The following is a 71581-nucleotide window of genomic DNA, read 5'->3' as shown; positions in this document are numbered from 1 at the left end:
GCGGTGCGGGGACTGCTCTTCATCGCGGTGCGTGGGCCTTTCACTATCGCGGCCCCTCCCGTTGCAGGGCACAGGCTCTAGACGCGCAGGCTCAGTAGTAGTGGCTCACGGGCCCAGCTGCTCCGTGGCATGTGGGATCTTCCCAGACCAGGGCTCGAACCCATGTCCCCTGCATTAGCAGGCAGACTCCCAACCACTGCGCCACCAGGGAAGCCCACATGACTCTTTTTGAATTATGGTTTTCTCAGGGTATATGCCCAGAAGTGGGATTTCTGGGTCGTATGGTAGTTCTATTTTTAGTTTTTTAAGGAACCTCCATACTGTTCTCCATAGTGGCTGTATCAATTTACATTCCCACCAACAGTGCAAGAGTGTTCCCTTTTCTCCACACCCTCTCCAGCATTTATTGCAGATTTTCTGATGATGGCCATTCTGACCAGTGTGAGGTGATACCTCAATGTAGTTTTGATTTGTATTTCTCTAATGATTAGTGATGTTGAGCATTCTTTCATGTGTTTGTTGGCAATCTGTATATCTTCTTTGGAGAAATGTCTATTTAGGTCTTCTGCCCATTTTTGGATTGGGTTTTTTGTTTTTTTAATATTGAGCTGCATGAGCTGCTTGTAAATTTTGGAGATTAATCCTTTGTCAGTTGTTTCATTTGCAAGTATTTTCTCCCATTCTGAGGGTTGTCTTTTGGTCTTGTTTATGGTTTCCTTTGCTGTGCAAAAGCTTTTAACTTTCATTAGGTCCCATTTGTTTATTTTTGTTTTTATTTCCGTTTCTCCAGGAGGTGGGTCAAAAAGGATCTTGCTGTCATTTATGTCATAGAGTGTTCTGCCTATGTTTTCCTCTAAGAGTTTGATAGTGTCTGGCCTTACATTTAGGTCTTTAATCCACACCCTGATACCAAAACCAGACAAAGATGTCACAAAGAAAGAAAACTACAGGCCAATATCACTGATGAACATAGATGCAAAAATCCTCAACAGAATACTAGCAAACAGAATCCAACAGCACATTAAAAGGATCATACACCATGATCAAGTGGGGTTTATTCCAGGAATGCAAGCATTCTTCAATATATGCAAATCAATCAACATGATACACCATATTAACAAATTGAAGGAGAAAAACCATATGATCATCTCAATAGATGCAGAGAAAGCTTTTGACAAAATTCAACACCCATTTATGATAAAAGCCCTGCAGAAAGTAGGCATAGAGGGAACTTTCCTCAACATAATAAAGGCCATATATGACAAACCCACAGCCAACATCGTCCTCAATGGTGAAAAACTGAAACCATTTCCACTAAGATCAGGAACAAGACAAGGTTGCCCACTCTCACCACTATTATTCAACATAGTTTTGGAAGTTTTAGCCACAGCAATCAGAGAAGAAAAAGAAATAAAAGGAATTCAAATCAGAAAAGAAGAAGTAAAGCTGTCACTGTTTGCAGATGACATGATACTATACATAGAGAATCCTAAAGATGCCACCAGAAAACTACTAGAGCTAATCAATGAATTTGGTAAAGTTGCAGGATACAAAATTAATGCACAGAAATCTCTTGCTTTCCTATACACTAATGATGAAAAACCAGAAAGAGAGATTAAGAAAACACTCCCATTTACCATTGCAACAAAAAGAATAAAATATCTAGGAATAAACCTACCTAAGGAGACAAAAGACCTGTATGCAGAAAATTATAAGACACTGATGAAAGAAATTAAAGATGATACAAATAGATGGAGAGATATACCATGTTCTTGGATTGGAAGAATCAACATTGTGAAAATGACTCTACTACCCAAAGCAATCTACAGATTCAGTGCAATCCCTATCAAACTACCAATGACATTTTTCACAGAACTAGAACAAAAAATTTCACAATTTGTATGGAAACACAAAAGACCCCAAATAGCCAAAGCAATCTTGAGAGCGAAGAATGGAGCTGGAGGAATCAGGCTCCCGGACTTCAGACTATACTTCAAAGCTACAGTAATCAAGACAGTATGGTACTGGCACAAAAACAGAAATAGAACAGGATAGAAAGTCCAGAGAAAGTCCAGAGATAAACCCACGCACATATGGTCAGCTTATCTTTGATAAAGGAGGCAAGCATATACAGTGGAGAAAAGACAGCCTCTTCAATAAGTGGTGCTGGGAAAACTGGACAGGTACATGTAAAAGTATGAAATTAGAACACTCCCTAACACCATACACAAAAATAAACTCAAAATGGATTATGTTTTCTTTTTGTTGAGGAGATCCGTCATCAGGTGAGGCTTTGGCTGTTACCTCTTTTCAGCACTCTGAGTCTTTGGAACAAACCTTATCATTTACCCCTGACAGTAAGTGGTCTGTCCCTCCTTCTTGCTCTCCCCCTGGCCCTCCCTCTTCTTCCAGAAATGACCTCTGCTAATTTACAACCCCCCACCTGGCCTTCCTTTTCCCAGTGAACTCCAGCATTGAGGTGACATTCAGGTTTCCTGGCTCCCACTGCCTACATGCACGTGAGGATGACTGATTCACACTACGAGGAGTCCCTGGATCCACAAAATCGCCGACACATTTACAGTCTTTGCAGAGCAGAGACCCTTTCCAAGGAGTGATCTGGGAGTACCTCCTCTGTCTACCGCACCTGACTGGCTGTCTGCTCTTCTGATCATCTTCTCTGGTCTCCAAAATGAACTTTAATTTCAGGCAGAGGAAAAAGAAAAGGCTCACAGAACCTTGTTCCAGGGCTCCCAGCAGAGCTATCACTTCTTGGTCTTAGTCAAAGGCCCCCTCCGTAAAAAACTGCCCACTTAGCACTTGTGAATGGATCTAACTTCCACAGGCTTTAAGTGTTTTCTTGGAATTGATCTTCCCATGAAAAGTATGCTTTCAAGGCATGCAATAACCATGAGAACCTTAAACAAATTACACTTTATCAAATGGAGAAAAACAATGCACTTGAAACACGCTATACAAGGGAATAAAGGGCTGTCAGGTATCAAGATGGAGACGGTGAGGGGAGAGCCTGTGTACCATGTGCGGCTGAACTCACGTATTGTCACAAACATTTGCCTTTGCATTCAAGAGGTGAATGTACGTCCTGGATCAGTTTCTCTGCTGTGAGATCTGTTCCTCTGCTCATTTCCCGATCTGCCCCCACTGGGAGGGGGGCTTCTGAGCCACTCTCCTCCCCTCTGGGGGGTGATGGCTTTGCCTGGGAAAGGAAGGCGGGGAGGGGTCCTGCTCTCTCCTCCCGCTCCCCCCATCTGCCTCCTCCCTCCTGGGACCCATCTGCTGAAATGAGCCCGGAGATCCTGGGAAGACAGGGTGCAGGGGCCCCAGTTCTCCAGGAACGTGGTCGTGTGGAGACATCTCATTGGGGCGGAGGATAAAGATGAGCCCCAGCCGCCCCTCTTGTCCGCCCCTTCCCCACACAAGGGCCCGGGGAGGGGGCTCCGTCCCTCTAGACACTCAGTCAGCAGGCGTTGGCCGAGGGCAGCCCGTGCCCGGCTCTGTGCGGGGCCGGGGATTCAGGCAGGACGAGCTCTGGTCCCCCCTCGCTCTGTGCACACTGAGGCCACATCGGCCTCTGACCCGCACGCTGTCACCTCTGTCCCCTCACCCTGCTTTGTGTTCCCTTAGCGAGTGTCACCACCTGCCTCTGGACGTGGCTGTGTCTGTTCCCGTCCGTCTCTCCACCGAATGTCAGCTCCACGAGGACGGGCCTTTTCCTGGCCCGCTCAGAGCTGTGTCCCCAAGCCTGGGACAGCTCCCGGCGCGTAGTGGACACTCTGTTTTGTGAGTGAATGTCACTGGACTTGCTCTAGTGGAGGAAACAGGAGGACAGAGCTGCGGGTGTCCTCAGGGGGCCTCCTTCCTTGGTGTGTGAGGGCGAGTGCCCAGGGGACACGGGCGGGTCACCCACAGTGTCTGCTATGATCATGAGAGCATCCCGTGCACGGAGCGCCGGGGCTCTGAACCAGCAAACTCCACTCTCTCTTGACCAAGGCCAACCCAGCCCCCGCCGGTGACAGCTGTCCTCCTGCTGCCACCAGGCCACTTGGATCTGCTCACCTCCCGCCTCAGCCCGGCCCTCCCCACGTGTGGAGCGAGGGCTCGGCTGGGGCTTCCATGCTGTGCCTCGGCCATTGGCCCTGGGGTCCTGCAGGTGCAGTTCTGATGCAGGACGCTGGATGGGCCCAGGGATGCTGCACTTCTAACAGGCTCCCAGGCGATGTTGCTGTTGCTGGCCCACGGAGCACACACTAAGCAGCAGGGTGGTTAGAGGTCACCTTGTTTGTGCACTGATGTTTACTGAGGGCCTACTGTGTGCTGGGCACCGAGACACAGTGGTAAGCAAGGCGGGCTCGGCCCTGCCCTGTGGAGAAAACAGACACGCTGCCGAGAAAACAGACAAGGATGAGCCGCGTGCGTGATCCCCGAGCCGCCCACTCATCCCAGCGTCCACCCCAGGCACTGCCTCGAGGGACCCTGCAGGGCAGCCCAGGCTCTCCCCTCACTGCACTCTTCTTTCCAGGGTGTCAGTGGGGAGGGGACAGTGAAAAGTCTAGCTGGGCTGTGTCCCGAGGCTGGTCTTGGGGTGTTTCCCAATGGGCCAGGTCAGAGGACAGTTCCCATCCAGGACAGGGCATGGAACTGGGGCAGGAGGAACGTACCACAGCAGAGCCCAAGGGGAAGCTGAGAGCCAGGCCTAGGCAAGCTGAACCCCACAGTCAAGGCAGATGGGTGAGCGGGGAACAGTGCCTGGTTAGGAGCAGGGTCGTTAGAGATGCCTGAACATCCAGGAGTGGTCGCTTGATGGGTCTGGCCAGGCTGGGTGTGACTGGGTCTCAGAGGGTAAAGGTGCCCACTGTGCACATCCCTCCCACAGCCTGGAGCTGCTACTGGCTGTGTGCTGATTCCTCTGGACCCCACCCACCCCATTCCTGGCTATGCAGCCCAGAGCCCTAGATTGACCCCTGGGCTCTGTGGAAAGCCGAGCCCCACCCCCTCCTCCCTCCCCACACTGGCCCAGCGCCTGCGGGCACGGGGACGGGGATGCACCGTGTCGGGGTGTCGGGGGCTGTCCAGCCCTGGCAGAGGTTAATGGTGTGTTACTGCAGGGGCTGCAGGGGTTCCCTTTGCATCCGAGGGAGGCAGGATGCCTTCAATCATCAGAAGCAGGTGTTCTGTGTTTGCCTCCTGGCTGAAGTCTTCCTTGAAGGTAATAAGTAAAGCAGGTACATTAGGGAAGTGACAGCCCCGGGGCTCGGGGCGGGGACGATAAGGGGGGATGTGGTGCAGACCTAGAAAGAGGGGTTTGGCCACCGGGACAGGAGATACCGCGAATGGAGGCTTTTCTGTGAGCCCACGACACCCCCGCCCCAGGGAGAAGGGGGCCTCAGTCTGTGCTTTCCTCTGAGGATTGTTGTGGGGAGGGCGGTGGGGGGCAGGCAAGGCAGCCCTAGAAGAGGAGTTAGGCACACGGGGATCCCCCAACTCCCTGCTGTGTGACTTTGGGCAAGTTGTCTTCCCTCTCTGGGCCTCAGTTTCCTCATCTGTAGATGGGGGACAGTGATTTAAACAGCCCTTCCCTCACAGGGTGGTTGAGGACATGAGCCCTAACAGCCGTACAGATGGACACCCAGGAGTAGAGGGGCAGTGAAGGCAGTGGTCGGGGGCCAGGGGTGGAGTCGCCACAGGTTTGGGATTTAGATCCAAGCTGTGACCTTGGGAAGTTCCGTTCCTTAACTTCTCAGTGTCAGTTCCCTCAGCTGTAAAACAGGTTAACACAGTCCCTTCCTTGGAGAGTGGTGGTGAGAATTAATGAGGTGGTGCCCACACAGCCTGGCGCACAGTAAGCCCCCAGCCAACCGTGGACGGTGTCACTGGTGTTCTAAAGGGACGCGAATCAGAGGCACATTCATGCTCCTGGTCTCCGTCGACCCTGACTCTGACTTCTTATGCCTACAGAGCCTGGTCTCACTCTGCTTTGCTCTCTCTGCTTAGGGTACCCATCCAATTTTTCCCCCCATTTCTCGGGAACGGCCCAGGGAAGGGAGGATGTGTTGTTGGTGTCTGGCGTTTGGACTACATTTCCCCAAAGAAGCCTTGTTATCGTGGTTAGTAGTAGTAGAAGCCATTAGGACTTTTGGTCCAACCCCAGGCTATAACAGTGTTTTAGGGAAAATTCTATTCTGAACTTCAAAAAAACTTTAGGGGGACCCTGGTGGTGCAGTGGTTAAGAATCCGCCTGCCAATGCAGGGGACACAGGTTCGATCGCTGGTCCAGGAAGATCCCACATGCCGCGGAGCAACTAAGCCCGTTCACCACAACTACTGAGCCTGTGCTCTAGAGCTCGTGTGCCACAATCACTGAGCCCACGTGCCACAACTACTGAAGCCTGCACGCCTAGAGCCCATGCTCCACAACAAGAGAAGCCACCGCAATGAGAAGCCTGCGCACTGCAGTGAAGAATAGCCCCCCCCTCGCCACAACTAGAAAAAGCCCACGTGCAGCAATGAAGACCGAATGTAGTCAATAAATAAATAAATAAAAAATTAATTAAAAAAATGTTTTTCCCTTTAAAAAAAAAAAAAACTTTAGGAACATAACATTCCTAAACTCTTGGAGAAGAATGAATATCCGTCTTGCACCCCTGCATGCCAGGCATGGTCTAAGTTCTTTGCATATGTTCATTTACTTAATTTTCACAGTGATGCAATGAGATTGGCGGTATTAGTCTTATTTATTTATTTTTTTCTGGCATATAATTTATTTTTAAAGTTAACCTTTCTGTGGGGGGAGGTAATTGAAGAGCCCTGTGAAGTTATAAGAAATAATGCAGCGGTCTTTCCCTGTTCCTACCCACTAAGCATAACTATCGTTGCTGGAAGTGACACGAGAACCAAAGGAGCGCTCTGTAAAGTGGACAGAGGAAGGCAGGCGGGTTAAGGGCCCCAAGACTGGAGGCACAACACGGCGGCAGGATGTCTTAGATCCCACCCACCCACAGAAGAAGGAGACCCAGGCCCGGTTCCTCTATTAGCCCCAACCTGGCAACAGAAGGCAGCCCAGGTAAGCTCCTCCCTCACTGGATCTAACGGGAGCCCTGCCCACACAATCAGGTTGACACTGGCCAGATGGAGCCTACCACAGCCCCCAGCTGGGCAAGCATTCATCATCCTGTGGGGGCATTGACATTCAGCTGAATTTTAAAAAAAGAAAGGAATGAGAGAGATCTTGTGTACCCTTTGTCCAGTTTCCCCCAATGGTAACATCCTGTAAAACTGCAGGACTGTATCACAATCAGGAGACTGACATTGATACAACCCACCCATCTGACTCAGACTTCCCCAGTTTTCACTTGTACTCATTCATGAGTATGTGTGTGTACGTGGTACGGCCGGGGGTGGGGTCTTCTCTGCCCATTCTGACCCACCATGGCCACACCAAAATGGTGGCCCCTACCTGCCCTGAGCTACCCCTCTTACAGCTGGCTGCCACAGTTTAGTGACTCTGTCTCCATGTTCCAAACTGAGGTTCCCGAGAGGGGAGATCTGCTAATCTGGCCAGTGTGGACCAGGTGTGCACCTCAATACTGTTAATCAGCTGAGGGTTGCTGGTGGTGTGGGAGCGGGAGAGGAACTTCGGGGCTGCGGGCTGAGCAGGGAGGGATGGGTCAGGAGAAAATAATCTGTATTTCTAAAATGATGGGAGTTATGGTCCTTATTTTTCAGTTAAGGAAATTGAAGCTCAAAGAGGTACAGTGAGTTGCTAAAGATAGCACAACTAGCAAGCTGGAGAATCGCGATTTATACCTGAGGTTCAGCTGCAATCCAGACTGCAACCCTCAACCCCTCTTGCTTTTCCGTCTCTTCCTACCATCTGCTCCTCTCACCTGCCGCTTCCTGCTGGGCCAAGCAGAGCAGGAAACAGGGAAAAATGACTCCCCTGAGGTGAGAGATAATGGGGGCAACTCCTGGGGCCGGTGAGGGTGAAGTCCTGTCGCTGCCCCCTCAGCACCTGGGGCACCTGCAGATTCCCCCAGAGCCCTGCACCTGACACCGAGGTTGCCCCTGCTCTCCTTCCAGAGCAGGCCTGAGGAAGTCAGTGCACCTGACCGTCATGCTCAATTATTCACGCCAGTAAGAGTTTAATTAAAATTTCATGACAGTCATCATGTTTCACCCAAACAGCTGATGTTGGCCTTGCATTTTTGCCTGAGTCCAGCGGTCCCATCACAGAGATCTTCATCCGAAGCCTTTCAACCCTCACAAATCAGTTCTGATAACAAGCCCTCTTGTGATTGTCACAAAGTCCAAAGTTGGGCAGACGCAGCACCCTGGTGACTGTGGTTGAAGAAGGCCCTCGCCGGAGCAGGGCTGTGGGGTCTGCTGGCCACTTGGTCCTGGCCTCTGGTTCCAGGAGACAGTCTCTGACATTTACCCAGCGAGATCCATGGGATGATTCCAGGTAAACAAAGGCCAAGGATTTAAGAAGGGAGACTGCAGAGTGGGTTGTACCTGGAGGTTACAGAAAACCACATCCCTGCAGGGGCAGAGGGAGGGAGGGAATGTGTGTGCATCCCCTTCAGGATGTCTCAGGGTTAGGCAGGTGACCTTGGGGCAGGTCCTCAGTTTCTCCACTTGGAAGGTGGAGCTGATGAACCCTCCTTCACAGGGCGCTTGTGGGGGTCACAGGAGGGGCTGTGGGAAGCTCTGAGCACGCTGCCTGCACACAGTAGCTGCTCAGATAAGTGGCTGTTGACTTGAATTGGGTGTCATATGACTTGCTGAGCTGGGTGAGGTGGTGATGGGGAGCCCTGGCTTCCAGCCCTCCCCTGTCCCACCGCTGATTGTCTGCGGAGGCTCTGGGCACCACTGGGCAGTGGGAGAGTGGGTCTACATCGAGGCCAACCAGACATGGAGACTCAGGGATGTGGGCAATAGACTTTCCTGCTCAAACAGACAGCAGCGCTTTGGAGGCAGCCCCAGCCATGGCTGATAGGAGACCAGACAGCATTTAGAGAAACTGGGGCAGGTGAGAGATGGCCAGCAAGGTCAGCCCAGGTCTTCCGGCAACAAAACAGAGCAACGGTGTGTCCTGCAGGCAGGCGGAGCTCCACCCGCTGTGGGGCCCGGGAGCGGGTGGTGAGGGGAGATCCTGACTCGGGGTGAAGAAGGGCATCCATAAGATCTGAGAAGAAGGGCGGTGCCTGAGCCCAGAGCTCAGCTCAGGCCCTGGGAATGAGTGCAGCAGACCCCGCGGTACACATCCATATCCCCTCTGCACCCACCGATGCGGGGCCAGCTGATGGAATAACTGGGGGTGTTCAGTGTAGTGTAGGCTCTGGGAGATAGCAAGGATTCTATGGGAGGGGCTGCTTAGGACCCGGGGAGGAAACAGATCTCATCCTGGGAAGAAGCCAGGGCAGAGTGAAAGGAGCAACTGGACTCAGAACAGCGAGATCTGGGTTCTGGGCCCAACTCAGTCTCCAGATCACTGTGTGAGACCCTGGGCAAGTCACGTGACCTCTCTGCACGTCTGCAGAACAAGGCACTTCTAAGAGCCCTCCCAGAGCCTTGACTCTAAAGAGTTCTGTGTGAATGCTTCCGTCCAACCCCCACCTTAAATAGGACCCGTGGCTTCCCAGCTCAAACCCACCTCCTGCCAGAAGGCAAGTCAGCACCAGGAACCCACAGGGTGAGTCAGCAGCCCTCACGATCGCTGCGTGATGCAGGTCTGGCCGTGACAAAGCTGCTCGGTTCATTAGAGTCTGAGGATAATGTGCCTTCGCCCTTGGAGATACCATTACGGGGTGGTTTCTGCAGCTTCCTCCTTGGGAGGGAAGAAACCGGGGAGAAGGGGCAGCCGGAGATGAACCTGACTCACACCCCTGGGGGAGAGGCTGACACGGCAAAGTTTTGTGCTGGTCTCAGCTTGGAGACTTAGATGCTGGAGGGGAGGCAGCCATTAGGCTCTTTCATCTCCTGTGACAGGAACCTCAGTGCCTAAACCTGGCTTGAGCTCAGAAGGGATTTATTGGTTTTATGCCACTGACAAGCTCAGGGATGAACCCTTAGTTCCACCTTGTTGCAGGGGCTCAAATGATGCCACCAGGATGTTCTCCATCTTTTAGCATCTCTCCCCCATGCAAGGCCATGCTCAGATCCCCCTTCTTGGAGGCCAGATGGTTTTCCATCCAGACTGGAGTCCAGCAGAGAAGAGAGAGCTTCCTCAACAACAAATCAAAAGTCCTGGGCCGATTCCCATTGGCTCCAAGGGTCACACACCTATCCCCGAACCGATCTGGGTCAGTGGGAAGGAATGTGGTGATTGGCTTAATCCAATCAAGAAAGATCCTGCAATCTGGAGGTGGGGTTGATCCAGCCTAAGCCTGGGATGGGCTGAGAGTAGGGGAGGGGGAAATTCTGGGGGAAATTACAGCTTTACTAGTAAAAGGGTGACAGGATACTGGATGGCAACAGCCTACAGATATCTTCCACTGGGTTAGGGTAGAGGGCAAGAATAGCTAATGTATAAGATCAAGAGGAATAGTGGGAGAAAAGCCTAATATCCATGAAGCATGGCTGATCTTACTTCATCTTCCCAGTAGTCTAATTAGAGTGTGAGTAGTAGTATCCTAAATCCAGAATCCTATATTTTAGTGTTGGAAGGATCTTCAAAAGCACCTGGTGTGACATCCTTATGTTTAGAGATAAGGCAACAGACCCAGAAAGGTTAAGTGACTCTCTCAGGGTCACATGGCTCATTAGTAGAAGATTCAGGTCTTCCTAGACAGAGGTCGTTCCAGCCGGTGTCCGTCTGTTCAGAGGTGCTGCTGAATTACAGTGAACGCTGTGCAAGGCAAGCCTGGCTCTCACTCAAACCAGGCAGGACAGCCTACATGGGCTAGAGTCCATCCTGCCTTGGGTGCGTGGAAAAACGGGTCCCTCATCACCTCCCTGCCCCCAACCGCCCAGCATGGGCAGGTGTCTCCGTAGATACACCCAGCTGCGCCCTGCTGGAGACTCTCTCAGAGGATCCTGGGGCGCTTCACGTTTCACACTCCTGATCGGTAGCTGACCCCAACCTCTGCCACCTGACCCTGCCTCCCTGCAGGTCTGTGAAAGCAGAAAAATTAACTCCAAGAGTATGAAAAATGGTGAGACTCTTCATGGCCATCTAGCCAAAACCCTGCATTTTATAGGAGGCAAACTGAGGCCCAGGAGAGGAGGGACATTCCAATGCAGGCAGAGCGATCCAGGCAGAAGGGCCCCTGGCTCCCAGTCTGATGCTTTCCCACCACCCCACTGGCCTTGCTGGTTGCATGAGCCCTGAGCCGCCCTTCTTGTGGACTCTGATGGGGATTATCAACCATCCACATATTTACACACGGACAACCTCTCTCCCTTAAACAGTATCACACTTTTTGCAAGGTGTATCCACTGTCTTAGTTAAACATGAAACAAATGAGGGCCAGAAAGCAGTTGGGGGTTGTCCAAGGTCAGCTGCCTACCAGTCAGAGATCAGGGCCAGCCCCCTGTGTCTCAGGACAGAAGCCTTCAAAGAGTTTGTGTCACTTATCCTCCTTGATCCCTGCAAGGCTGGAGTCCCTGTAACTGTTGCCCTAGTTATAGATGAAATAATGAGGCTCAGAGGGGCCCAGCCCTCTGGGCTCCCTCACACAGCTGGTCAGTGGTGAAGAGGGGGTGGGCCAGCGTGCCTGGAGTCCAGTCTGGTACCCTGTCACCCTGCACACTGCCACTTGTACAGTTGGGAATGGCCTTCCTGAGAGTAACTGGAACCCGACCAGTGGAGCTCTAGACAAGTCAGGGGTTATTTTTCTCACTCAGTGAGGCGGGATTCACTCAATGAATCACTGGGGTGGGAGGTGGTGAAAGCCCAGCAGCTCCAAGATACCATCTGGCCAGCCTCCTCCTCTATCTCCCCTCAGTGTCCCCAGGGTGTGCGGACGCCCTTGAGGTCACAGCGTGGCTGCTCCACCTGGGCCTCCTTTCAGGCTGGGCAGCTGGCGGTCCTCTGGGAGAAGCCAGAGGCCCCTGCCATTCCAGGGAATTTCCCAGAATGCCCCGCAGCCACCTCTGCCCCGTCTCATTGGTGGGAGCTGTGTTACATGACAACCTGCAGAAGGACGGGAAATGCAATGTTTCTAAGTAGGGGAAATTGTTGTCCCGGACAAAATAGGGCTCGTGTTAGGAGGAAAGCAGAGGAGGGTCACTATCGGTGGGCAGCCTGCAGTCTCTGCCCCAACATTTACAATCTCATTTTCATATTTGCTACCTCCCTGGATCCACACAAGCATGTTTGTTGTGATCAGGCAGTGAGAGGCTGAGCCACTTGCCCGGGACCCCACAGGAGTGGCTTGAGGAACAAAGCTAGAGCCCGGCTCCCTGCAGCTCCCCAGGTCTGCCCTCCTGCCCCGCGTTGTCCCCTCTCTCCTCTCTCACCATCCCAATTCTCCGCTTCTCCAGCTCCCCAGACCAGCTGGGGTCAGCACATTCCTGCGGGCTGAAGATGAGAGGGCAATTGTTTATCACTTATGGTTCTGACACAGACATACTTTCAGGCTGAACTACCTTAAGCAAGTCTGCTATGGAAAGTCCAAACTCAAACCAATCCCCCGGTGTTACACTCCCTCTCTCACATCCTGCTGGTGGGATAGTCACTGGGGTAACCTTAGGAGAAGACAGTTGGGCAGTGTCTATCAAAATCCAAAATGCACGTGTCCTTTGTCTCAGCAATTTAACCTCTAGGAGCTGATCATTCTGAAATACGCTAGAGTACAAAGCTATGCAAGGATCTTCACTACGATGTTATTTGTAATAGCAAAATTGGAGAAATCTAAATGTCTATCAGTAGGAGATTGGTTACTTAAATTATGGCATATCCATACCATTGAGTACGGAGCAGCCATTAAAATGATTGAATTTGGCCTCTATGATCTGACTTGGGAAAATGTCCATGATGTGTTTTTGAATAAAGAAAGTAGACTGATGAAAAATACAAATAGCATTATCAAGATTCTAATAATCTTGGTTTGTATACAGATAAGTGAGTATCTGGAAGGATATGTGCCTGTGTGGGAGACTCTCAGGAAAATTCCTCATGCATTGAGGCCCTCTCATTACATGAACTCTATGTCCCTTATCCAAGCCATTTGTGCCTGAGATCCTTTCCCTTTTTGCCTACATCAGTAATGTTCCCATCTCTTCTGGATCATTCCAATTAGTGTACAAACACACCATTAATTCTCTAATCGCCCCAAATAGAAACAAGTCAATATCCAACCTCTTCTGCTACTTTTGTTTCCCTTTACAATAAAACAAAAGTCACGATTATTACTATCTTTAATTCCCCTCCTCCTAGTTTCTTTTCACTGCACTCTAATTGGATTTCATCCCCTCACATTCCACCATAACTGATCTTGTCAAGGTCATCAATTATCTATGCACCGATAAACCCAATGGTCAACTTTCAATGACATTTGACCGATCAGTATTTGGAATAGTTGCTCATGGCTCTCAAACCTTCCCTCCTCTCCGCTCTGGGATCCCACCCTCTCTTGTTTTTTCTGCTTCCCTGGTTACTCCTCCTCCATCTCCTTTGCCTGTTTTTTCTTGGCTCCTCAAGCTGTAACCCTTGAGTTATTCCAGAGTTCTGCCATTGGTTCTCTTCTCCTTATCCCCCCTCACCCCCTTCGGGACTTCACCAGACTTGTGGCCTTTACATGCCATTCATATGCTGATGGCTCCCAAATGTACATCTCAACCTGGACCTCTCCCTGAACTTTAGGCTTATACATCCAGCTGTCTATTCATTCTTCCCTCCCTCCCTACCTTCCTGGTCTCCTGCCTCCCTTCTTCCCTTTCTTTCTTCCTACCTACCTCCTTCTTCTCTCTCTCTTTCTTTCTACCAAAAATCATATATTATCTCTATAATTTGTGCACACAAGTTCATGCGTGTGTGTGAAACACCCTTACAAGCCAGAACTATTTTCAATAGAAAGCAGTTCCACACGTTACAAAAGATTTCCAAAGCCTTCCTTGAAATGCTACACTCTCCAGAGAGCTACAGAAAATGATTTTGATTTATAAACCCGTTTCTTTTATGCTCCAATGCAACCCTTAAAAACCTTCTCAATTTCTGTTTCAAGTTCTGTCCAATTCAACCAGTATTTTCCCATGTTCTTACTAAGAGCTGGGTGCTGTGCTTGGCACTGTGGGGGGACAGAGATGAGTAAGATCCATGTTCCAAGGGAAACTGGCACTGTCACCTCTCTTACAGAGAAGGCTTTTAAGAAGAACTTACCTGGGCAGCTGATGCCACAGGAAATTTAACAAAACCCTAAGCACCATAAGCAGATTGAACTGACAGCCCAGAATGAATAAATGCCCCCGGTTTCTGACAAAAATTCTTTCCTTGATTGGACTCCAGCCTGGTTCCTCTGAACCCTCCTTTTGACTAAGCCTAACCTTAGCTCTAAAGAATTGAACAAAACACTAACAGTTTCTAACAGCTCAAGGCCACATCCCTAGGATGTCCTTAGCCCCTCTTAAAGAGCCTGCCTGACAAAGCTCAAGGATGCCAAAAGAAGTTTTGTTTGTAGCAGCCAACACCTGAAGATATAGCTGCTGTCTCCCAATCTTCATGGGAGGGCAGGAGCCTACCTCAATGAGTGCCACTTAGCAAACCCAGATGGGTTTTACGTGGACCAACCTTCCTTCCCACTCTTTGTAATTTGTCACTTTCCTGACTCTGCTCAAGACCCTGCCATTGCCTCTCTTCCTCATCATTCTCCCTTTAAAACACCCAATCACCTCTGCACAGATTGGGGTAGAGCTCAGCTCTTTCCCTTAGTGTCAGTAGTTATTGAATAAATTCTATTTTCACTGCTGTAACTAATGTCTGGTTGTGTTTATCTTCAACATCTCTCAGGCTGGTGGGGCAGCCAGAAGGGGCATAACTATACACAGAAGGGTAGCTGAGGGATGGCAGGGGGAATAGCTGCCAAAGTCACCTAGATTTTCTCCTAGAAATTTTATAGGTTGTATTTTACGTTTAGGTCTATGATCAATTTTGTGTTAATTTTTGTGAAAGATATAAGGTCTGTGCCTGGGTTCATTTGTTTTTGCAAATAGGTATACAATTTTTCCAGCACCATTTGTTGCAAACACTATTATTTCTCCATTGACTTGCCATGCCCTTTTGTAAAAAACCAGTTGACTATTTTTATGTGGGTCTATTTTGGGGCTCTCTATTCTGTTCCACTGATCTAAGTGTCTAACTTTCATTGTCTTGAAAACTGTAGCTTTATAGTTAATCTTGAAATTGGATAATGTGAGTCTTCCAACTTTGTTCTTTTTCAGTATTATGTTTCCACATAAATCAGCTTGTCAATATCTACAAAATAACTTACTGGGATTTTGACTGGTATTGCATTGAGTCTATATGTCAAGTTGGGAAGAATTGATGTCTTAACAATATTGAGTCTCAGTTCATGAATATGGACTGTCTCTTCTACTTAGACCTTCAAAAATTTCTTTTATCAGTGTTTTTTAGTATATAGATCCTGAATATATTTTGTTATATATATACCTAAGTTCTTTGGTTTTTTGGTGCTATTGTAAGTGGTATTTAAAAAATTCAAATTCCATTTGTTCATTGTTGGTATGTAGAAAAGCAATAGACTTTTGTATATTAACCTTGTATCCTGTGGCCTTGCTATACTTATTTTAGGTTTTTTTTTGCAGAATTTTGGTGATTCTCTGTAAAAACCATGCCAACTATGAATGAAGACAGTTTTATTTCTTCCTTTATGATATATATGCTTTTAATTTCTTTTTCATGTCTCATTGCACTAGCTAGGATTTCCAGTATGATGTTGAATAGGAGTGATAAGAAAGAAGACATCCTTATTTTATTCTTGATCTTAATCTCACCATTAAGTATTGATATGATGTTGGCTGTAGGTTTTTTGTAGATGTTCTTTATTGTGTTGAAGAAGTTTTCCTCTATTCCTAGTTTGCTGAGAGGTTTTTGTTTTGTTTTTTTTTGAATGATGATGAATAGGCATTAGATTTTGTTAAATGCTTTTACTGCATCAGTTGATATGATTGTATGATTTTTCTTCTTTAGCCTTTTGCTATGGTGGATTACACTGACTGATTTTCAAATGTTGAACTATCCTTGCATTTTCAAATGTTAACAGTTCTTGACAATACGGAGTCTTCTAGCCCATAAACCTGGAATAAAATCCACTTGGTTGATATGTTCATCCTTGTTATACATTGTCAGATTTGATTCGCTAATATTTTCTTGATAATTTTTGTGTCTGTTCATAAGAGATATTGATCTGTAGTTTTCTTTTGTTATAATGTCTTTTTTTTAAGGTATTGGGATACTATTGACTTCATAGGATGAATTAAGATGTGTTCCTTCTGTTTCTATCTTTTGGAAAAGATTGTAGAGAATTGGTAATATTTCTTCCTTAAATATTTGGTAGAATTCACCAGCAAAACCATCTGGGCCTGTTGTTTGCTTTTTTGGAAGACTTTAAAAGAATTATTGATTCGGTTTCTTTAATAGCTGAAGGGCTATGCAGGTTATCTATTTGTCTTTCTGTGAGTGTTGGTAGTTTGTGTCTTTCAAGGAGCTGGTCCATTTCAGCTAAGTTATCAAATTTGTGTGCATAAAGTTGTTCCCTTATTATTCCCTTAGTATCTTTTTGATGTCCATGGGATCAGTACCGATGACCATTTTTTCATTTCTGATACTGGTAATTTGTACATTCTCTCCTGTTTTCTTGTTCAGCCTGGCTAGAGAAGAGAAAAAAGCTCCTTAAGTGATGAAACCGTAAACTTCAAGGTCAGGTTTTACTAGTTTTTTGTAGAGTTTTTTGCTCCCTGGCACATGAAATGTTTCAGGAACATAATAATTGCATTATGTATTGAGTTGTTATATCTCAAAATGACAGAAGTTTTGAATACTACAATCCCCTGATCTTAAGAAGTTTAGAATTTTAACTTTCAGCAAGTCATTAACAATTAACTGAGCATCTACTATGTGGCAGGCACTGTGCTGGGCCCTGGGATACAATGGTGAGCAAATTAGACATGTTTCCTATCTTCATGGTAACTGGTCTAACATGAGTCATGATATCACAAATAAATAAAAAGTTGCTACTGTGATAAATTCTATAGGGAGAAAGGGTCTATGATACCAATTCATAGAGGAATGAGCAAGCTCAGGAAATCAAGGAAGGCTTCCCCAAGGAAGAGACAATGGAGCTGAGGTCTGAAGACTGAGTAGAAGGTGCCTAGGCAGAAAGCGAAATGTGTTTCTGGTAGGGTTGACAGCACATGCAGAGGCCCTGTGGTGGGAAGGACTACACCAATATGAAGTCCTGAAAGAAGGCCAGTGTATTTGGGGAGGACATAAGGCATGGGAGAGTGTTGGGAACTGATGCTGGAGAGGGCAGGGCCTGGCCAGGATGGAGTTGGGCCTTTATTCTAAGAGCTGTGGGAGTTGTTACTGCTAAGACTGGTCCAAATCACTAAGACCACTCTCCAGCTCCCTCTTCTTTTCTCAGAAGGAAACGGGAGCTGGCAGAGAACTGTGTCCATCATCTATTGTCTTCCTCATTTAGCCAGCTCTGTGGGGCATTCCCATGTAGTTGTTTCTTTTAAGTAGTTTTATTGACATATAAGTTATAATAAAATTCACCCATTTTAAGAGTATGATTCAGTGATTTTTAGTAAACTTCAAGAGTTGTGGAGACAGTGGACATCCAACTTGTATTGGAACTTTCGTATCACATATGACAAAGGAACAGTTTCAAAGTGGGTGATGTGGAGAAGGGCAAGACGATTTTTCAGCAGTGTGTCCAGTGCCCTACCGTGGAAAAGGGAGGCAAGCACAAGACTGGACCAAACCTCCATGCTCTATTTGGGCAAAAGACAGTTCAGGACCCTGGATTCTCTTACGCAGATGTCAACAAGAACAAAGGCATCACTGGCGAGTATTTGGAGAATCCTAAGTAGTACATTCCTGGAACAAAAGTAATCTTCACTGGCATTAAGAAGGCAGAAAGCGTAGACTTAGTAACTTCTCTCAAAAAAGCTACTAATGAGTAATAGGTGGCTACTGCCCTATTTATTACAACACAGAAATGTCTATGACCTTTTTATGCATACCGTATCTAAACTGATCTCATATACCAGAATTCAGATGGTGAATGGCTGATAGAATATTTCTGTTGGACAGTCCTGATTTAAATAGGACTGGCTTGTGGCTAAACGATGATCAGCTTTTTGAATTTTGAAAGTAATTCTGGTTCAGCAAGGGCTGTCACTGTTTTCCCCTTCTAAAAATATGATTGAATTTGATTAGTAATGTTCAACTTTTCACAGAGATGGTGAATGCCATCTCAAAACCTATAGGAGTTTGGTTTTATAGGTAGATCTATACAACAGGTTATATTAACATATTTAAGTACTGAGGAGATTCCTTTATTGTTTCATAAAACAGAGCAAGACTCACCTGTGTGTTTCAAGTTGTGTTTACCAGCCTGTTAAGGCAAGGGTTGAAGATAAGCTGGCAATGTCTACTTTATCTTTTTGGTCTTAACTATGCCTATTTAATTAAAATTCCCTGTATCTAAAATGTTGCCTTTTATTTAATGAAAGGCATTTTAATGTAGCTTATGTATAATATTGAAGAATATTGAACACACACACACACACACAAACAAGAGTTGTGTAACCATCACCGAAATCCAGTTATTGAACATTTCTATCACCCCAAAAGTTCCCTTGTGTTTGCTTGCCGTTAATCCCCACCTTCTCCTCCCCTCCAAACACACATAATGTCCTAGGCATTCAAGGTCTGATTTCTGTCTCTGTAAGTTTGCCTTTGGTGGACTCTTCATATAAAGGGAGTCTTACTGTATGTAGTCTTTGCATCTGGCTTCTTTGCATAATATATTTGAGGTCATTCATGCGCAGTATGTGTCAGTAGTTCTTCGTTTTTATTGCTGAGTGGTATCCACTGGACGGATACTCACATTTATGTATCCACTCGAATTTGATGGACGTTTGGGTTGTTCTGCGTTTTGGTTGTCATGAATAATGCTGCTATGAACGTCTGCATATGAATCTTTTTGTGAACATAGGTTTTTTATTTCTTTTAGGAAGATTCCTGGGAATGGAATTGCTGGCTATTTTGGTAAGTTTATGTTTAGCTTTTTAAGAAACTGCCATACTGTTTCCCGAAAGTAATTATACCATTTTACATTCCTACCTGCAGTATAAGAGAGTTTCTATTTCTCTACTTCTTTAACGACACTTGATATTGTCCTTTTAAAAAGTATAGTCATTTAAGTGGGTGTAAATTGGTATCTCACTGCTGGTTTTAGTTTGCATTTACCTAATGACTAATCTCATTAGTTGAATACGTTAAGCATGTTTTTATGAGCTAATTAGCCATCCATGTGTTTTCTTTGGTGAAATGTCTACACAAGTCTTTAGCCTATTTTTAAATTGAGTTGTTTGTCTTCTTATTATTGAATTATAAGTGTTCTTGATATATTTTGGATACAATACCTTAATCAGTATGCGATTTACAAATATTTCCTCCCAGTCTGTGGGCTTGTCTTTTCATTTTCTTAATGGTGTCCTTTGAAACAAATTTTTAAAATTTTGATAAAGTAAATTTGCTGATTTTTTTTTCTTTTATGGATCTTCTTTTTGGTCTCTTCCAAAAAGATGAAAAATTCTTCGCCTAACACAACGTCACGAAGATGTATTCCTTTGTTTTCTTTTGGGAGTTTTATGGTTTTAGCTCTTATATTTAAGGCTTTAATCCATTTGGGGTTAATTTTTGTGTATGGAACGAAGTGAGGGTTTAAGTTCACGTGGGTAGCCAACTGCCCCAGCATCATTGGTTGACAAGTTTGAACAAATGGTCAAACGTGCCTTGACAATTCAACAAGACATTGAATTGTCTTTGGACCTTAGGTAAAAGACAATTCACTATACATTTAATGGCTTACTTTAGGACTCAGTATCTTTTCTTTGATCTATATGCCTATCTTGCACCAATGCCACACTATCTTGATTACTATGGCTTTATAATATGTTTCAAGGTCAGGTAGTATCAGTCCTCCAACTTTGTTCTTTTTCCAAATAGTTTGGTCTATTCTCTGTCCTTAGAATTTCCAAATAAATTTTAGAGTCAGTTTGTCAATTTCTATAAAAAAGCTTGCTGAGATTTTTATAAGGATTGTATTTAATATGTAGATCAATTTGGGGAGAATTGCCAACTTGACAATATGGAGTCTTGTAGCCCATGAACATGAAATATCTCTCCATTTATTTAGATGTTCTTTAATTGATCTCAGCCATGTTTCATAGTGTTCAGTGCACAATCTTGCCCTTCATTTGTTAAATTTATTCCTAAGTATTTTCTTATTTATGATGTTATTGTGAATGGCCATATGTTCATGTTTTATTTTTACCAGTCTGGCTGTTAATTCTTTCTCTCAGTTTCTTTTTCCTGGAAGTGACCTCATTCTAAGACAAGGCAGAATCAGGAAATCAGGAGGGCTTCACTTTGGCATGTTCTGTGCCCCCAGCCTGCCTTCAGAAGACCCAGGTTTCCCAAAGCCCAGACACCAGCTGGTTGCAGCTCAGAGTACAGTTAACCTTGGAGGCCCCAGATAAATGACAAGGCTGTCCTGTCAGACAAGAGAGTTTAGAAAGGTGGGAGCCACAGGAAGTGGATCTCATGGGTGTGCCCTTCATAGGGGCCTTTGGGATGCAGCAGATCCCAGATGTGGGTCCCAGGAACCATGAGCAGGGCTGCAGGCTGGGATGGTGCCCTGGGCGGGGGGAGGGGTGGGGTGTGGTGGGGCAGGGGGTGGGGTTGGTCACAGAAAAGGGCAGTGGCTGAGGCATGGGCAGCTCTGGGCAGCTGGAGGAGGACGCTGTCCCGACAGGACTGCTCACCCACGTGCACAAGTGTCCACCCTGCACCAGGCGCTGAGCTTGTGGCCGAGCCTGGAGCTGGGCTAGAGCTACTCAGAACCTTGGGGCGACATCAGGCCTGGAGCACAAGTGGGGGTGGGTCCCAGGATGGGGAGACAGGGCAGCCAGAGGGAGGACCTGAGAGAGGCTGAGGGGGAGCTCAATACCTGTCAGACCAGTGATGGGGACCAACTAGTGAGTGCCTACTGTGTGCTTCGCACAATGCTGTGCTTCTTCTCATTTAAGTCTATGAGGATGGAACTGTTATTGCCTTTATTTTACAGATGAGGAAACTGAGGCTCTGAGAGGTGACATAACTGTCTGCCAGGCACCAGCCTCTCCAGCCTCATCTCTCACCTCTGCTCCACCCCTTAAAGTTACAGCCCATCCTCCAGCCATTCCAGACCATGTGCTCCTCCTTGAACAGGCCAGATGCTTCCCAGCCTCTGAGCCTCTGCACATGCTGTTCCCTCTGTCTGGTGTGCCCTTCCCACCATGACATCCCAACAAACTCCCCCCCTCCCCCCTCAGTTCAATGTCACTCTGTGAAGCTTGCCTGACCTCCCCAGGCAGATTCACACAAGCCCTGCTTGGAGCTCCCCCAGATCCCACACATCCCTGCACCCGGCACCTCCCACTGCACCAGACTCTCCTGCTCCCGTATTCCTCACCCACCAGGCTTAGAGCTCCCGGAGGACCAGGGTATGGCTTATAAAGTGCTAAATAAGTGCTTCTGGGCGCCTGAATGAATGAATGAGTGAGCAGGTGAGTGAAGGCTTTGGACCACAGAGAAGTGAAGAGACCCTGGCGGTCATGTCTTGTTCTCCTGAAGGGTTGACATCAAAGGTCACCAGCCCCTCGTTGACTCAAACAGGGGTTTCAGGGACTGGAAATGGCAGGAGAAGGTCTGCAGTCCATGCCCCTGCCTCTAGGCTGGAAGCCAGTGTCTTTCTTACTTGATGGATGAATCAGAGACGTCACCCTCCCTGCCCAGTGTCACAGGCAGCACCCTGCCAAGAGCCTTGATTTGCGACAGGCACATCCATCATCCGCCACAGTCATCAGAGCGGCCTGGCAGCCCCAGGCATTGTGCGCTCAGCACCTGCCCAGCCCTGTGTGGTGGGCACCATGAGTATCATCTAATTCAGCTCTCACTGCGCATCAATGGGGTGTGTACTACACCCTCATTTTATCTATGTTTCGTTGTGCTTAGTTTTCTCCATACAAAAGAAATATATGCTCATCTTAAAAACTTTTTTAAGCAGTAAAGAAGATGAGAGCCCTCATCAGCACGTGCTGTGATTCCCATTTTACAGATGAGGAAACTGAGGTACTTTCTATACAACACCTTATTCCCCTATGATCACGCAGCTGGGCTCTCTGTCTGCCTGGTGTGACAGTGGCAGCTCAGTGACTCACGGGGAAACCATGGCCCTGCAGAGGGCTTGGGCAGTTGGCAACAACTGGCTCATTTGTAGCGATTTTTCTTCAGGGTTGGTGCTGGCAAATCGATATTCAGTTGTGCCACCCATTATGGTGCCTGCCTTCCCACTCAGGGATGGCAGAGAAGAGCAATAATCTTGACAAAATCTAAATAGCACTGTTTCAAGTGAGCTGGAGAGGAATCTTTGTACATTGGGTTCCCGGGGAGTCCATAAATCTGAGGCTGATGAATTACCTGGGCAGGTGCCTCTGCCACCGGCATCCTCGCGGAGGACCAGAAAGTGGGATAATTACTTTTCTGGCACTGGTTGTCTAGAGCGAGTGGATCCATTTTTCTCTTTTATTACCATTGAATTTCAGGAAAGTGTCTGCTGAGTCCCCCACGCCTGCCCCCCTTTTCTTAATGTTGGATTTATTTGATGACTCCACTAGGCCTGGTGGGGGGGGCCAGAGGGAACCCTGCAGTGAGGAGGACTTGGCCCCTGAGCCCACCTGCCCGAGGCTTCAATTGGCGGGTGTGATGGGTGGGTGGCTGGACAGCCCCCCCATTCATAACCATCATCTCCATCAGTGGTGCCATAAATTTTCCTTCCTTCCCTTTCCCTTGCTCTGTGGGCTGGCTGTGCCCAAGTCAAGGCAGCAGTAATGGGCTGAGGCAAAGGTTTTCTTAGCCTTGGGAGATGTAGTCTGAGCAGCCACGGACAAAGCCGAAATTTGAGGTTCAGTTATTAAAGGAAGATGGGAGAATCTGCTGGGGGGCACTGGCAGACCCGTCCCACTCAGGCATGTAGATGAGGGGTGTTTCTGGGAGTTGGGGTGGAGCTGGTAGTGGGAGAGGAAGGAGCTGGGTCCATTCTGTCCTCTCCACCTTCTTTCCCTCCCCCAAGGTCTGCTTTCCACTCCATGTTTCTCAAACTTGACACTGATACGTGGTTCTTTTGTTGCCTTAATTTGGATCTCTCAAAGTGCCTTCTGGATCATCTCTTAGCTCTGGGATCCCTCAAACTAGGGAGACCCCCCCTGAACGTTTGGATAATTAGGTAACGTTTACATTGACAGAGCCTTATACAGCTATGGTAACCACTGCTGAAACTCCTTGTTTATTCACTCACTCACTCACTCACTCACTCAGTATTTACTGGCTACTTGCTCTGTGACAGGACCTGTGCTAGGGGTTGGGGATACAACAGAGAGAAGAATCAGATATGGTTCCTGCCCTCCTGGAGCTTAGACTACAGTGGGAGCAGACAATAAAAAAAGTAAATCATCTATGTACAGCTATAGCTCTAGTAAAGGTTCAGGGAAGGCTGTCTTGAGCAAGTGACGAATGCGAGTTTCTCAGGTAAGTGGGAAGAAAAAAGCATTCTAGGCAAAAAGAACAGCATGTGCAAAAGCCCTGGGGTGGGCAGGTTAGCATGACCAGGAGGCAAATGTGGCTGGAGCAGACAAAGTGAGGGGAGCGGGGTAAGGTGGGGCTGGAGCAACATTGGCCCAGGCTGTCTCTCCAGTCAGGGCTGCAGGAAGCCTTTGGAGGCATTTGAACAGGGAAGTGTGAGCCCTAGTCCGGCAGTCTCCTAAAACGTCCTCCACTTCTAGAGAGAGCTGAGGCCACTGCGATTCTTTTGCTGTCTTCAACCAACTGTGTTCCCACACATCTGGATTCGCTTATGTCAGAGCCAGATTCACTGCAGTCCGTGGGGGAAAGAAAGAATCCAGAGCAAAACACTGGCTGTGGCAATGCCCCCAGTTCACACTCCTGGTGTTGAGGCCCGAGTCCCGGACAGACCTTGGCTGCTAACACCCTTTTCCTGGCGGCTGCTGTGACCATGTGCATGGATGGAAATAGTCCCCATTAGCCCTTGTTGACCTCACTCTTGGCTAATAACCGAGTGTAAAGCCTTCTCTGGATTAAACTTGGCCCTTTGAGCCTCAGCATAAACAGGGAAAGATCAATCCTTTCAGGACACAGAGAGCCAAAGCGCTTCCTCTTTGGGGAAACCGCTCACCCCCATTCCAGGAAGGCCTGAGTGAGTGCTCTCGGGAGCTGCATTAACTCTGTCTCCGTTGCCTCTTCCCTTGTGTTCCCATGCTCTCTCGAATAGAGGGAAGGGGTGGGCTTACAGCTGGATAGGGGCTTGGGTAGAAGTTTAACCCACCTCACCTGTACCATGGCCTCTGGTCAGTGACCATGAATGATGTAACATTGATAGTTGGGGTAATGAGGGCATCATCATCTCCCCCTTCCAATTTTCCTACTGACTCTTAAAGTAGGAGCCGCCACACTCTTGGTCATCGCCGCAGCCAGTCCCAATAGTCTTGGGACTATTGTCCAGAAGCATTTGCCTCAGTTTCCACCTCTCACTTTCTCTTATTTAAGGGAGAAGCAGGGGCTTGTCTGATGAGTGCATTCAGTTGACATTGTCATTCTGTAATCCACACAATTAGATTGAACCAATCTAATTGGACCAGCAATATTGGCCCAGTTGAGGACCATGGTGCAGGGAAATGCTCCCTATTTGTCACCAAAGTGGGTCCACTCCCAGGCTCTGCCCCTCACTAGCTGAGTCACCTTAGTCAGGTGACTTCACCTCTCTGAACATCCCCTGTAAAGGGTGAGTGGGGTTGTCCAGAGCAAAATGTGCTTGGAGAGCTGTGAAAGGGAATGCAGACAGCAGGGGGCATTGGCGCAAGAGGTCAGAATTACCCTGGTGTCTCTATGTCTCCTGGCTATGTGTCTACTTCATTGATAATCTCTTTTAACAGTCATGTCAGTCCTTTGCGTTGTCATGAACCTTGTGTCTGTAATGTTGCTCAGACTCCAAATCAATAAAACCCCAATCAAAGTGGCTTGCATCATAATGACATTCATTATTTCACGTGAAGAGAATCCAGGGGTGGATGAGGTTACAGATTTGGTTGAATTGACAGCCCAAGGGCTATTCTAGGATTTTAGGAGAATTCAGAAAGGGACACCAGCAAGGTGTCAGCAGGATCCAAGGGAGGGGAAAGGGGGGAGAGGGTACTATTTCTCGAGCACTCATGTTGCATGATCTTCGGCAAAGCTTTCTGCCTCAATGAGCCTCAGTTTCCCCATGTGCACAGTTGGACAATAGCTGCCCCCACCTCACAGGTTGTCATGAGACTCGATGAGATGATCCGAGTGAACCCCTTTGCGTGGCGCCTGGTAGGTTGTGAGCACTTAGTAAATAGCTCTTACTGCCGGCGCTATTGCCGTGGTTGATGCTGTGTGAAGGCTGTCGGGGGGGTGATTCCGCTTGTTCTGTGTTGTCCCTGGATGTGGAGCTGGGATCTTCAAGAGGAACCACCAGGAGGCAGAGTTCAGCTCAGGAGAAGGGACCTTCTGATCAGGTGAGCTGCCCAGCACAGGGCAGTGGACAGCGGCCCTCCCCAGGGGTCAGGCACAGCCAGGTCAGGCCTGGAGGGAGACCCTGTGGCAGGCACTCAGGCCGCACTGCCTCCAGTGCTTCTAGCTTGGGTTGGGGGCATTCTGGGGGGATAAACCAATGATGGAAGCAGACAGCACAGTTACAGCTTCTGAGCACACACGGGACATGAAAATAGCCTCTCTGGATTCAGCTGGACTCCTTGCCCAGCTGGCACCCTGTGGCTCCTGGCCTCAGGTCTCAGCAAAGCCACTGGGCCATAGGATCAATTCTCTCTTCGTTGACACAGCCCTTGCTGCCACTCAATGCACGGGGGGAGGGGGAGAGCCCAGTTTGCCTTGGACAGTGCTCTGCAAACCAGCCAGCTCTGGCCCTGTTGAATCCTGACCCTGTCTCTTCCAATCACTTAACCTCTCTAAGCCTCAGTCTCCCTTTCTGTAAAATGGGAACTAAATCCACTTCATACTTCTGTTGGGCCTTAAATGAGTTCACATATATGAAGCGAGTTCGTCAACAGGTGTGTTTTGAGTGACAACTATATGCCAGGCACTGAGTTAAACTCTCTAGGGACATAGAATGGGGACATAATGGTGGAGACCTCATAGGTTGCAGTGAGGTTTGGCTGAATCACTAGATGTAAAGCATTTAGCACGGTGTCTGCTCCCCAGGCCTGAAGACACAGAGAGAGTGGCACTTAGGGCTTGGGGCAGTACTCCTTGGACATAACTCCCCAGGGAAGTTTTTAAAAAACTGCAGATTCAGGACCCCTAGCACCAGAGATGCTGATGCAGCAGCTGTGGATGGGGTCCAGGAACCTGCATCTTTAATGAGCTTCCCAGAGGAGGCTGATGAAGGTGTTCCTTAGGCTGGGGTATGGAAATCAACACAACAGGGACATAGAGATGAATGACGGGGCACAGGGGCTAGAGGGGAGATGCCCACTTGTAAAGAGCTTCAGTGTGAGGCTGAGCAAGGCACCAGCTCTGGAGTCAGAAGGCCTGGGTTCAAGCCCCAGCTCTACCACTCTCCTGCTGTGTGACTCGGGCACATCCCTCCGACCTCAGTTTCCTCATCTGCAAAATGGGGTCATTGTGGTTTGCTATGAGGGTTAGATGGGCTGCCCTACGTGAAGAAATAGCCCAGGGTGATTCCTGCAGGGCTGTGAGTCTCCTGTCCTCACCTTCCCCCAATCCACCTCTGAACGACCCCACAGACTTGCCACCGTCTGTCCTGCACAGGGATGGTCAGCTCCTGAGAGGCAGGAGGGGGCTGCCCTCATCCCTGGGCCCTTAACCTCTGCCCAGGAGGAAGGAAAGCTGCCTGCCAGGTGGCAAGGTCAGGGGTGGGCACTGGGCCCTGGAGCCCCCCTCTGGCCCGGCTCCTGCAGGGAAGTGGTGAACCTGTAACTAACGCCTGTGCAGATGGAGTATCTGAATGCCTCCCAGGCTCCCGCGGTGTAGCTAAACCCAGAGCCTCTTCTTCCCCTGCATAGTACTTGGCCTGCCCATGGCCTTTGACCTTCTGACCCAGGAAGGAGGTTGGAGGCCACTGTGGCTGCTGGAGGTGGCTGGGGAGGGAGGAGTCCTTACGTGACCTCCCCAGGGTCACTCGGCAAGTCAGTGCCAGTGGGGCCCCCAGCTCCTTCCAGGCTCCCCATCATCAGCGCCAGACCCTCTTCTCTGGGCTGTGTCCAGAGCGGACAAGCTTTACTGTGACCGCAGTTACTGTTGGCATCTTTCCACGGGGGCTCCATGCTCTCTCATCTCTATTGTCTCAATTAGCATCAGGGCTGCTTTTATTAGGAGATCTCCTTTCAGGAGTGACATAAAACATTTCTTGAAAGGAAGTACAGTTTCCATTTTCTCCCCCTCTTACCCATCATAACGCATTTCCATTTCAATTGAGTCTGTTTTCTTTTTGTGCATCACATTTCAGAATCTGCAGCATTAAAGACCAGCTGGGTTGCCGTTTTGAGCGGTCCATTCCCAGCACCTTCCTGCTCCTCCTCCCCGCCCCTCAGTGGGCTGGTCTCCTCCTGATCGTTGCTCCCTTGGAAAGAAGGGCTTGAATCCACTTCTGTCTGCCTCAAAGCCTCTTAACAACCTACTCCACCCTCCTGTAGGCCCCCAGATGTAGCTGATGATGGTGGTAAAAATGGCCCAGGTGTTGCAGATGAAGCGAGCTGATGATTGCTGTAAGTTGAATTGTGTTTCTCCAAAAAGATACATGTGAGTCCTACCCTCAATTCCTCAGAATGTAACCTTACTTGGAAATTGGATCTTGCCAGAGGTAATCAAGTTAAAATGAGATCGTTAGGGTGGGCCCTTGTCCAATATGACTGGTGTCCTTATAAAAAGGGGAAATCTGGACACAGAGACAGACACAGAAGGAGACGATGTCAGGAGGCACAGGGAGAAGATGGCCATGAGCCAAGGAATGCCTGAGCCTGCGGAGACCTCAGGAACAGGTCCTTCTCCAGAGCCTTCCGAGGCAGCATGGCCCTGCTGACACCTTGATACAGAGTTCTGGCCTCCAGAACTGTGAGAAGTAAATTTCTGTTGCTCTAAGCCACCCAGTTTGTTGTATCTTGTTACAACAGCCCTAGTAAACTAATACAGAGATGACGACAAGGTGGCAATGCATGTGAGGGGCTGTGTAGAGACATTGCTGGGAAGGGGCTGCCTGGGACTACCTTTCCCAGCACCCCCTGCATGTAGGTGGAGCTATATGATCAGCTCTCACCAGGGAGTTGGAAGAAGTGATGTGATTGTCACTTCTGGCTGAGGTGATTAAGAAGCGGGTGTGTCTTCTCCACTCTCTCTTTCCCCTCTGCAAGCTGGAAGCAGAGCAGTTTGAGGCCTTGGAGGAAGGCAGAGCCATGAGATGGAAGGAGCCTGGGCCCTAAATCACCGCATGGAGGAAAGCTGCCTGCTGGCTGGCAGTGTCAGAGCTCTGAGAACATGCGGCAGATTTAACCCAGAGGAGGTGATGCCTGTGCACGGCCTTGAAAAAGTAAGTGACCAGTGGGAAGGGGCAAGGTGCACCAGGCAGAGGAGACAGCATGTGCAGAGGCCCAGGGGAGAGAAGCTGAGCCCTGGGGACCTCCAGTAGTTTGTGTGGTTAGGGTATATCCTGTGATGGGGAGATAGGAGACCCCAAGGCAGAGAGGTGAATGGGAGCTGGGTCCTGGGGAGGCTCGGTGCCATGTGGGGGACTTTGGGAAGCATGTTGAGTCCCTGCTGGGTGGCTATTGAATGCTTTTGAGTAGAAGGACCATGTGACCACATGGTCACACTTGTGCATTTGAAAGGGCCCTCTGGCTCCCAGCGTGGGGCTGGATTGGAGAAGGAAAGATGGAAGGCAGCAAGACCGAGAGGGAAGCTGGCCCAGTGCACTGGGAGAAAGAGCAGGGGCAGAACTGAGGCAGAGGGCCTGGGAGTGACTTTTAGGGGAATTCAGGATTTAGAGTCAACAGGCCTTGGTGATCAATTTCGAGGGAGGGTGAGGGAAAGGGAGGGATAAAGGATGGTGTGTAGGTTTCAGGCCTGGGGATGGTGGCGCCATCGCTGAGATATGGGGATCCAGGACTTGGACAGTATCTCTGTTCTGGCCCTGGCCTCAGTTTTCCCAATTGCAGTCCTGTGTCCAGAGTTACAGACGTAGGTGATGGATCAATAGCTGGATGAATTAGTCAAAGGGCCCAGCAAGAGCACATGCGGGAAGTTTATAGTGGGGGACAGTTTTTACTTGTATAACATCTGTATCCTCAACAGGCAGGGGCAGTCGTGCCTGTCTTGTTCACTTCTGCACCCCTTACACCAACAGACGGAGCCCAGGACACAGCAGATACTCAATTAATGGTCATGAATGAATGGAAAAATCAACAAACAAAGTGCTTTGATTTGGCTGTGCCCAGAGGACTGGTCGGGACTCCTGGGACCGTGGAATGGAGATCTCGGGTGCCGGGGTGGTTTATTTTTCATTCCTTTGATGATGGGTTTAGAGTTGAGGTAAGGCCTGAAAAGAAAGACAGCTGGGTCCAGCAGCACAGCTAAGTGGGCCATTTGGGAGCCGAGGAAAGGGGTATCATTGGTCTGATGGTCCTTATTGGTCTTAGCAAATCAGAGCCTCCCCGGTGTTCCCCAGTGGATGACAATGAGGAAGGATGCCAGTGCGCTGCTGCCTTCCACACTGTCCGTGGAGAAGAATAACCTCTGCCCTCTCCAGAGCCGGCTCTGCTCTCTGCTTCCCTCCATCCGTCAAACAGAAAAGCAGGCGATGGGTGGTTTGTTTCCTTGCCTATTTCCTTCTCTGACAAAGTCAGTTACCCTGTGAGGAATGGTTCCATGCATCTCACCTGGAGTCAACCAGCTTTTCTGCCAAATGTCCAGAACACAACCCAATGGAGACAGGCTGTGTCCCTGACTCCTGCTGGATCCCCAGGGAATCCCTGGTCTTCCCTTTGGAAGGGGAACATTGTGGCAGGGCTGCAGCTGAGGTGCTTTCATCCATCCTGAGCAGAGCTGGCTGGGATGCCCTCCCTGTAGCCAGGCCTGTTCCTGTGGCCCAACAACGGGGAGGGTTTGCAGAGTCTGGCACTGGCTGCTTCCTTTGGGAGGCAAGGAGCGCTGTGAAAGGACGCCTAGCCAGGCAGGCACACTTTCAGAACCAGGCTGTGTATCATCAACAAGGCCCCACCCCATGCTTGCAGGCACAAAGGCAAATGGCCAAGGGAAGATGAATAGGCATCTCAGAGCCCCCCCCCCAATTCCGCACTGCCCTGCCTGCATCAGGTCTTCACTGGCCCTGTCTGGACACTGCCCAGTCCTGCCCCCCGCCCTGCCCCAGACCTACCGTCACCCAGTTGCCATGTGCTCTGTCTCAGGCACAGCCCTGACCGTGCCAGCCCCCTCCCTGCTTAGGAACATTCCAGGGTTCTTCCTCTCCTACCAAAGGAAGCCACTCAACTTTGCAGGTGAGGCTGACCTTGATTGAACCCATTAACAGTCCTGCAGGGAGGCTGTGCAGTGCAGTGGTTAAGACCCCAACTTTGAAGCCGGGCTACCCTGGTTAAAATCTTGGTTCTGAATGAGTTACTTAATTTCTTAGCACCTCAGTTTCTTCATCTATAAACTGGAGATAATGATAATATGTATCTCATGCCATTGTTATGAGGATAAATGAGTTAGTGTGTGTAAAACCCTCACCACCTGCTCATTCTTGTGATCTGTTACTCCTCCTCCCCCTCTTCTTCCCCTTCCTCCTCCCTCCTCTCCCTGCCCCTTAGACTTGTTATTTAATTGCTCTAAGCCTCAGTTCATTCATCCTGCACGTGCAGATGGTAATGCCAACCCCACAGGCTTCTTAAATGGATTGAATGGATTGAATGTCCACGAGCAGGGCTTGGTGCACAGTGGGTGCCTAATAACTGCTGGTTAACACAATCGGTGCTGGGCTGACATAAGCCAGCTCTGTCTCCAGGACTTCATCTCCAGAAGGGCAGGTAAGATCCCTGGGGAAACCTTATCCACCAGTTTTGCTCTGGGAAAGAGAATTGGAAACTTTTCTAATTCTAAAGAGTAAATGTCAGAGGCTTGGGAAGGATTTTGAGGTTCTGAAAATAAACATCGGCATGGAAGGGAGTGAGGGAAGGGGGAGAGAAAGGAGGGCATAGAGGTGAAGGAGGGCCAGGGTGAGAGGCAGAGATGAGATGTCCAGACTGAGTGAGAGAGAGAGAAACCTCAGTGCCTGCCCCCAGATGCCGGGATACAGAGCTGAGAAAGCAGGTAGCTGCTGAAACAGACACTGTCATGCTTGGCTGATGGATGCCACTGGGTAGAGCGGCTCTGTTCTGCCATCAGGTGAATTGAACAGGTCCAACAGCGGGTGTTTGATGTCAGCAGATATTTGCAGAGCTGGGCTTTGGGAATAATAATACCTGCTCCACATGGCTCGTGGGTGAATTTAGAAAATGAGTTAGAAGTGCCCGTCTCTGTGTCACACACAGTAGGATTGCAATAAATGATGTGCTTTTTCTCCTTCTTGTCCTATACCACATTTTCTTTTCTTGGTCAGAACCCATCAAATTCTCCATGAGAAGTAGCCAGCTTTCCCCCTTAGGTAAGTAAAAGCAGTTTGTGATTTTCTGTGAAAGATGCTAGGTTGGTTGGTACTTTTATATGACAATGTAGATTTTATCTTCTGCTCTTGCTGCTGTGAAGTAGGAATAGTGAAGGCATCTGAAACTCACTTTCTGGGGGTCCGGCTGCCCTTGTGCACAGAATTTCCCACTGGGTTTTAGTGGGTGCCTATAGAGCTGGTGCCATCAAGGGCACACTGAATGGGCCTGCTGTTGCCTGGCGGGCGGGAGCCTTCTTCCCCTGTATGCTTCTGCAGTTTATGTGCTGATATGGTGGTTTTAGCACATTTATAAACATTTGGGTATCTTCTTCAGTCATTTATTTTTCAGTTATTTTTAGGGGAAAATAAATTCTTTACACTCTCGTAAAGTGACTGTTCTGCAGCCTCAGACATGCCCAGTGGATGTGAGCAGGAGCTGGAAGAGGCCCTGCGCTGAGAATCAGTCCTGGGTGGGCTGAGAGCTTGTCGTGCAGCTTTGGGAAAGTTGTTCCCTCTCTCTGGGTCTCAGCATCTCCTTCATCAACTCTGATATTTATAGTCTGAATGTTCCAGGAGTGTGAGGTTCCAGGCAAGGGGGAGCTCAAAGACTCTATTTATGAAACATATATGTACCTACTATGTGCCAGGCACAAGGCTGTGTCCCAAGGAAGCAGATCCGTTTCTTGGCCTCAAAGAACAGATCTAGAGAGAGGAAATTCACTCCTGAAATACGGAAAAGTCACTGTAATGTACAGAATGGGAGCTACGGGGGCAGGGGGTTCCTTTTCTTTACTGCTGCTCCCTCCTCTGTGGGTCCCGCTGGCCTCTGCCCCTGCATCCCTCCTGGAAAAGGGGGCGGGGCACATCAAACTGAGCACCATCTTTCCTTCAGGCGCCACCACTCCTGGGCACCCTACCTCTCCCCAACACCGGCTGGCTGTTGACTGTGCTGTTGAAGCTTTATGGCACCTTTAATCCATAATCAATCTGCCAGGAGGGCAGGGACAGAACTGATTGTGTACGCAGCTCACATTACCCTCAAAAGCCCAGCCCAGCCCAGTCAATCAATGCACCTGCAACGGTGGGGACTTCTGCCTCAAATCAATAGCGTTTACAAAGTTAGGCGGGAGGGATGGAATTTCTTTTTCCTGCCCCCACTTCCTTTCTGGAATAACTAACCATCTCTCTTGCAAATAAATGCCTCGTGCCCTGCAGGCCCCTCAGGCCCTGGGGGGCTGTGGAGAGGTTTCCTTTCAGTGGACCCCAGTGTCTCCAAGCCCTGGCCCAAGAGCTTCACATGTGGACTTGACTCTCCCCGCAGCATCCCCGTGAAGTAGCATTTCAGGGGGGTTGAGTCACTTATGTGAGAATGCACAGCCAGGAAGTGGCAGAGCCTTGATATGAGCCTGGAACTAACAGATTAAAAATAATAACACGGAGCATTTATGGAACCCCTCCAGTGCCTGGGGAGGTGGACTTGGAGAGGAGGGGCTCTCTGAGCTGGGTCCTGGAGAGCGCTGAGCTCTGTTCCCCAGGCGGGCATGAAAGGAGAGGGGGTTCCAGTTGCGTGAACAGCAGGGGCAAAGGCAGGGGAGGGGAGGGAGCTGCAGGTGGGTCCCCGGGGCTGGAGGCAAAGGGCTGGCTGGGAGAAGATGCTGGAGAGGGGGCCTGATCCTGCGGGGCCTTGGATGCCAAGCCAGGGAGCTTGGGCTCAGCAGTCAGAGAACTTGTAGATTTCAGAAAGTTCTTCCATGTGGTAGGCTGAACCTGGCCCCCTTCAGCCCCGCTCTTTTGTTTTATTTTATTTATTTATTTATTTTTAAAATTAAATTAAATTAAATTTTATTTTTTTTAACATCTTTATTGGAGTATAATTGCTTTACAATGGTGTGTTAGTTTCTGCTGTATAACAAAGTGAATCAGCTATACATATACAAATATCCCCATATCTCCTCCCTCTTGCATCTCCCTCCCACCCTCCCTATCGCACACCTCTAGGTGGTCACAAAGCACCGAGCTGATCTCCCTGTGCTATGCGGTTGCTTCCCACTAGCCATCTATTTTACATTTGGTAGTGTATATATGTCCATGCCACTCTCTCACTTTGTTCCAGCTTACCCTCTTTTGTTTTAGCTTTTCTCCTGAGCCCCATGGGACAGGACGTATTTGTGTGTCTCTCCAGGACAGCCAGAGAGACAGCTGCAAGTGGCCTTGGCTCCGCCCATGGATGCCTGTCTTCTCAGGTTTAAAGACAGGGCGCTGCAACCCCTCCCATCCTCACTTCATTATGCCTCTAGTCACCCTCCAGGTCATCGATAAGAATAGGTAAGATTTAATACCTGCAGTTCTACAAAACTGATGTCCGTGCGCTCTTGCTGTGAGCCAGCCCCTTGTCTTGCACTGTGCATGTCACCCCTCATGTCGCCCTCACAGCATTCCCATGGCCAAGGTTTGACGTCATTCCCATGTCCCAGGTCTGTGCTTTAACAGTGGTGCTGTATCACCGGCTGCCTCTCTTTTGTGGTACTCATTATTCTCTGAACTTTTCTACTAAACCATTCCAACATGTAAAAAAATAAATAAAATAACTATTTAAGAAGCTAGACTGTCACATCCTTGGTCCTGGCCTCCCTGAGCACAGAAGATGGCATCTATTCAGCTGTGACTCCCAGGTACTGAATACTTCCCTGTGCTGGCCCTATACTAAGCCCTCTACAAAGATCTCCTCTAGTCCTCCTAACTCCCCCCAATACCAAGAGGCCAGTTTAGTTATCTCTGTTTTCCAACTGAGAACAATGTAACTCAGAGATGCAAAGGGATTTGTCCAAGGTCACACAGCTAGGCAGCACCTGGCATCAATAACTGACGCCAGAGCCCTTGTTCTGAACTCCTGAGCAGGGGGAGTTCTCTGAGTCTGACTTCTGTAAGGGGAAAACAGAGGAGCGAGAACAAACTTGTCTTCGGTTCTGGTGGCCAGAAACCAGGAGCCCGAAGCTCTATGCTGTTTTGAGGATGGATGGGCTGAGCTCCTGTGCTGGCTGCAGCCTGGGTGGCTGTTCTGCCCTGAATTATGGCCTCTGTGGTTAAAGGGCTCTGGCTTTGACTTGCCAACCCAGGTGCTTTGTGTCACTTAGGGCCACCTTTACCAGGACTCTGACAGTCTCCACAGTGTGGGGTGGGGGGAGGGACTTGATCATCACTATTTCTTCTTCTCAATGATTAGACCAATGCCTCCAGTCACTGCTGCCCCCATCCCTGGCCCTACTGGAGCAGCATCAGAGGGGCAGCTTGTGCATGTAATTCAATAGCCAATCATGGAGGACACCTAGTTTGAGGCCTTGCCTGTGGGAACCCTGTATCAGTCAGCATAGGTGAGGCTTTACTTAGTAACAAATAGTCCCCAGTGGCTTAAAAAATATATATATATTTAGGTCACTGACATTTTATTTATTTGTTTCTTTCTTTATTTAATTTATTTTGAAATTGAAGTATAGTTGATTTATAATATTGTATTAGTTTCAGGTGTACAACATAGTGATTCAGTATTTTTATAGATTATACTCCATTTAAAGTTATTACAAAATAATTGTTATATTTCCCTGTGCTGTTCAATATATCCTTGTTGCTTATTTATTTTACATATAGTAGAGTGTCTCTTAATCCCATACCTCCATCTTTCCCCTCCCTGCTTCCCTCTCCCCACTGGTAACCACTAGTTATTCTCTATATCTGTGAATCTGTTTCTGTTTTGTTAGGTACATTTGTTACACACATTTTGTTGTTTTATCTTTTTGGATTCCACATATAAAACCCCAAATATTTATTTCTTGCTAATCCTACCTGCCCTTTGTGGGTTGGGTGGGGTGGCTCTGCTCATCAGGGCCATTCACGGACCCCAGGTGACAAAGTAGCTATCAAGCCAGAGATGGAGAGAGCCCTGGTGGGTTTACACTAGCCATTAAATGCTTAGCAGGGGAATGACAAGCATTACTTCATTCACACAACTCATTGACCAGAACAAGTCACATGGTCCCAATGAGCCACAGGGGACAGGAAGTTCAGTACCATCACACACCTGGAAGGGGGAGATGTGAAAAGATTTGGCAGAACGTATGACTACCCCAGGCACCACGGGGCTGTGAAGGGTGGTGACTCTGCCCCCACCTCCCCCTTCATACCACCTCCCACCCTGCACACCACCCCAGGGGGCTTACAGCTTCAGCAGGGTGACCATGCTGATTTTCCTCCCATTCAATCCCAGTGGTCTGTGGACATAATTATCCCAAGAGTCTGAGATTCAGCAGGTAAACGAGTTGAGAGTGATCACAGAGCTTGGAAGTGACTGGGCTGGGACTGGAATCCAGGTTTGTCTGGCTCAAAGCTCAATCTTCTTCTCCCCGAACCGTGGTGCTCCTCAAAATGATCAGAAACTTGGCAGAGCAGTGGAGAGGCTGGGATGAGTGCTGGGGTGCAGTCAGTGCCACAGGCCACCAAGAGCCTAAGAACCCAGGAGGGTCTGGAGGGGTCACATCCAGGTGGGTGAGGAAAATACAAGGTGCAGTGTGTGGGACTGAGGATGCTTACTTAGTAAGAGGCATCAATGACAGCCTCTGGATAGTGAGCTCTTCCTTTGTGCCAGGTCCCCTGCCAATCACTCTGCACCAATTCAATCACTGAATTCTCAGAACAACCCCCTGATGAGGTACCATTGGATAGTACCAATGAATAAGGTACCATTTTACAGATGAGGAAAATGGAGGCCAGAAAAGTTGATGCCTGAGTTCACTCAGCTGGTCAGAAGCTGAGCTCTCTCTTGCCACCTGCAGCCCTTTGCTTTTCCTTATGAGCCCCAGAGCCTGACAACCAAGCTTTGGGTTAAAAGAGCATGTAGAGCTCCCAACCTGCTGACCACCTTCTCGTACCCTCTCACTCTGCCAAACCCAAGCTTGCCTTTAAAAACTCCATTTCTCCAGAGAGGGACCCACTTCATTATGAAAGGCCTCCCTCCACAAAGACACGACATGGAGGCCGATGAAATTCACTTGGATTCAGCATCACTTTGGAAATCGATGCGCTATGATTGCAAATCCAGTGTCTGTCAGCAGCTGCCTAATTTTAGCTGGATCTTTGCAGGCTTCTCACCAGGCTCGTCCGCCCCTGTGGACTGACAGAGCCGTTCTGAGAGTATCATTGATCTTTTGACTAAAGTGTCCTAATGAAACACAAACCTGCTGTTACTCAGAGAGCTGTCTGCCGTGGTGGCACAGAAGAAATGCTACCAGGTCAATGATAACCATAATTTCATTGTAAAACACACCCTCTTGTACTGTGTCCCTCCCACCTCTTCCCTGCTTTGATCTTGGGCTCACAGCTCAGACCTGGAAAATCGATGCCTTTCACTGTTTCAACTTTGTCACAGAGCAATGGGGGGCGTTGGGTGGGGAACCATCAATAGGGTGTTAAAGATATTTCCGGTTATGTGCAAGATCCCTGTGATGAGGGCCTGTGGCAACTTGCAGTGAGTTAGCACCTATTTATTTGCAGGAGGGGAGTTGGTGGGAGGCTGAATCAGTGCTCCTGTTCTGGGGTATTCCACCCAGCTAAGTGACTGAGGAGGTGGCAGAGGTGGAGGGCTGCCAGAGGTTCTGGAGTCCCTGGAAGTCAGAAACCATAGTCTTTAAGGGTGGAAGTGGACAGAATAAGAAATCGGTGTCTTATCTTGCAACCTGTTGGCCAGGCAGTGGGGAGTTCCGGGAAAGGGGGCAGGGAGAAAGGCATCTACCACTTTGGAGACAGGTGTTCTCTGGCAGGACCGGGTCATCAAATCCGATTTGGGGACGATCCTGAGGGTCCAACGACCTCATCTTAGACGTGGGCCCGCCCCCTGAGACCTGGGGAAGGAAAGGCAGCCTGTTTCTCGATCCCCCTATAAGTCAGTGGCAGAAAGAGAGATGCTGATGCCCCCAGTTAGATTTTATGGATCGCAGGGGAAAGAACACAGTTTCCTTCAGCTGGCCCTGAGGGTGCCCAACCGTCTAGGCCAGGGATCAGCAAACCACAGCCCACGGGCCACGTCTGACCCCACAGTCTGTTTTTGCAAATAAAGTTTTATTGGAACACGGCCCCACTCATCCTCTCCTGTACTGCCTAAGGCTGCGTTCATGCTCCACCGGCAGAGCTGACGAGCTGCAGCAGAGACTGTGCAATCCACACGCCTGAAACATGGACTATCTGGCCCTTTCTAGGAAAAGTGTGCCGACCCCTTCCTTTTCTAGACACTTACCTGAGGGGCTCTTACACATAATTTATGCAGAGGTTTTATGTACATTATGATATTATTATGAAAAGTCAGACATTTGTTTTCAAAGGGAAACTGACATGGATTCCTCCAGATTTAAAATTGACAGCAGCAAAGCTTCTCAGATTGCAGTGGGGAAGGGCCTGAGCCTAGCCACTCTCAAGCTCCCCTCCTGTTGCTCCATCCCCAAGCAGGGCTGCCAGATAAAATACAGGACATCCAATTACATGTGAATTCCAGATGAACAACGGATTTCTTTTTTACGATAAGTATATCTCAAGCAGAATTAATTGAAGCATTCTGTGTAGGAAAACAGAGAGTTATTAAGAACAGGAGCTCTGAAGACCTGAGCTAACTTGACATTGATTCCCAGCTGCCGTGCTTATGTTGTGTGTCATTGATAATTTCTCTAAGTCTTAGATGTTATCTATAAAATGGATTTATTACTAGTACGTATCTCATGGGATGGCTGGGAAAATTATTTTTAAAAGTCTAACTCCAGTACCTGGATTTCAATAAATGTATTTATTGAATAAAGAACAGTTAAAAACAGAACAGGTATATCCTAAATATTTATGGGTTATACTCATACTAAAAAAATATTCATTGTTTAACTGACATTCAAATGTAATGAAGAGTCCGTCGTTCTTACATTTTTATTTGTTAAATCTGGCAACCCAACCATTGAGCCACCTCAGAGGAAGCAGGCCACAAAAATCTTTGGTCTCCAGAATAGATTTCAAACTCCTTAGCCTGGCATTGCAAGTCTGTCCTTGGGCAAAGTCTGCAGACTCATTGCCTGCCCCTACTTTTCCATCCCCCGCCCCCATCCATCACCTTCCACCTCAAGCTCCTTCTTGCTTCCTTCCACACTTCTGTGCCTTTGCCTACACTATTTCCCCTGCCCAGGCCGCCTCCACACACCTGCCCACGCTCAGCTTTGCCTCTTGGCCGGTGCTGCAGAGTCACCTCCTACAAGGTATTCGGCTGCAAAGACGGCACGTGCAGGCAGGTAAACGGAATCTAGGAAACAACAGATCAGACCTCCTGGCGTAGGTTCATTGTGGACTGTGGCTTCACGGAGAGGAGTGTTGGCAAAGTCGTCCCAGGCCAAGGCCTGAGGGGCTCCTGCTTTCTCCCCAGGAGATTCCTCCCTTTACTTTTCCAGAAGACCAGAGCCTTTCACTGGCAACCTGCCTCACACGAGGTGAATATGGGAACTGGACTTCTGGAAGGCAGGCTTTGGCAAGGGCCCCGGTGGAGGCCTGAATCCTCCCGGTATCAGGAGCTCCCAGGGCGCCTTTGAGGAGGTGGGAAGTGGGGGCAGGAGGGCAGGAGCCTGGAGGGAGAAGGGGGATGAGACGTGGCTGCCAGGTGGGTCTCTTTACTCCCACTCGCTGCAGGTTACATTTAAATGGGATAAAATTATCCTCTAATCCCCTTTATTTCCATTCAGTGCTTCTAGAAAAGACCCACTTGACATGTAGGAGAAGGAAAAAAAGAAAGCGAGAGATATAATTTTCAGTTGAAACTGCAGGATGGAGAGATCTCAGTGAACTCAGCGTTTAGTGTGTCTTAATGTCTCCATAAATGAGTCCAGGTGAGTGAGATGATAGACAGTGTGCCAGGATCTCCCCCACATGTCCCTGTCTTGGGGGGAGGGGCGTTGCAGGGGGAGGGTCTTGGCCCTCCTCACATAGGTCTCTCCCAGTGATAGGCCGTGAGGCTCACTCCTTCCCTCTCCTCATGGGCAGCCTTGAAGTCCATGTAAAGAGGGCACACCAGAGAGGGTCACTCATTTTAAATATGCATCGTTCCCTGGACCATGATCATTTCCTTAAGAGAAGTATCCAGGGGTGGATTTGTCAAGACAGATGCTTTTGATGCACTTTCCCAGAATGCCTTGGGTCAAGCCTTGGCTCCACCATCTATTCTCTATGTGACGGTATGCAGACTACTTCCTCTCTCTGTGCCTCCGTCTCCTCATCCGAAAAATGGGGATGATAACAGTACCCACCCCTCCTAGGGTTGTTGTGAAAAAGTAAAGTGTTTACTACACTCTCCACTCAAGAAAACACTCAAGAAATTGTAGCTACTACTATTATTTTTTTATTATTATCCTTAGAGTGCCTCCAGAAATGTTGTGCTAATTTTAGTGACTAACAGCACCTCTTGAGTGTTTTAGACATGGAAAGGACAGGATGGAGAGAGCTGGCTTCTTTTCCTGGGTCTTCATCTGACACATATAATCTTGCTGAACCCTTGTCCCTCTTTCTGAGTGTCAGTTATTTCATCTGTTAAATTAGCCATGGTCTATGTGATCACTGAAATCCTATTCAGGCGATGAATTTGTAAATACAAATAGCTGGAAAACAAGGAACTTTCAAAAATAGGACAGATATGCCTTTTACAATCTTTCAAATGACTCAGGAAAACTTGTTGATGAAGTGGAGATAAACTCACGCCTGGATCATGATATATTCTGAGTTATTTGGGTCTACTCTACTTCCTACATCCATTTGTTAGTTTAATAAGCATTTATTGGAAAGCACCATGGGCAAGGTTAGGGTTTGGGGAAAAGGAAACCCTTCAATCATTCATTCATCCACTCACTGAACACACGGTTATGGAGTCCCAGCTCTGTAACAATCACTGTTCTGGGCACTGAGAATACAACCATGAAAAAGATAGACAAGGGCTCCACCCTGTAGGAACTCACATTCTGGAGGGGGAAGCAGGTAATATACAAGTGTATCAATAAGTAGATTGACTTCAGACCATGATGAAGGTGATGCAAGTAGTAACTGAGGGTGATGTGCTTGAACAGGGGATGCTGTGGGACAGGAGGATGGAAATGCGCGATCGGATGATCAGGGAGGGCTTCTTGAGGGAGGTGATATTTGGACTCAGGACTTAACAATAAGAAGGATCCAGTCATGTGGAGATCAGGGGGCAGAGAGCTCCAGGCAGAGGGAACAGCATGTGTAAAGGGCTGGAGGTGCACGCTAGCTGGCTATGTTCTAGGCCCTGAGGAAAGGCCAGTGTGGCCGGAGCAGAGTGAGGGAGGGGAGAGCAGTAGGAGATGAGGTCAGAGAAGCAGAAACAGAATTACGAGGATTAAAAGTGTTTAGCTCAGTCGCTAGCACACAGTAGGTTCTTTATAACTTTTCCCTACTTCTGAGAGCTCACCTGGGTACAGATAACATGAGTGGGAGGAGAGCGAGGAGACCAGTGAGAGAATCTTGAGGTCCTTTCCAAACCCAAGAATTTGTGAATAGGAGGCTTGAAAACAATTTGCTAATTTTAGTAAGGTAAATACCCTCACTTCCAGTCCTTTTTATAATATTAAATGGTTTCACAAAATATTTTTTGTTCCCTCCCTGGAATTATGATCAGTTTGTGTTAGTGACATTTTATTGTATTTTCAAAGACATGTCTAAATGTCCCCTTTAAAAGGCAAAGGCTAATTCACGACTCAGAACTCCTTTTTTTTTTGAGTTTTGGAAATATCTGACAGTATTCTAATATTAGTAAAACTGTAAGTTCCACAGAATTTCTTTTATGCACTTGGAAAATTCTCTTATCTTGGCCCCTTGCCCTATGCTGCCCAGAAAGTCAGTCTCCCTGGGCCCTCCTGGATGTCCAGGGGCCCCCAGGTTGGCCCTGTGTTTCCCAAGGAGGCTCCTTTCAATGACTCACAGGACTGGAACCAGAGCTAAAGGTTGAGGAGCCCAGCCCTTCATTTCACAGATGAGGAAACCAAGGTCAGAGAGAAGAGACTTTCCCAGCATGTCTACTGGGAATATAATCTGGGACAAGGATATCTCCCACAAACCCCTTACCCCACAGCCCATGGAGAGCAGCTGCCCTTCCCAGGTATGCAAAAGACCAGTTCTGCCAATAACTGCAATTAATTCATTAATTGATTCATTCCAAAGACATCCACTGATGGCTACCACGTGCCCAATAATGAGCAAGGCACGAGGAAAATAGAGGATAATAAGATTAAATCTCTGTTCTCGAGTTGGAGTGTGAGCAGAGGCAGACCAACCAGAAAAAATCACATCCTCCTCGTCCTCCTCATCGTCTTCATAGTCAATGTCACCATCATGAGCATTATCACAGTTTTACAGGGTGTGGTGGGAACGGAGCACAGTTTGTCAGGAGGCAGAACTGAAGGTTTAGCAGAGGAGGTGACACCTGAGACTTAAAGAAGTGACAGTGTTTGCTGTGCAGGTGGTGGAAGGGAAGCAATCAGAGGCAGAGGGAACACACGGGCAAGGCATGGAGGTAAGGTGACAGAGAGTGTGGCATGAGGACCCTGCAAATATTCAGGTGAGTACAGAGTGCAGGAGGGGTGTGTCTGGAAGGGGCTGGACAGGTAGCCTGGGGCCAGATCACGAAAGGACTTAAATACCTGGTCAAGTGCCCAGCAACACTCCCTTCTCTCTCCATCCTTCTGCTAACAGCCTTTCATTTCCTTCTTGTTTGCCCCTTCCCCAATCTCTGTGGCTCTGGACTGGTTGTCAATCAACCACCTCCTTCCCAACAAAGGAAGGAGCATGTGACTCAGAAGTGACCAATCACAGTACCCAACCCAAGTGGCTACTGTGATTGGTGCAGGGATAGGCACATGGCTCAAGCCAGGCCAATCAGAGCTCTTCTCTAGGGATTGATGAATGGATGCTGGGCAGGGCAAGGTCTCTCTTTCCTCTGGGCCACGGTAAGCCTGGTGGTGTCTTCCACCCTGTCGTCTCCATGCATCTGGCCATTTGGAAGAAAGGATGAGCTGGGCTTCTGACCTGCGTTATGCTGCGTAAATGGCTCTTCTACCTGGGTCTGAGTGTGGAGCCCATGGTCGTAATCACTAACTACCTTGGCTGCATCCTTCCCTGAAGCAGGACCCCTCCCTGCCCCTACCCTCCTTTGGCTCCTCCAGCCTCTTTCCACAGCAGCCCTCTTGCCTTTCCTGACTCATCTGTAAGTAAAGGCTTTTCCTCACCTCCGCTGGAGTGCTCAGAAGCTCTGCTTTGCTGGGGGAACTGGGACGGACACCTTCACTGCTTGGCATTGTTCTCAGGAAGCTGAGGTACCTCTCAATTATTTATTAGGCAGACTTTCTCCATGAGAGGGCCTGAAATTCTGGGAAACTTTTCCCTCTGTTGCCTGCTGGGCCAGTCACAGGGTCGTAGCAATTTAGTGAGCCCGGGAGAGAAATGAGAGTCTGTTCCTCCCCAAGGGGAGCCCGACTGGGTTGATCTAAAATAGACGGGGAGGGAGGTTGACCCGGCTCGGGGCCGGTTATTTGGGGCTGGCCTTGCGGGCTGCTCCCGAGGGCGCTGGTGAGGAGCAGGGGGAGGTCCAGGTGCTGCTGGCACTTCTGGGCTGTAGAGCTGAGTGGAGAGGCTGTTGGGAGGAGGGTGGGCGTCCCTGCCCTCGGGTGTATCCACCTGTGTGAGGTCCCCATGCAAGAGAGCCTTGGTTACTGAGGCTCGGGTCTCCCCCACCAGCCCTGGTCTCTGGGAACCCCAGACACTCAAGATTATTTGAGTTGAAGTCTATTAGCATTCAATGTTCATTCAACTAAATTCGTTGCCCTTCTGGCTCATGGAGATTTAGAACCGGAAGGGACCTTAGAAGCCACAGAGTGTATCCTCTTCAGAGGTGTGACTCGCTCGCTGATAAACATGTCCGAAGAGTCCCTTGCCTCAGGATAGCATCCCATCTCTTTAGCACAGATTTGAGGTCTGTCTCGTGTAGCCCTCAGGACACTCCCAGCCCCACTTCTGGCCACAATAAATGCTTCCCCAACATATTGTGAACCTGCACTGCTCTGGGCCTTTGCTCCTGTCTCCGTGTCTGGATTCTCTTCCTCTCTCCCACTTGGTGCCATTCTAAGCATCCGTCAAGAGTAGACCAGATGTCTTCTCCCTAGAGCCTGCCCCTTCCCACAGGCAGAACTAACCACTCTGTCCTCCATCCTCTCACTGACGTCTCATCTTGGATTCCCTTCTCAGAAAGACCTTCACTGATCTGCCCATCTGACGGGCACAGTTCATCCTCCACGCCAGAGCCAGACTCTATAACGTCACCCTGTTTACTTTCTTCCAGCACCTCTTCCCGCCTGGGATAGTCTTGCCTATGATTGTTAACCTGTTCCTTCCTGCCTCCCCACTCCAGACGTCAGATCCTGGGGGCAGGGACCTCGTCTGTTCGCTGCTGCACCCTCACCCCCATGTGGGCTGGCACACAGTAGGGCCTCAATAAACCTGGTGGTGGCACGAGTGAACCTGACATTGGGCCTTTGTCTGGCATCCCAGGTTCTCTCCTTGAGGACCAACCTGTGTCCTAAAGTGTCCCAGCTCCTGAGCAGCGCGATCCCGTCCCCTCCCCTCCGGTTCTCCTGTGCAGCACGAGGAGGAGGGGCTCAGAGCCCAGGGGGTGACTTCACCAGCCTCGCCCTCTCATGCTTCATGGCTCCTCTCTGGGCTCCTAATCACAGCCGCATTTTGAGGGTTTGGAGAAGGAGCCTTAAGGCCAGTCAAGTGGCTAAATCACGTCTTTTCAAATGGGGCAAACACGGATTTACACAATAGCCTGTGACAAACACATCTTCAGGGGACAATCTGGCAGGAAACATCCCTTTTTCCAAAGGGTGCATCGGCCCTGGGAGAAATAATGAGGGCTTTTTCAGGATTCTAATTATTCCCGGTGCTGACAGGTTGCAGAGCCAGAGCTGCCGCCGCCACCCAGCACTCACGCGGGCACCCAGCGTGTCTACTCCTGGGTCTCCAGGTGAGCGCCCTGCTCCCAGCGGTGCCTGGGGGCCCAGGGTGCGTCCTCGTGGTTCCTGCTCCCTCCTGCCGACAGGCACGTGACCTCAGCGGGAAGAGGGCCTCCCTGTGAGCCCAGGACCTGGACACAGGGGGTCCTTACCCAGCGGGGCTCTCTTCTCCTGCCGGCAGCTGTAGGGGCCCAGCAGGGGAGGTTTCACGGTCTCCTGAATGCCCCCGACAGGCTCCTGAGGCCAGGGGTGCAGTGGTTAGCGCTCGGGCTGTGAGGCTCTTGCTTGGTAAAGAAATAAAGGGCCCCACACTGTCCAAGCTGAAAAGGGCCTTGGTGACCATCCACCCGATGCCTTGACTGTCCAGATGGGGGAACGAAGGCAGACATGGGGATGTTGAAGGGAGAATGGTGCAGGGGCTGCATTCTAGGAACATCCTTAGTGCCAAGCTCTCCGCAGTAGGGACGGGGCTCACCCACATGGAGCCCCCGCTGAGGGCCAGGCCCAGCACCTGGGTGACCTCACTCAGGGCTCACACCAGCCCTGTGATGCAGGTATTATCCCATTTCCCAGATGAGGTAAGTAAGGCTCACAGAGATTAAGTGACTTGCCCAGTGCCCCACAGCAAATCCCTCCTAAACACAAAACTGACCAGTTGGGAAAAGACACCTGACCTTCCCGGCTCTTGCACCAACCAGAGATCCCCCAACCCTCCCACTTCCTGTCCTCCAGGGGCGGAGCGTAGAGGGAAAGATGCAGGGCAGGACCAGGGGCCTTTGTTGGAGCCTGAGATGCACCTGGGTTCTGCTCATTAGGAGAGGATGGAGGGTCAGTTACATCGCTGCCCTGCCCCATGCTGTCCCCCCTTCCCCAGACTGAAACAATTAGATGGAGAGAAAAAAATGAGGCTTATGGCTGCTGGTTTAGTGCCTTAATGGTCCCTTGTCTAGATGCAGGCTGCATGGAGCTGCAGGAATGTATGGGCTTCCTGACATCCCGGCTCAAGGCAGCTCTTCCTCAAGGCCCAGAGCAGCTCCTGGCTCCCACTCGAGCCCCCACTCCTGTCCTTCCTTCTTAAATCCTAGAGGGCTGGCCCCAGGAAGCACTCCCCCGCTGGGCTCCCCTGCCCCTGCCCCAGCCTCAGCAGGGTCCTTGGTTCTACACCCCCCACTTCCCCTTCACTGGCGATTTCAGGACCCTGAACAAGGAGCTTGGGAGCCATGGGTTCAGTAGATGATGCAACTGGTCCTGTCTGGCCGGGGTCCTATCTCTAATGTGTCCACCTTGGACCAACTTCATTAAATCTGCCTGGACCCTCATGTGTCCCCCATCCTTCCTTGCCTCCTCTTCTCATCCATTTCCACAGCAGCCAAGGGGGAATCTTTCTAAAAGGTGAGTCAGAATAAGTCCATCCCCTCACTAGTGGCTTCCCCATTGAACTTCACATAAAATCTGAACTCATCATGGAGAATCAAGTATGGTCTTTTCAGGGAGCAAATGACCAATGAGGGAGGGTGATTGAAGGGAGTTTGATGGAGGAATGATTCACCAAGGTATAGACAGGATACAGGAAACCAACAAGGGATGGTGGGGCCCCTGGGATGAGCAAGAGCGGGGAGCTGTGTCCATCTCAGTTCTGACGGGGCCGAGGAGGGGTGGTTATCAGACTCCAGAGAGCGCTGCAGCCATGGGAGAGGGGCTACCCGATGGAGCTGGAACTACAGGAGAGAGATGCAGCCACTGCCAAACATAGCTTAGCGGGAAGAGCCATGAATAAACACCTGACCTCTCTCCTCCTCCCCCTGGTCTCCTCTGTTGCCTCCAGGACCCAACAGAAGCTGGGGGGCCAGGAGGGTGCAGGGCCCTGTTGGTGCTGCCCCCACAGGTCAGTGTCCCAGGCACAGAGCAGGGGAGGAAGGTGATGGTGAATCTGGAGGGCACACAGAGGACAGCAACACATGTGGCCCCTGAGACCCAACCAGATCTGCCCGGCCTGCCCCTCGGACCTCGTCTTCTGCCCTCTGCCCCTCACTCACCCTGTCTCCACCACACTGACCTTTGTTCAGTTTCTCAATTACACGGAACTCACTCCCACCTCAGGGCCTTTGCACTTGCTGTTTCCTCTCCCTGGGAAGCTCTCTTCTTCCTCATCCATTCATGGCATTGAGGTCTTGGCACAAATGTCACCTCCTCTGGGGACTATCCATTCACTCACCCAACTTTGCCCCCATACCCTACCCAGACATAATTTCTATTGCATCGCCCTGTTTTATTTGCATCATAGCCTCTATTGTTATCTGACATTTGTTGCTCTACTTCTTTGTCCAGCTGGAGCATCAGTGCCAAGAGACCAAGACCAGATGTCTCTTGTCCCTTGCCGTATCCTCGGCACCAAGGGCAGTGTCTGCATGTGCTACATGATTAATGAATGCTTGTTGAATGACTGTCAAACAACAAGACAGGCGAGGATAGTGGGTAAGAGCACAAGCTTTGCAGTGACATGATCTGTGTTTGAAGCCCAGCTCCACCACTTTCTTAGCTGTGTGACCCTGGTCAAGCTGCTCAGTCTCCCTGTGCCTCAGTTTTCTCATCTGTTAAATAGGAACAATAGGACACCATGCCTCACTGGGTTGTCGTAAGGATTAAGTGGGTACATGTAGCACCGACCTGGCCTGTAGTAGTACGTGGTATGTGAGGATTTGCTCTTATCCTTATTGTTCTAGATTTCAGCATCTGAGCTGCTGCTTTGCTCCTTTTCCTGAGACCCCAGACCTTTCAGGGCTGAGACTCAGCCTCTCCTCCCATCCCACAGATACCTTCAAGCTGTACAGGATTTCCGAGGAGGGCCTAAGCCTCCACCCCAGGCTCTGGCTACCCTCCCAGCCTCACATAAAGCCCTCCTGCTTCCCTTTCTGGGTAGCAGCCTGGGGGTCTTACTTCAGCTCCTTAGACCAGCCCTGCCCCTCCCACCTCAGGAGAGGACATCCACGTTGCTCCTTCTGCCTGCCACACCCCTGCCTCTACTTACCTCACTGCATCCTTCAGTCTCTGATCAAATGTCACCTCCTTCAAGAAGGCTCCCCCAACCTCACCTGGGACCGTATCAAGCCCTGCTACCCATCTCAGGCACCTGCCCTTCTCCTTGGCAACACTTGTCTGTGGGAATTAACTTTGTTATCAGCTAGTAAATGTTTTACCCCTCCTCCCCCCACCAGGATGTATACCCTGAGCTCAGGCTCTTCTGTGCCAGGCTTGGTGGGTGTTTGGGCAGCTGCTACCTGCCCTGGGCCTGGCCCTGCCTGGTCATTGACCTGGCATCTGACCCTAGATCACCTTGTCTCTTTCACCCAAGCCTCATTCGTTTGCCTCCCCACCTCCTTCGCTCCTGTCCTGCCTCCCTCTCTCCCTCCCTTCATGCCTCCTTCCCTCCCTCCCAGCCTCCAAAGCAGTTACTGTCCCCTGAGCTGAATTTTGAAAGATCTTCTCAGGGACAGTTAAGGAAACAGCACTCCAGGCAGAGGGGGCAGCATGTGTGGAAATCCAGAGTATTTTTGCAACTTCAGCAGCAGACAAGGGGAGGGAAGGCTGGCAACAGGTGAAGCTGGAGACATGGTGTGACAGATTGCAAAGTGCTCACAAACCCCAGCCTCCCCCACAGTGTATGCCCTTTGCTATGCAGTGTTGGTTGCTGCTCCTCTGACCAGGAGGTTGAACCTGTTTCTCTACCTTGAATCTGGGCCTGGCACAATGACCTGCTTTGATCAAGATGACATTAATAACATAACACATGCAGGGACTTGAAAAATGCTGTGCAAGGGGCCAGCCCTTTCCTGCTGCTGGGAGACCTGTGACCGCCACCCCCGGGCAAGCTCAGGCTGGCTTTCTGGGGATGAGAGACTATGTGGACAGATGCCCCAGCCATCTCAGCTGTTCCATTGGAGACCCATACAGTTGGCTGAGGCCATTTGGAACCATCAGCCCCAGTCAGGCCAGCCTGGCCTGGAAGAGCTGCCTGGCTGACCAGCAGAGCCATTAGAAATGTACACGCTTGTGTTTTAAGCTCTAAGTTTTAGGATGATTTGTTATGCAGCAAACGCTAACTGATACACATGAGGAGTCAAATTGGGGAGGGGAGTTGCCTTCTGTGCTAGGTGGGGAGTCTGGACTTCATTACAGTGACTTTACTGCAAGCTCTGGAACCTGGTGGTCTGGGTTCAAATCCCACTCTGCCACTTCCCAGCTGTGGGACCTTGCGTAGGTCATTTCACCTCTCTGTGTCTCAGTTTTCTCATCTGCTAAATGGGGATGATGAGCAGTGACTGGAACATGGTAAGCACTCAGGAAACATTGGCTGCTAGTTTGTTGACCTTACTTTGTGGTTGCCGATTGCTATATCTGCAGACTCTGGGGCTCTGGCCTGCCTTAGCTCACTCAGACCCACAGGACCGGATGAGGTGGTGGGTGTGACCCTGAACCATTTGATGTGTGTTGTTGCCAGTCCACACTGTGGGTCTCATGACCCCCAGCCAACTCAGGACCATCCAGATGTTCTGTGGGGGCAGAGTCTCCTCCATTTCTCATGGCTGAGACTCACCTGGTTTTCAAATAAACATGTGTAGCACTCACAGGGCTTCAGGAAGAGCATAATTCCACATGCACATGAGGCAGGGATCATATTGTTATGATGTTTCTCTAAATACCTGGAGGCCTTTGGGCAATGGCTGCATTTAAATGAAGCATCAGAGAAATTAGAGATGACACCCTTGTTTCTCTGACAGGCTGTTTGGCTTTATGAGACATTGGTAAACTATCAAGCCAACTCCAGTGCCGTGGTTGCCTAGTCTGCTCTGAGACGGGGGCATGGAGACCCTTTGCCTCTGCTCCCCCCAGCCTCAGAGCATGGGATTTCCCAGGATGGTAGCGCTAAGAAAGGGGGTTTGAGGGTCAGTGAAACAAAAGGGGTGGAGGTGAGTGATGTAGGAATCAGGCAGATGTGATTATTTCACTTCACCCTTATAATTTGACTATAAGGAAAATCCTATTATTTCCCCCATTTTACAGAAATGAGATAATTTATCCAAGGTCACTGGGCTAGTTGGTGATGATTGCAACAGTTCTGACCAGAGAAAACTGTTCTAGGCATTGTGCTAAGCCCATCCCCATCCATGATCTGGTTTAACCCTCTCCATAGCCCTGTAAGGTGGCTATTACAACTCCCTGTTTATAAATGAAGAAACTGAAGCTCAGGGTCACAGAGCTCATAAGGACTCAGGGTTTGAACTTGTGTGTCTCTTGCCCTAACGTTCATATCATGAATGTTCCCCACGTGTCTTTATTCTTCCTGAAGCCCATAGAGGAGAACAGCAGAGCTGTTTTGGCAACAAGATTACAGCCTCATTCCTTGGAGGCCCAGAGCAGGTTGGAAGGACCCCCTCCTAATCTGGGCTAATGAGTACAGGGGGTCTGGGAGAGTCAGAAGTGTCTTGGTTGAGTTCTCCAGAGCAGGAGCCCCAGTGGGGATTTGTAGCTGACACCTATGTGCTCTTCAGTGATGTGCATTTTTCTGAATTGCTGGTATGTGCAGACATCCTGAGGCACCATGTTGAGTCCTGACTCTCGTAGTAAGAATAATATAAATAACAACAACAGTGACAGCTACTTTATGAAGTGCCTACTGTGAGAGGATGCACCACATGGAACATAGCCGTGCTTTCCATTGTCAGGGACCACCTAGAAAAATGGCGGCATTTCTCCAGCACCCTGGGAGGGAGACAATGTTGCTTCCTGAGTGAGAGCTACCAGCCATCGGACCCCTGGATAAGTGAAACCCATGCATAACCCATTTGAGGCACCAGGGTCAGGAAGTGCTGGGTAGAGTGAAGAGGGCAGCCTATGGGACAGCCTGGCCAGGTAAGAATCCTGGCTGTACCATTTACCAGCTGAGTGGCCTTGGGGAGGTAACTCCACTTCTTGCCTCTCAGTTTTCTCATCTGTAAAATGGGGACAATGATTGTCCCTATATTATAGGTTGCTGTGAAGATAAAATGAGTTAATGCAAGGAAAGTGCTATGAACAGGGCCTGGCATCTGTGAGTGCTCCGTAAATTACCAAGAATTCTTCTTCCAGCTAAGCTGGAATAACAGGGGTCACACTTACCTGCTTACATGAAACAACTAAAAAATAGACCAAATATATGAAACAACGGTTTCCAAGACATTAGCCACCAAGCCACAAAGAATAATGATCCCTGAGAAATGGGAAATAGCCCTATAATTTCCTGAGCTTACTGCCTAAAGAGAAATCATAGGCCAGGTGTCAGAGAGAGGAAATCCAGGCAGAATTGGGTTGTCTTCCTGAGTTAAGGAGATTGAGCTGGAATTTGGGGAGAATGAGGCAGCTTGAGTTTGCAGGGCAGAGTACTGGAGGTGAGAGAACTTCACACAGAGACGACACCAAAGATTTGCAAGAGTCTGCTCAAATCTTGGTGCGTGGACACCACCTGAGTCTGGGGGAACACAGCCAAAAGGATTTGAGGGAACAATCCTGAAACTCAAACAGTTCCTACTCCAGCGGAGTGGGAAACCAAATCAGTCATGGGGCAGAGTATTCAGAAGGGTCTTGCTTCAGTAATGTGGGAAAATTGGCTCTAGGCTAAATGCTGCTGTGTTCATGTTTAATAAAGCTTAAAAGCAAGATTTGAAATATGTGTGCCCATGTTACTTAACTGTGTCCCAAGACAAAGTTTAAGAGTATTTATAAGAATACACAAATATTAAGTACCCTGAAAGACAAAATTGATAATGACTAGCATTCAGTCAAAAATTTCCAGGCAAGCAAAGAAAATATGACCTATAATAAGTATAAAAATCAATCAATCAAAACTTAGAAATAAAACAAATGATATAACTAGCATAAAAGAATGGTAAAACCAATGATTATAACATTATTTCATATGTACAGAAATATAGGAGAAAGATTGGAAATGATACGTAGAGCCGTGGAAGATATACAAAAGAGCAAAATTGAACTTCTAGAGATGAAAGTAACAATGTGTGAGACGAAAACGACATTAGATGGTTTTAATGGCAAATTTGACATTGCAGAAAAAAAGACTGGCTAACATGATGACACAGAAATACAAAGTATCCAAAAGGAAACACACAGAGAAAAAGAATAATATAAAAAAGATAAACAGATTATCAGTGATCTGTGGGACCACTTCAAATTGCCTGTTATATGTGTAACTGCGGTCCCTAAAATTAAGGGGAGGGGTTCAGAAATACATTTGAAGAAATAATGGTCAATTTTCTCCCCATATTTGGTCACTACTTTGAATTTATAGATCCAAGAAGCTTAACAAAATTCAAGCACAAGGAACATGAAAAAATTATACCAAGGCATATTACAATGAAATTCATCAAAACCAGTGATAAGGAGAAAATCTTAACAGCAGCCAGAGGAAAGAGACACATTACTTACAGAGGAAGAAAGAAATGAGGACAGCTGATTTCTCATCAGAAACAATGTAAATCAGATGACAGGAGAGCAAGATCTTTAAAGTACTGAAAAGGAAAAAAACAAAAGAACACAAAACAGTCATCCTAGAATTCTATAGACAAGGAAAATATTTTCACAAATAAAGGCAAATTAAAGATGTTTTCAGATACACAGATGTTGAAAGGCTTCATCCCTAGATGATATGCACTACAAGAAACGTTAAAGGTAGGCAGAAGGAAAATAACAACAGGTAGAAATATGGATGTAGACACCTAGGCATAAAGAGCTCTGAAACTGAGAACTATGTGAGTAAATATAAAATACGTTTTTTTCTCTATTTAAATATCTTTAAAGGATAATTGACTATTTACCATTTGTTATGTAGAAGTAAATGTACAACCACTTTAACACAAAGACTCGGAGAGGCTCTTGTAAGGTTCTTACACTAAATGTGAAGTGGTATAATAACACTGGAGAGTAGGCAGCGATAAGTTAAAAATGTATACTGTAAATCTTAAGGCGAAGACCAAAATAACAAAACAAGGAGTTATAACTAAGAAGCCAACAAAGGAGATTAAATGGAATCATAAAAACTACCCAATTAATCCAAAAGAAGGAAGAACAAGAGGGAAAAGGGAACAAAGAACAGATGGAAGAAATAGAAAATAAATAGCAAGATGGTACATCTAAAACCCAACCATATCAGTCATCACATTAAATATATTCAACTAAAAGGCATAGATCGTCATACTGGATACAAAAGCAAGACCCAGCTATAAGCAGCCTCTGAGAAACACATTTTAAATATAAAAAGACAGAATAGGTTAAAAGTAAGGGATGAAAAATTATATACCATGTAACACTAATCAAAAGAAAGCTGGTGGTGTTATCAATAGCAGATGAAGTAGACTTCAATGCAAACAATGTTGCCTGGGATAAAGAGGGCCATTTCATGACAGAAGTGTCAGTTCATCGGGAGGACGTATCAATTATTAATGCTTATGAACATAATAACAGAGGTTCAAAATACATGAAGGAAAACTTATGAAACTTCAAGAAGAAATAAACAAACTTCAGTTGGCTAAAGATTGCAAAATACCCCTCTCTCAGTAACTGAGAGAACAAATAAGCAGAAAATTAGTCAGGATAGAGAAGACTTGAACAATGCCATCAACAAACTGAACCTAATTGGCATTTATAGAGCATTCTACCCAGCAACAGCAGAACACACATTCTTTTGAAGGGCACACAAACACTTACTAAGATAGACAAGATTCTGGGCTATGTATAACAAATCTCAAAAATTTTAAAAGGGTTCAAGTCACACAACATATGTTCTCCGACCACAATGGAATTAAATTAGAAATTGATAATAGAAAGGTATCTGGAAAATACCCGAATATTTGGAAACTAAGTAACACACTTCTAAATAATCCATAGTACAAAGAAGAAATGCAAGTGGAAATTATGAAGTATCTTTAAGTGAATGAAAATTAAAACACAACACAGACACATTTGTGAGGTGCTGCTAAGACAGAAATTAGAGGGAAATGGTACACAAAGGCTCAGAGCAGTTTTGTCTGTAATAGTTCCAAATTTGAGACAACCTAAAAGCCCATTAACAGGGTCATTGAATGGATGAAAAAAATTCTATCCATGCAAGGGAAAACTACTCAAAAATAAAAAAGAATGAACTATTGATACACATGAATTGATACACTATTGCAACAACATGAATAAATCTGAAAATAATTATGCTGAGTTAAAGAAGCCAGACAAAAAGATTACATGTGGTATGGTTCCACTTATAAAAAATTCTGAAAAATGCAAACCGATCTGTAGTGATAAAAGGCAGATGGATGGTTGCCTGAGGACAGAGGGGTGAGCATGGGTTGTAGGTAAGGATTACAAAGGGGCACAAAGGAAAGTTTGGGGTGATGAATGTACTCATCATTTTGACTGTGGTGATGGTTTCACAGAGGTACACATATGTCAAAACTTATCAAATCGTACACTTAAATATGCAGTTTATCATATGCCAATTATCCCTCAGTAAGCCTATTAAAATTAAATCCTAGGTATGGTTAATATTTGGTCTCTGGCTCAGTACAAAGAACTTTTATACCTTTGGGGTTTTGTTTTTATTTTTAAATACAGTATGAGGGAGATTCCAGTATAATCCCCATTTCATGAGTAAGCACACTTTGGCATAGCGAAGTGCCAAGTGCCACCTCACTCGGTGGGCAGGTGACAGAGTTGGCATCCTGTCCCAAGTCAGTTTACTCCAAAAACAAGGCAGCTGAGATCTGGGATGCAGATTCCAAATCCTTTCCATGTTACTATTATTGACCCAAATCACAGCGACATTTGCATGGAGCCTTGGAAAGTAATGAGATTTCCTGAGAAACTGTGTTGGGGGGGGCGGTGAGAGTTGAGGCTGGGTGTTCTTGGAGGTGATGATTAAAGCCCCGAGTCATGCATCTGAATGGAAGGGGAACAAACATCTGTTACCACGTGCCACGTGCCAGCCCCTCCATGGTGGCGGAGAAAGGAGAGGTTTTACTGCTGTTTCACAGAGAGGTGAAGCCCACACGGGATCACAGAGCAGGCGCTTGGTGGAGCCGGGATTCGTTCCTAGTGCAGCTCCTCCAAGTCTATGTCCTTTGCACCCCTCCATCGCCCAGCTTCACCATGCTGTGCGACCCTGACTGCCAGGCCCGCTGCTCTCCTGAGCCTCCTTTCCAGTCCTGAGCTTTTCCGATCCCCAGAATTCGGCAGTGGGAGGAGGGTCTCCAAGGGAGGGCCGAAGAGCAGGGTGCTTCCAGCTGGAAGGACTGATGTGTGAAGAAGCAGTAATGGAAAATGAGTCGCCAGATCTGCTCAGCAGTCACGGATGTTGGACCTTAAGCAAATTCTTTAATTTCTTTGGGCCTCAGCTTCCTTCTCTGTAAAATGGGGCAAATCACAGCCATCTCAGGTGATTCTTATGAGGCTCTGAGCTCCATGCAAATTACACTACAGTCCCTCCAATGTCACTCGTCCCTTGGCTGGGCAGCACATCCTCTTCAGAGGCAAGACATTCAGAGGCCTCCCTCCTCTCCCTCTCCCCACTCCCTGATGAAACTTTCTTTAAGAACTACAGAAAAAAAGTTGTTTATCCCAGGGCTTTGGTGCTGGGAACACAGGCAGATGGCACCGGAATTAGCGGCTCAGCAGATACAGAAGGTTCTAAACACAATCAGCTCAAAACAGCCAGAACTTCTCCCCACCCAGCCAAGTGTGGGGAGCAGCGCTGTGAGCCCTTTCCTGGGCCGTTGCTCCTCCCTCTGTGCCCTCCTGACCCAGGTATCGTGCCAGCCAGAGGCCCAGAGAGAGGACTCCGGGCCCAAGGGTCTCAGGAAGAGGAGAAAAGTGATGGGAGTTGTCAGTTGCCACCGTGGAGGGGCAGAGATGGCCGCTGCCCACTGCTTCACTCTCTCCTTCCACGTGCAGGGCGGGGGGTGACTGCCCAGCCTGGGATGACATTTCCCAGTTGCCCCTCCTTGTGTATCCAGATCCAGGTGGGGCCAGGTGGCACTTCTGGCCAAAGGAATGTGGGTGGAAATGATGTGGACCTCTCTGGGCTGAGCTGGTTAATTACCTGGTGACCTTCGCCTCACTCACTCCCTTTCCCTGGTGATCCCAGAGGCCATGTGTGGAGATGACATCATCACAGGTAGAAGAAGACCGTACCCCTGCATCACTGCTCAGAGGAGGTGCCTCCCTTCAGGAGATCCTCAGGCCAGCAACATTCACATAGACTTCATGTGGGAGAGAAATCAGCTCTGCCCGGGTGAAGCCACTGGTATTTGAGGTCTATTTGTTACAGCACCTCACCTGTACTGACTGATACAACCAGTCCCACTCCTCATCCAACCGTTCATCCAGAAGGTGCTTATAAGGCTTCTCTGGGCTCCAGGCTCTGTGACAAGCACTCAGACATAGCTGTGGACAAGATAGACAGGTCCCTGCCCTCAGGGAGCTCTTGGGCAGTTTGGGAAACAGCCGAACAAAATGAGTAAATGAACCAAAAAAAAAAAAAAAATTACATGGTATGAAAAGTGCTGTGAAGGAAAAAAAAAAAGGATGATGAAAAACAAATGCCAGGTTTGGGGAGGCCATTGAGGGACCTTGGGTGGGGGACTGGGAAGTGGGTGAGGGATGGGGGAGCAGCAGGGTAGGAGGAGCTTCCTGCAGAGAGGACAGGTTGCTGCTCATGTGCCCCCAGCTTTATGCAAATTATTTCACTTCATCCTCAGAACAACCTCAGCGGCTGGGGACTGGTATTGCCTGTTTTACAGAGGAGGGACTCTGGCCCCAGGGAGGTGGAGCGAAGGGGTCAAGTCACAGACCCAGGCAGGGCCTGGTGGGGATCAACTTGCCTTCATGGATCAGGGAGGGGTCCGGGCCGGTGAGGAAGAGGAGTTGGTCGCCTGGCTTGGCTGAGTGCCAGGGTCCTATGGAATGGCCTGGGAGGTCCCTCTCACCCCCAAGGATATGACTCCAAGGGCTGCAGAAGATGTCTTTGGTGGCAGAAATGCAACCCGGGGTCATGGAAAGAGCATGGGGCCAGGATCTGACCTGGACCCTCGTGGGCTAGCTGTGTGCCCTTGGGCAATGCACGTGACCTCTCTGAGCCTTGGTTTCCGCATGCCTATGTGGGAGCAGTACCAACCCAAGGGGCTGGGGTGAGGAGTGAGGGAGAGGAGGTGAATTAGTGTCTTGGAATCCTCGGAACCCCTGCTGGTCTCTCTGCTGTTGACCTTCATCCCACAAATGTTTCCATGACTCAGACAGTGCACAGACCCTGTGTCTGGGGCCCGCCCCACATCCATCACCCTGATCCCCCCCAAGCTTGGGAAACAGGAGGATCATCCACCAGATGGGAACTCGTCTGCGTTTACGTGGCTGGTGAGGAGGGGGAGGCACTCAGACCCCCTGCTCCTCCCTGGGCCCCAGTGCCAGGATCGCTCTCTGGCTCCTGGAATCTGGGACGTGTCCAGCTCAGCATGAAACGTAAGAGATGTAAGAACTGTTCTGCACCAGAAACTCTCAGATCTACGCGGGGCAGAGTAATTTGTTCCTGATTGAGCCAAATGTCATAGGTCACCGTCGGACCATTTTTACTGTGGAATATTTTCCAATTTCCTCACTCCCACCACCTACTAATTTCCAGTTTCCTCCTCTGCCTCCAGTTCTACTCCCTACCTCTGAAGCGAGGCCCTCAGTACCCCCTTCTTCTTTCTCTCCAGTATTCGTGAGCTTGGGCTGTGAGTTCCTCACTGTTCCAGGCCCAGGGAAGCATCCTGGAGCTTCCTGTGTGGAGGGAGGATGACAGAAGGAGATGAAGACGTGACCCTGCCTGCCCTCCAGAGTCTGGCTCCTTCATGGGACCCTGGGGGGCAGCACAGGAACCCGCCTTGACAATGCAATGACTGCTGTCTCCCTGCAGGGTCTCCTTCTATTAGTGTACGTGTCCGCCTAAGACAGTTGGACCCCAGGAGGCAGGAATCTGTCTCCCCACAGCCAGGTGTCCCCTCAGAGCTCTGACCTAACTGGCATCAGTAACTGCTTGTCAAAGAAAGGCAGGCAGGAGGCAAAGGAGATTGGGGATTTAAAAGCATCACTGACTCAGCTTTGGGGCCTGATCTGGAAAGCTGTGCAGAGAATGGATGTGTCTCCACCCCACTCAGGCATCTGGCTCCCAGAATAGCTTCTGGTTAGCTGGCTCCACCTGCACACAGAGGAGAGCATCCCACAGAGCAGCTGATGTGTATCTTCATGCCGCGTGGTGGTGTTCGGCTTCTGCGCGCTCATTATAGGGAAATGGGCTGTCAACACGGGCTGCAGAGGAAGAAATGAGGGAAATGGACTAATTTCCCCAGCTCTGGACAAAATGGGGGGATACTTACCTTCTCAGGGTGCTGATCCAAGGGAGAATTTGCAAGGGAAATCACAGGGCCTGTAGACAGGGCAATTCTAGTGCTGATGAGACATTTGTGGGAACTGTGTCTGGTGGGGCCTGTTGTCTGATGGAATATGATCTAATGGCCTCATCAGAGCGCTTGTGAGACCGTCGTCCTCTCAGAGCATATGGGCAAGGTCACTGCCATCCTCACTCCCATTCAGGAGGCCCTGGAACAGACACTAGGTAAGCAGATCGTTCCCAGGAGCTCCTGCTCGGCCCTGCCCACCACCACTTACCTGGGGGCCGCCTCCAACTCGGCCCAGGATGCGGCTCCACCTGCTCTGGGGAGACGTTCTGGGGCATCTGCTTGAGGAAGACCTTGAAGCTTCTCATGGAGAATTCCAGACCCAGAGGCCTAGAGATCTGAGAGCAGCAAACTGTGGGCTGCTCCTCCCTCCCTGCGTGCTCTTCTCCTCCAGTTTGTCCTTCAGGGCCCAGCTTGGGCTCCCCCTCCTCCAGGAAGCCCTCCCAGATGCCTCCAGCCCATGCTGGCTTCTTCCTTTCCTAACTCTCTCTGGGGCAGTGTGGGGTGGAGGATGGAGCATGGACCCTAGTGGCAGAAGCCTGGGCTTTCGACCTGCTCTGTCATCTGAGCTCTGTGACCCTAAGCAACTCGCTTAACTTCCCTGGGACTCTATCTTCTGTACTTAAAATGATGTATTTGAATTCATTCATTCATTCATTCATCCGAGCATCTGGTGCACACTTGCATTCTCAGGTGATGGAAATTAAGGTATGGTTTCTGTTAAAGCACAATGTCCAGTGGGAATGTCAGGCATGTCATACTGGCCACTGTGCACCCAGCTTTCCTCTCGGTGTTCTCTGCAGAGTGCCCAGCCCTTCTGGGCATCCTGGGGCCCGGCTGAGTGACGCACATTCAGGCAGCTGTTCCCTGCTAGAACGTGGGGGACCCTGGGTCCCAGCTCCTCCTGAAACTCTAGGCAACCTCTTGTCGCCTAAGGAGCCCAGGATGCAGAGCTGAGTGGAGCTGATAATAATGTAGCGGTGATTTACTGTGCACTCACTATGCAGCAGTCTCTGAGCCGAATCTTATCCTGCTCCCTCCTCATAACAGCCCTGTGAGTTGGGCCATTTTGCAATTGAAAAACCCCAGAGCCAGGGAAAGGATGTGGTTTTCCCAAGGGCACAAGGCTGGTAAGTGGCAGAGCCAGGATTTCAGCCCTGCCCCCTTCCATGGGCTCATTTACTCCATGTGGACTCCATGTGCAGAGTTAATTTTATTATCCTTTTATCCATCGTCCACTGGCCAGGAGGGCAGGGTCCTGGTGCCCAGCCTGGCAGTTCTGAGCCCATTTCCAGTATGTCCTGGGCATCCTGCTCCCGCACAGAAACACTGGCCACTTCACTGAGCCCAGCTGTGCTTTCCAAGGGCTCAAGGAGCAGACACTGCCATGGGGAAGTCAGCTGAGTGTCCAGCGAGCCTCCTTTATACACCCGTGATGGATGGTCCCAGCTAGGACCTCTGCACTTCAGAGGGTGGGGTAGCACTCAGGGAAGTGGAGAGAGCTGAGGGGGCCAAGAAAGGAGAAATGGTCAAGTTCATTCACTTCTTTGTTCACTGCACTGTTTCTCCAGATGTGTGGGGATGAGCAACTACAGGGCAAGATTGGGACTCATTGAGTTATGATCAAACTCAACTCATACTGGCTTAGATAGAAAAGAAAATGTTTTTGCTCAGGGAAGTTTGGAGGCTGCCGGCTCCAGGCCTGCCTTGACCTGGGGGTTCCAACAGTTGCAACTGCTCTGTGCCAGGCGGTGCCCAGTGCTGGGATTACAGCAGGGAGCAAAGTAGAAAATACCCTCTGCCTTCCCTGGGCTCTTGGTCAGTGTGATCAGGGTGTGCACATGGTCCTGTCTACACGGGTTCTCTCTCTCTTTCTGTGTCTCTGTCTAGCTCTCTCTTTTTTCTTCCTTTCCATCTTTCAGAGCTGCATTTGTCTGTGTTGGCTTCACTCTCAGGTAGGCCCTTCTCAAGATGTCCACCAACCACTTTGGTTCATCTTGACCAATTTAGGTACTCCTAAATTTTTCAGAAGAAGAAAAAATCCAAGGTCTATTTCTGATTGGATTAACTGGGGTCATGTGCCAATTCCGAGCCAATCACTATGGCTGGGGGAAAGGAATTACTGATTGGTCAGGCCTGAATCACATGTTCGCCCTTGGAGTCAGGTGTGGGCTCAGCCCCAGCCAAACGACTGAGATAAAGAGTGGGGAAGGGTGGGGCGAGAGGGAAGGAGGATGATACACAAGTAAATCTGATTCCTGTCTCTTGCTTGGCCGCTGGTCTGGGATGACCAAACTCAACTGAGCTATCGTGGGTCACCTTGAGGAATCTCCACAATCAGAAGGTGACAGTGTACCTGCAATCTAGCACCCCCTCCGGATCCTGACCACTTGGATCAGCTGGCCACACCTGCCTTTGCTCCACCCCAGCAGACCTGGCCTCCTTCTGAGGGGACGTGGGTGGGCAGAGCTGCAATGATGCTGGCTCTCCACAGAGCACACCCTGACTCAAACTGCCTCCCTGGCTGTGTGACTCTGAGTGAGTTCCCCAACCTCTCTGAGCCTGTGTCCTCATCTCTAAATAGCAGGGAATGTTGTTGTGAGGGTGAGTGACAATACCTGGGAATCGCCTGCTCTGGCACGTAGTAGGCACTAAATGAGCAGAGGTGTATGCAGGAGGTGCTCATGAAATGGCACCCATTGCTGTGCCCTCCAGTCTGGGGCTTTGCGGGTAGGAAGGTGTGTGTTGCTGGCGGGTCAGCCTCCCCCATCTGACAGTGACCTTCTCAAACACAGAACGTGACTGAGCTTTCTCTCCGTGCCCTGCACATGGCCCGGTGCTCTGCGGTGACATCTGCTGAGTCACTGGAAACTGACATCCCCAAGGATGGAGGGAAGGGGAGGGCACCTCATGCTCATTGCCCAACAGCCACTGGGCCTTGAACCTCTCTCATTGTTCATCGGTTCACAGCCGCACACGTCTCTGTGGGACACAAATTTCTTGGCAGCAGAGATGTTATTTAAAGTCCCCTTTAAAATAGCTGGACCTTGAAGGAAACAGAGCAGTGTCACCGCTGGGGCCTGAGAGGTGCCGGAGAAGGGCAGGGGTGCATGGGCGGGATCTGTTCCAGGCTTTTCAGAGACGCCTGCGTTATGCCACGTTCAGGATGTGAAGACACTGTCTGACCTTGGCGGTGTGATGGGGCAGCCTCGCGTTCACGGTGGGCAGGCGTTTGCGAGTGCTGCGGTGACTGGGGACGTGGGGAGCCTTGTCTACTTCCTGCTCTAATCTCATCATTTCTTAGAAGTTTGCTGAGAGCTGATAGCTAGGCTGCACATGGCCGATATGAGAGGAGGTGCCCTTTCAGCAGCATCAAAAATAGACTTTACTGGTGGCTGCTGGATGAATCAGTCCAACCAGCATAGACACCTAGTGTGTGCCAGGCCCTGGGCTGGCCACTTTACAAAGAGTGCTGGGAAAGAGGCTGGTGCATGGCACACGTGAGCTGTTATTATTATTGTTGTTATTTACCGCCCCCCACCCCCATTTCCTACCACCCTTTTCTGTCATCAAAGGCCAGGCGCCCTCCTTCCTGACCCATCTCCCCGCCCCCCCCAGGCTCTTATACCAAGAAGGAGCTTCATTTCTTTTACTGGCTCAGTTAATCCTACACCCTACATATTAGAGGAGGGGTCAAATTCTTATGTCCTGACACATCTTCTTTGTTTAGCAGAATTGAATCACTCTGGGAACAAAAGTTTCCCTCTGTTGGGTCAGTGGTGACCAGCATGAGGTTAAGTCTTCTGGTTTCTGATTATGGTTCATGATTAAGCTGATGCTGTTTTCTCCTTTCTCACCTCCCTGATAGACACCGTAGTCAATAGATCCTGTGTCATTTGTTTTCAAATACCTGGGCAAGACCTTCCAACACAGAATCAGAGATTCCTGGGCTGCTAGAGTGGAGAGGAACTAGGTAGATTAAATATCCTCATCATCCAGTTGGGAAACTGAGGCCCAGAGTGGGGATGTGACCTGTTCAAGGTCATGAAGTGAATTGGTGGCAGAATCAGGACTCGTTCTTCTGACCAATGATTGGTGTCTCTCAGCTCTGCCTTATTCCACGTGAATCCCAGGCCTGGGGCTGGCTGGGCCAGAATTCCGAGCCTGGAACAGACAAGGGCAGGGCTGGAGAGGAGGTGTGGACTTGGGTGGAGGGGGATGAAATTAAGCCGTGGAGTAGAAGCCTCACTCGGGGACCCCTTTGGCTTTGGAGGGAACATCGAATGACGGTTTCCCTCATCCTGGTCACAGCCAGCCTCATGTCACGGCAGATGAAATTGTAACAGGCTCTCCATAAAATGAGAAAAAAAGGTCAATGTAGTCTGTTGGCATAAAGTTGCCAACTGTTAACACCTCCCAAACCACTGTCTCTTGACCCCAGTATGGAATGCATTTAAAAATTCGTGTGACTTAGCAATGAGCTTCACAGACGTGGCTGGGCTTTCCTGAGAGTCAGTGCACAGGGCCGGGAGGCGCCGGCATGTGTCTGCTCTATCCCTCTGCCATTTGGGTCATAAATCATCTTCTTGCAGAAACAGCGTGAGGTTGGAGCCCTGCCCTCCAGACAGGACAGTGAAATCCCCGAGGGACATTCCAACAGCAGCAGGAACACCTTGTCCCTCCAAATCCTGCCTTGTCAATTTGCCTTGTCAATTTGCCTTTCTCTAGTTCATTAAGGCTGTTTCTCACTCGTATATGACATTGCAGGTTCCTGGAGTAGCTGCTAGCGGCATAAGGAAGGTGAATCTCGCCGGTATGCTGGAGCCGCTGTTGGGGAAGGAGACCATGGGGCCATCACTCCTGGCTTTGGGTCTGGGTTTAGTGGCAAGTCGAGTGGCCATGTCACTGCTGGGAAGTCTGGACTGCCTCATCCCACCGGTTTCCACAAGAATTGCCCCCAATTCCAAGACTGGGGTCATCTAGTCCTTGGGCCTATCCCTTGAGTGGTTGCCCAGTATTCGGGATGAAGACTGGGACCCTGACGAGGGCCTTTCAGCCATGTGACATCCCTGTCGGTCACCCCTCTGCAGCTACTCAGGTCTCCTTTCACTTCCTCCAGCTTCTCCTAGCGTCAAGCTCCTTCTCACCTCTGGCCTTTCCATATGAACCTCCATTTTTTTCTCTATCCCCATTTTCTGTCCCCCGTGAAGATGTAAACCCTCAGGAGGAGGAAACTCATCTGCTCCACTCTCCACTGGGTGCCCCGTATAAGAGCAGTGCTGGGTCAGAGTAAGCGCTAAATACACAAATGATAGAAAGTAGCCTTATTGAATTGTGAGGTTTTCCAAAACTTTTGTTTGTTGAAAGTGTCAACTCCCTCGTCCGATAAATCAATGATTTACTAACAGTTTAAAAAAGCCATCCTGGGACTTCCCTGATGGCGCAGTGGTGAAGAATCCGCCTACCAATGCAGGGGACATAGGTTCGAGCCCTGGTCTGGGAAGATCCCACATGCCTCGGAGCAACTAAGCCTGCGCGCCACAACTACTGAGCCCATGTGCTGCAACTACTGAAGCCTGTGCGCCTGCAGCCCGTGCTCCACAACAAGAGAAGCCACCGCAATGAGAAGCCTGCGCACTGCTACGAAGAGTAGCCCCCGCTCACTGCAACAAGAGAAAGCCCGCGTGCAGCAACGAGGACCCAATGCAGTCAAAAATAAATAAATAAAATAAAGAAATTTATATATATATAAAAAAAAGAGCCATCCTGTAATTTCTTTTTTTTTTTAAATTTATTTATTTATTTTTATTTATTTATGGCTGTGTTGGGTCTTCGTTTCTGTGCTAGGGCTTTCTCCAGTTGTGGCAAGTGGGGGCCACTCTTCATCACGGTGCGCGGGCCTCTCACTGTCGCGGCCTCTCTTGTTGCGGAGCACAGGCTCCAGACGCGCAGGTTCAGTAATTGTGGCTCACGGGCCCAGTTGCTCCGCGGCATGTGGGATCTTCCCAGGCCAGGGCTCGAACCCGTGTCCCCTGCATTGGCAGGCAGACTCCCGACCACTGCGCCACCAGGGAAGCCCCCTGTAATTTCTTTAGGCAACACAGTCACAGCACTCGAGTGTGGGAGACCCTCGGTAAGGAATTTAAGAGATGCAGGAGGAAATGATTTCTAAGGGTTGGAGACACACACTCGTGACCATGTAAATATCGAGCAAAACAAATCACTCTTCTTAGAAATGAAATGAAATGGCCTTGTGGTCATGGACTCACAGTCTGAGATCCCGGAGAGCCGGGGCAGAAAACAGACAAGTAAAAATGGCTGATGCGGTCACCCCAGGGGCCTGTAGGTTTACAGTACAAACAGGTCATGGATCCAAAGTGAGACCGAGTCACTTTAGTAGAATAACATTAAAGATTATTCTTGTTATCATTCTTTTAACTAACTTTATTGAGTCACATACTCTGTACCAGGCTCAGTGCCAAGTCACTCATAGACATTTGTAGAGTTTAATCCAGCACAACAAACTTATGAGGTAAGTACCATGAATATCCCCATTTTACAGGTGAGGAAATAGGTGCAGAGAGGTTGGGTCACCTGCCCAGGTCCCACAGGTGCAAGTGGTGCTGACCCAGGTCTCTTGCACCCCAGACCCCATGCTTCCAGCACCCGGGCGGCACCACCCTCAGAGCCTCAGTTTCCTCGTCTGTACGGGCAGGGCTGGGGGATGAGAGGGGAGCATCCGGCCCTGCCAGCTCCTGGGCATGAGTGGGGATGGAATGTGGAAGGCCTTGGGAGTGCTGACCCAACATCCCCTCTTCTTTGCCTCTGTGACCAACTCTCTCCCTGACTGTGGAGCCTCCAGGGTGAGGACTTTGCTGTATCACGGCCTGTGATGAGAACGGTCAGCACTTGAGCAGCTTTTCCTACCGGCCTCTGATCTAGGCATTTCCTAACCACCAGCTGGGGTAGGGAGATGGGATAGGATTTGGCAAAGTGGGAGGCTGGGGCTGTGTTCCAGGTGAGCAAGCATGGCAGCCTGAACACCAGCCTGGATGGAGACCCCTTGGGAGCATTTGAGGGACGATGTCCCTCTGGTGTCCATGAGGCTGGTGCTTCCTTTACAGAGTTTCCCCTGTTCCAGGCTCGCCTCACCTGGACCACAGAACCTTGGCCTGGTTCAAACTCACTCTTCACTCTGGCCAATTAATTTCATTTGGTCATCAATTTGTAAAGGTTTGCTAATCAATAAGAAATAAGCAGTCATTAGTGGGTTTTAAAAAGTGAAGTGGTAAAAAGAATTTAAATGATGCCTGCCGGCGTACTGTATTAATATGGTTCTTAGTGGGACTCCAAGTTTCTCAGCACTAAGTATAATGTAAGCTGTGGGATTTTTGTAGATAGTGTTTATCAACTTGAGAAATTTCCCCTCTCTTTCCAGTTTACTGAGAGTTTTTATCATGAAAGGGTGTTGGATTTTGTCAAAGGCTTTTCCTGCATCTACTGATACAGCCATGTGATTTTTCTTTTTTAGTCTGTTGATGTGATGGATTGCATTAATTGATTTTTGAGTATTGATTGAACCAGCCTTGCATACCTGGGATAAATCTCACTTGATCATGATGGAATAATTTTTATATTTTTTTGGATTTGGTTACTAATATTTTGTTGAGGATGTTTACATCTATGATTATGAGAGATATTGTCCTGTGGTTTTGTTGTCTTGTAATGTCTTTTTCTGGTCTCATAGGATGAGTTAGAAAATAGTCCTTCTGCTTCTATCCTCTGAAAGAGATTGTACAGAGTTGGTGTAACTTCTTTCTTAAAAATTTGATAGAATTGACCAGTGAACCCATCTGGGCTTGGTGCTTTCTATTTTGGAAGGTTATTAATTATTCATTCAATTTCTTTAATAGACATAGGCCTTTCAGATCATCCATTTCTTCTTGAGTTTTGACAGATTGTGTTTTTCAAAGAATCGGTCCATTTGGTTATCAAATTTGTGGGCATAGAGTTGTTCATAATATTCCTCTGTTATCCTTTTAATTTCCATGAGATCTGTAGTGATGGCCCTGCTTTCATTTTTGATATTAGTAATTTGTGACCTTTCTCTTCTTTTCTTAGCCTGGTAGAGGCTTATTGATTTTATTGATCTTTTCAAAGACCCAACTTTGGGTTCATTAATTTTCTCAGCTGACTTGCCTATTTTTTTGAATGAATTACCTAGTACCTAAATGTATCTCTTTAAAAATTTTATTTTTCATGTATGTAGTTTTTATTATGCTAGTGTGCCATAAAATGTTCTAGGTGCTTGGGATTCAGCAGTGAAGAAAATGGGCAAAATTCCCACCCACATGGAGTTTATGTTCTAGAACTGGGGAAAGTGGGTTGGGAGCGACAATAACCACAGATTTCAAAAATTTATTTTAGCCCTCAATTTCTTAGCAAGGCTCGCTCTGAAAAAACATGTCAAAGCAATATATTTCTGTTATTTTCTCCTCCCATCCCTCTCTTAAGTGTATCTCTTTTAAGTCTCAAGTGATGTTCTTTTAATCAATTCACATTTAGTTAACTTGACTAAATGGCAATGATTTGGTTTGTGACACAAAGGAGGTATGTCTCCCGGACTGGTGGCTTCAGGTAGGGGTGGCTGACACCCCTGAGGGGAGGGGGCACCTTCCAGCCTCTAAACAGGAACGGCTTCTCCATTAACGCCACAAAGTGACCTCAGCAGCCTGGAGCGGGATTAGAGTTCCCATACTGCTACCTGCTACCGGGGCTTGGGGCCACAGGAAAGTACAAAACTGTTGTGAGTGGGAGTTTTTATAAAATGGGGGTAGTTACACCAACATCATGGGGTTGGTCTTTCCTCTCGGAATGTGAGTCTTAGAACAGGGACCAAACTTGGTGAATGTTGCTGGACGAGCCAGGGGGAAGGGTGGTCCAGTGAGGGGGCACAGCATGAGCAAAGGCCTGGAGCCATTGGCTGCATCTCACTGTCACCTGGCTATAATCTTGAGCATCCAACACAGCAGAAGAATGAGAGTCAGATCCTAGGGTGTCAGTGCTGAAATGTGGCCAATTCTTGGGCACCCGGCTAGGAGGGGTGTTGGAAAATTTAAATGTAGTGTTTTAAGTTCATCAGCTTTGGAGCCAGCTGCCTGATGGCAAATTCTGCCTCTGCGGTTTTTTTTTAACCGATGTGATGTTGAGCAAGTTACTTAATCTCTCTGTGTCTCAGTTTCCTCATCTGTGGAGTGGGGATAATGACAGAACCCCCTCACCGGGCTGGGGTGGGGATTAAACTATGGGAAGCCCTTTAAGTGGTGCCTGGCCCCCAGCAGAGTGTCTGTTGGGATTGATGCTCTATTTCTAATTCTTAGTATCAGCAGGTGGGTGGGGTGGTTGAGACCCTTGGTCCCCTTGAAGAAACTGAATCCCAAGGGGTTTGAAGAGATCACATTACTGAGCTGGTGAGATCTGCCCCATCTGCCTGACTTCAGAGCCCACCCGGGGTCCAGCACAGTGTCTGACCCATGGCGGGGGCTGCCTTGCCTTCCCCCCAATGGGGAGGTTCTGCTGGCACCAGCCCCTGGTGAGCCCAGACCCAGGGGTTCACACGGAGACCCTTCAGATCCTCGTGGAGAACGGCCCCATCTGCGCACACGGCCCAGACCCGCTGGGGCTGCCCTCCCTCCTGCCTCGTCCCACCTCGGCCCGAAGCCTCAGCTTCTCTCTCAGTCACTTGCTGGGGAGACAGGGCCCTCCTCAGACAGTGGCAGAGGCCCAGTTACCAGCGCTTCCTTGTAATTAATATAAGAAAATCGTCCTTTTGAAATCCCTGCCTGGATTAACCACTGGCTGGAGGACTTAACTCATGTACACACGGAAAATCTCCACAAACTTGTCTCCTAATATTTATTCTGATGACTGGAACATGCAGATAAGGTGCGTGCCTGATGCTTGAGCTGCAGAATAAATTTACATTCTCTAAGCCACAAAGAGCTGCGTATGTATCCGCGTTACGGGCCTGGCTGGGGCTCAGGAAGGGGAATAGCCAGCTTCTGAGCCATGGAAGGTTCTGACTGGTGTTCCTCCAGCAGCAAAGACTCACACGTGAGGATTCCAACACCTTAGAACCCACCAGTCCTTGACTCCCAGAATCTTAAATTCCCAGGCCTTAGAATCTTCAGTTAATAGAACCTTGAAACTATCAAGTATTCAGTCAGCATCACAGGGTTTTAGGATTCCAGGGGGATCTTAACCATCATCTTGGCCAGACACTCAGCTGGCATTCTAGTCCCTTCCACGATGTGGTTCTGAGCAATGCGAGGGCATTTCCAGGCTTCCGATCGGACTCCAGCATCACGTCCCCCTGGAAGCCATCCTTAAATCCCCTGGCTGGTTCAGAGCTCCCACCACAGACCCTCATGGCTCCATCTGCTTTGTCTTATGAGGCCCATCCAAGGTGTTATTTTAACCTTGATCGCCATCCTCACTGTAAACCCTGAAGGGTAGGGGAGAATCTGCTTTTGTTCATTCATGAATCCCCAGTACAGGGGCTGGCACATAGGAGATGCTCAGTGACTATATCCCACAAGGCTACACTGCACTCCCAGCTGCAAAGGCTGCTCCCTGTAAGGCTGGACCAGTAGCAAACTTACTTCTGGGTAAAAGGGCATGGCTGAGCCCGCCTCGGGGAGGGTATGCAGGTGACAGCTCTCAGGTGACACAGTCCCTCACCCGGTGTCTGTTTTCATCCACCAAGGAGCTTTGGGTTGAGACATGTGCTTGGGGGAGCAGACAGGACCAGGATCTGTCTGGGCATTCAGAGAAGCCATGTGACCCTGGGGGTCCGAGCCCTGGCTGTGGAGCCAGATGCCTGCACTTGTACCCTAGTTCTTCCACTCTCTAACTGAATAGGCTTGGACAAGTTATTTGACTTGTTCGGTACCTCAGTTTCCCCAACAGTAAAATGGGGATGCTGAGAGTTCTTATTTCATACTAAATAAGCTAATAGATGTAAAGCTCGTAGGTCAGTACCTGGTACACAGTAAATGCTTAATAAGTGCTCAAGTCTTTGTATCACATGCCCATCCTCTGAGGAAGAGGCATTAAAGGATCTCGTAAATAAAATGACCCAACAGTTAACACCAGCCTTTGGCCACCCAGTGTTGGCCTATGGAGACAGAGGCCATGCATGGGCGCAACGGCCCAGGCTCCACTTACCAAGGCTGATCTAGCTACTGCTGCTGGTTTTCGAAACCAACCTGCTAGCTGCACGGACCATTGCTGAGCCCCCAAGATGGCACCATTCCTCAATAAGACCAACTGGCAATTTGGCCACATTGGGACCCTTGTATGTGGAAAGGCCCAGCAGATTGTTCTCACAGGAACAGACCTACCTTCCTGGTGGGCATTTGCCTGTCCTGCCGGTGGGGCCTCATCCAGCACCACCATCTGAGGGCTAGGGAGCAGGAACGGGTTCCCGACCCAGGGGCCCGTTCACCTTCCATGCCATCTACCCAGAGGCTGCCAACCTCACAGAGTGCTGGAATGGTCTACTGCAGGCCCAGCTGAAGTGCCACTGGGAGGACATGCCCTGTGAGGATGGGGGTCCACCCTGCAGGATGCAGTATTGCACGAAATCACAGCCTTTTTAAAGGGGAGGTGTCCCCAGTAAGAATACAAGGGTTTAAGAAACACCAGGTAGAAACCAAAGTGGTCCCATTACCACCACTACTAGAGAACCACCAGGGGGCTTGGTGATTCCCGGCGCTGTAACGCTGGGCTCCGCAGGGTTAGATGTCCTGCTCCCGAAAGGACCCACATGTGCCAGGAAACCCAGAGAGAGTCTCTGGTTTGTATGCTTAGTTGGCTGCCTGGGTGCTTTGGGCTCCTGGTATCCAGGGACTAGACTGCAAGAAGAGGGGTCACTGACTTGATAAGGGTAATCGACTCAGATCAATTACCCTGGATCAGAGAGGGTAGGGCTGCTGCAATGCAAGGAGGGCAGGGAGGAGTAGGTGTGGAACCCAGACGGTCCTATTGGGAACTTTTTGATGCTCTTCTGACAGCCGTGACTGTAAACGGGCACGTATAGCATCCTTACCTGAGAAAAGCCTGGTGGCCAGAAGCTCAGTCCCCTTGGGGAGGAGAGCCGGGCTATGTTATCGCATAAGCCACCAGAGTGAGGGTCCGAGAAATCCGGAGTGGATAGAGGAGGAAGGAGATGATGAAGATCATTTGCAGCTCTGAGTCCCAGTGAGGGCTGAGGTCTCCGTTGGTCTCACTGAACTCCTCCTGCTACGTTCCCCCTCTGGAAGAGTGGGCCACCAGAAAGTCTGAGAAGGTTTCCCTAAGGTTTCCCAGATGAAAAAATGGATCTGAACGGCTCAAGGGGTGGACTGAGATGGACATGGAGAGACCCACTCGGATGCCCTGCTGGTTTATCCTTCCTATCCCTCTATCGTGCTCTTAACGTTAGGGACCTATCTGCTATCTCACACTTGAACTTGCAACTGGCACCTGTAGTTGACGTGGAGATGCTCTACCAAGGCAGGACTAGCTGTCCAGCTGCAGAGAATGCCTTTTACAGAGGGCCACCCTCTGTTAGCTCCTTCGGGTCTGCTTCCGCTGCAGAGAGCTTCCTTTCCCGGGAGCCCACCCTCAAGGGCAGAGTGAGATGTAGGTGCCCTGCTGGTCCTGTCCAGTGCCGGTCAACTCTGACAGATGCTGCTTGAGCTACTCACTCCCCCACTCCAGACCAGGTGGTCGAGCATCGTCAGACTTGCATCACAGTTCGTTGTCCTTCCTTCCGGTCCTGCTTCCTTCCCTTCTTTTCAAAGTTGTTGATCCCTAATAAACATCTCATCCCTAAATTCATCTTGCTGTCTGCTTCTCCAGGATCCATTTTGTGACCAGGGGAAACCAGTGACTTTGTATCAGTCACCCC

The 71581-nt window shown here is 49.0% G+C and overlaps 1 long non-coding RNA gene and 1 pseudogene across 2 annotated transcripts; one reads left to right on the top strand and one right to left on the bottom strand.

Moving 5' to 3' along the window:
• Positions 1-17361: 17361 nt before the first annotated feature.
• Positions 17362-20864, top strand: LOC309642494 (cytochrome c pseudogene; annotated as a pseudogene). Its single transcript has 2 exons — positions 17362-17372; positions 17856-20864. The product of its transcript is annotated as a cytochrome c pseudogene (transcript).
• A 6859-nt stretch (positions 20865-27723) lies between these two features.
• LOC309646520 lies at positions 27724-44959 on the bottom strand. The gene is made up of 2 exons (XR_014255417.1): positions 42734-44959; positions 27724-29915 (listed from the first exon to the last, which is right to left on the bottom strand). It is a non-coding gene; the product is annotated as an uncharacterized lncRNA (long non-coding RNA).
• Between the last annotated feature and the right edge of the window lie 26622 nt (positions 44960-71581).

The sequence above is a fragment of the Balaenoptera physalus genome, assembly GCF_965194825.1.
Source record: "Balaenoptera physalus genome assembly, chromosome: 1".
In the NCBI taxonomy this organism is placed as follows: domain Eukaryota; kingdom Metazoa; phylum Chordata; class Mammalia; order Artiodactyla; family Balaenopteridae; genus Balaenoptera; species Balaenoptera physalus.
Note: the sequence above shows the minus strand (reverse complement) of the source record. Positions and strands in the feature narration are given on the sequence as shown.